This window comes from Ipomoea nil, unplaced genomic scaffold, assembly GCF_001879475.1.
Source record: "Ipomoea nil cultivar Tokyo-kokei standard unplaced genomic scaffold, Asagao_1.1 scaffold1932, whole genome shotgun sequence".
NCBI lineage: Eukaryota > Viridiplantae > Streptophyta > Magnoliopsida > Solanales > Convolvulaceae > Ipomoea > Ipomoea nil.
This window is the reverse complement of record NW_017618360.1, coordinates 1108742-1161354: the sequence shown is the minus strand read 5'-3', so window position 1 is coordinate 1161354 and position 52613 is coordinate 1108742. Positions and strand designations below refer to the sequence as shown.

Here is a 52613-nt window from a genome sequence, read left to right as displayed (position 1 = left end):
TAAGCTATCAGTCATATGCCAAACACCACAAAACCAGTTCTAATGATAATTTTTATTTATAAAATTAGAACACAAAAGATGAGGAGTGCTCATCACTGTTGGAAATTTATATAGTAATGGAGATTAATGTTTCAAGATGAACTACCATGAAAGCTTAAATAATATTTGGAATTGTGGAGTTGTAAATATTATTTTAGTTTGGTAGAAAGTTAATTAAAATACTGGGAGAAATTTATATAGCTATATGCTTGTGATATATAGCTATATGCTTGTGATATATAGCTATATGCTTGAGATATATAGCTAATATGCTTGAGAGTATATAACTAATATGCTTGAGAGTATATAGCTATATGCTTGTGATATATAGCTAATATGCTTGAGAGTGTATAGCTATATGCTTGTGATATATAGCTAATATGCTTGAGAGTTATAGCTAATATGCTTGAGAGTTATAGCTAATATGCTTGAGAGTATTAATGCATGTTTGGATATTTTCATGCGTAAGGTTTTGGGGCATTTTGAAGCTATATGCTTCAAAACTACCCTTAACATGCTTGAAATATGCTCTTCTACATTTTGAAGCTATATGCTTCAAAGTTACACTTAACATGCTTGGTATATGTAGCTGTATGCTTGAGATTATTGAACTACATATATGTATATTATTTATATTTATTATTTGTAAGTTTTCATGCGCAAGGAATATATAAATAAATAAATAAATAAATAAATAAATAAATATATATATATATGTGTGTGTGTGTGTGTGTGTGTGTGTGTGTGTGTGTGTGTGTGTGTGTAATTTTGCATACTGTTACTGACTCAAAATAAATTTAATTATTTCTCCAGTGATGGATATATCATTCAGGATATATCTTATCTTATGGAAGTTGAGTTTTAAATCACAGCAACTTCCATGTAACTTCTCCAAACACATATGTTTTACATCTATAAATAGTTTGGAGAAGCATCTGAGAGGTGATGGATTTTTTACAAGCAATTATTTTGCAGGAAACCAAGATACTTCACAGGCTTACATCTCTACAGGGAATTCTCAAACAAAGCAACTTGAGAATTTCATTCATCTTCTTGTATCCCATAAGATTAAATCTTGAACCTTGTTTCTTTTATAGAGGAAGATTTAAAGCTTATAGGAAAGCGATTACATGCATGAAGATATCAAATGATCCAATTTTGTTCCCTGATGTAATGTATTTTTTTGTTGTATCTCAAATTTATTACAGATTACAAGCCCTTTCTCCAACAATCACCACACTTAATCCAACCAACTAATCACCAATAAATGAAATTAAGCACCAAGCGGCAAATTACTAAAAAAAAAAAATAAAAAAAATGCACCAAGCGACAACTATAGTTGAATTGGTCAGACAATTAATTTGATAACAAGGTTCTAAATTTGAGCTAGTTATCTATCTATAAATAACTTCATCTGATTTAATTTTTTTTTATAGCCTTTTGTCGATTAGAATTAAATCACAAATTTTATCTAAAGTACATTTTATTTAATTTTTTTATAGCCTTTTGTCGATTAGAATTAAATCACAAATTTTATATAAAGTACATTTTTAGGTAGTGATTGTAATTTTTTTTTTTTCGTGGAAAGGTGCATCAGAAGGACTTGTTAATCAATTTTCCTTTTAAGTGCAAACGTGAAGGGCTGTCATCTACCTAATTAAACTGTTTTTTTGTTTAAAAAAAAAAAATCAGTTGTTAATGCAAATTTCATTACTATTCTTTAAGAATAATCAAAATTTTGCCCAAAATCCAAAAATATTGCAGATACAATATAAAACCATCCTGTACCAGGTCCCATTGAATTTATCACAAGAGACTGAAGACAGACAACGTTGACATCACTGATGACCGTACAGACTTTATTTTTATTTTTATTTTTATTTTTTTGGCCAATATAATTATATATATGGAACTGAAATTTTATCCATTTATTCTAGAAATAAATCCTGGGTCCACAAATTTACTCCAGTTGCACACTACTTCGTACTATTTTATACATTTCTATAACGCACGTCAATAATACTATACGTTGTAATACAATAAATAAATACATAATATTATATATACTAGTCTTGTCTATGCGCGATGCGCAAAAATATATGTCCAATATTTATATTTTAAAAAATAACTAATAAATTTTTATATTACCAATTAAAATCTAAATGAAATAAAATTTATTTGTTATATTAATCCAATATATAATGTCTACAATTATTATTATCTTTAAAGAATATAAGAAAATATATGGTGGATGCATGTGCATGGTAAAAGTAATGAAAAAGATAACGGAAATTATAACGATAAGGGTATTTTTGTCAAAAAAATTGTATAGTACAACTCTAAAAGCACAATGTACAAAATGATTGGCACTAAAAATATGGACATAAATTAGGGATATAACTTTATTTGAGACTTATTATGTTCTTAGATATATATATATATATATATATATATATATATATATATAGAGAGAGAGAGAGAGAGAGAGAATATGGCTCATATGCGGTAAGTCTCTTAGGTGCGGTGGTGCGGCTTTATTAATACCGCTTCCATGAGAATTAATAGTCTTGTGAAAATGCATGTATGGACTAATTTCATTTATTAATTTAGAATTTAGAATGATTAATAGCTAGAATCAAGAAAAAATAAGGACAAAAAAATGATGACATTTTTATAATTACGATGGTGCATTTAAAATATTTAATAATGCATCTAAAGATAATTAATAATACACGATCAATTATCCATAATTGTATTATCACGTGTTTTCAATTGTACCGCCGTAATTACACAAATATCATACAAATTTTTTTCTTAATTTTTCAGTATGATCATCTTATATTGATAGATAAGACTATCAAACGTCTCAAATTGTTGAGTTAATTATTACTTTTTTTGTACCATATTATAACAAAATTTGTGTATATGTATTATATAATAAAATTTACTGTAATATTTGTTAATGCCTAATCCAGCTAAATTTCATCTGACCTTATTTGGAATATCTAACATGTATTTTATTTTTTAAAACGTATAAAATCATTATCTTTTCCTACAAAGCATAAAATAAACCTCCAAAAATAGAAAATTTTAAATTATGGTGTCTCCAAATAATTAAATTAGTGGACCCCCTATTTCGTATTTCTGAAAAAAGGTAGAAAATATAATTATAACTCAATGTAATAATTATTTTTCCTTTTTTAAAAAATCATATATTCTATACTATATTATAAAACTTCTACAATATTTTATTAAATTCGTATGCAAAATACATTAATACGTATCAAGACATGTAAGTTTGAGAGTTAATTCCATTTTTTGTCCTAAATTTATAGGTGAGAGTTGTTAGGATCGAAACTGGTTCACAACACCAAATTTACAATAGCAACTTGAACTGGAAAATATTGAGAATAAATTCTAGTGTAAGATTTAAAACAAATCATACACAGAACAAAGAAAATTGAAGAAGAATTTTTTCTGTATTAGCAAAAGGATAAAACAATAGGAATTACAAATATAACTCTCTATTTTTCTCTACAGAATTTTGCTATACTCTCTGTATATTTCGTATGAGATGAGAAAGAATGGGATGGGATAATCTGATGAAGGATGCTGCCTATTTATAACACCAGGAAGGTCTAGAGAATTCTTAAGCATTTAATATAATATTAAATGCCTAGAACTTGCCATGCAAGAAAAAACTTCTCCTGCAAATTTCTCCAAAGCAAATCTAGCCCCTTAGGAAACCTCCTCCCAAGTCCCTTAGGCAAATCTCCACCCAAGTCCCTTAGGCAAACCTCCACCCAAGTCCCTTAGGCAAACCTCCACCCAATTCCTTTGGGAAATCTCCTCCCAAAATTATCCCAGGCAAACTTCTGCCCATTCCACATTATGAATTTAATATTTACAAATCTCCCACTTAAATTCATAATGTGGGTCTTCATCCTTTTTGCCAATCCCCTGCTGCTTGCATTCCTGTTAGGCCAATTGAGGATCTACACCATACGAATTTATCGTTGGTAACAGGCTTTGTTAATATATCTGCTAGGTTATCTTTAGTATGGATTTTCTGTATATCCACACTTCCCTCTTCCACCTTCTCACGAACAAAGTGATACTGAACTCGTATGTGTTTCATCTTGGAATGAAATGCTGGATTCTTTGTCAGGTACAAAGCGCTCTGACTGTCACAAAATAGAGTCATTTTCTCTAATTTGTGCCCGACCTCCTCCAATAACATTTGCAACCATATTGCCTCTTTACTAGCTTGAGTAGCCGCAATATATTCTGCTTCCGTCGTTGAAGTTGCCACAACCGACTGCAACTTCGAGACCCAGCTTATTGCTCCGCCAGCAAGAGTAAACACATAACCCGTAGTGGATTTACTACAATCAAGATTACCTGCATAATCTGAATCAACATAGCCTTTAATGACAAAGTCTGATCCTCCATAACACAATGCAATATCCGAGGTACCCTTGATATATCTAAGGATCCTCTTCACAGAACTCCAATGCTCTCTACCAGGATTCGCCATGTATCGACTGACCGCTCCCACTGCCTGTGCAATGTCTGGTCTAGTGCAGATCATAGCAAACATCAAACTACCCACTACTGATGCATACGGTACTCGAGACATCTCCATCCTCTCTGCTTCGTTGCTAGGACTCATACTTGAGGATAACTTGAAATTAATAGAAAGAGGGGTAGAAATTGGCTTACAATCTTGCATGTTGAAGCGCCGCAAGATTTTCTTCAGATAATTCTTCTGAGAGAGCCAAATCTTCCTATTATTTCTGTCTCGGTGAATTTGCATCCCTAGAATCTTGTTTGCTGGTCCCAAGTCCTTCATTTCAAATTCCCTAGCCAGTTGAGCCTTCATCTCCGTGATACGATCATTGTTGGGGCCTACTACCAACATGTCGTCAACATACAACAGCAAGATGATAAATTGATTATCATCAAATCTCTTGCAATACGCGCAAGGATCGGAATTAAACCTGTTGTATCCAAGGCTCAAAATGAATGAATCAAATCTCTTATACCAACATCTCGGCGCCTGTTTGAGACCGTATAGAGATTTGGTCAACCTGCAAACCAAGTTCCCTTTTCTTTCTTCAAAACCTCCCGGTTGGAGCATACAAATTTCTTCTTCAAGTTCTCCATGTAGTGATGCAGTTTTCACATCCAACTGCTCAAGATACAGGTCATACACAGCACACTCAGGGGAAACTGGAATTTCTTCTTCCTTCCTTCCCTCAACTTGTACTGTTGTTGTCACTGGTTTCTCCTTCCCAGTGCTTTCATTTTCTTGTACCTTGTCTTCTACAAATAGAACATCCCTGCTGATGATAACCTTGTGGGCAGTGGGATCCCACAGGCGATACCCCTTCACTCTATCAGCATACCCCAAGAAAACACATCTTCTTGATTTTGGATCAAGTTTTGATGTTTCTTGGGCGTTGTATACCACATATGCCGGACTCCCAAATATATGTAAGTGAGAATAACTAGATGGCTTACCCGTCCACATCTCCATTGGCGTTTTCAGATCAATTGCGGTTGATGGTGACCGATTGATCACATAACAGGCGGTCTTGACTGCTTCAGCCCAAAATGAATTTGCCAAATTTGCAGTCCTCAACATTGCTCTTGTTCTTTCCAACAAGGTTCTGTTCATCCGCTCTGCCACTCCATTTTGTTGTGGAGTATACGCCACTGTGAACTGTCGTTTGATACCTTCTTGCAAACAGAATTTACCAAATTCATCACTAGTATATTCTCCTCCATTGTCCGACCTCAAACACTTGATCCGTTTCTCGGATTCAAGTTCCACACGCGCTTTGAAGAATTTGAAAACTTCAAATACATCCGCCTTCTGTTTGATTGGATACACCCAACATCTCCTCGAGTAGTCGTCGATGAAGGATACAAAATATTTTGCACCTCCCAGGGATATAACTGGTGCTTGCCAAACATCAGAGTGGATCAGCTCCAAGATAGCCTTGCTCCTTGCTTTAGAGCTCTCGAACTTCAATCTATGCTGCTTACTTGTAACACAATGCTCACAAAAGGGTAATGATACCTTTGTTAGCCCTGGAAGAAGATGTTGATTAGCAAGAATCTTTAGACCTCGTTCCGACATGTGGCCAAGTTTTTGATGCCACAACATCGTTGATTCCTCTATAAGATTGTCTGCTGCAACGGCTGCTTCTCCTTGTAGTTGTGTTTCTCCTTTAAGCATGTATAGATTGGCTGCTATCTTCTCAGCTTTCATCACAACAAGCGCGCCCTTGATTACTTTGATGATCCCATCTTGAATGTGAATTTTACATTCACGGCTATCTAATTGTCCTAGAGACAATAGATTTTTCTTCAGGCCCTTCACGTGTCGTACCTCTTGGATAGTGCGAACCGTACCATCAAACATTTTTAGTTTAATAGTACCTAAGCCAGCAATCTCTAAGGCATGGTCGTCTCCCATGAACACATATCCTCCAGAGACAGGTTTATATTCATGAAACCATTCTTTCCGTGAGGTCATATGCCATGTTGCTCCCGAGTCCATTAGCCAGACATCAGCTAGACTTTTCCTGCCTTCAACAATTGTTGCTGCTTCACCAAATAAAACTTCGCATTCATCCGATGTACTCACAACACATCCCTGAGCATTTGATGTCTCGGGATTTTTGCCGTTGGTGTCATCCTTCTTGAGTTGCCAACACTCATTCTTGTAGTGCCCCTTTTTGCCACAGTGAAAACACTTGACATTCTTCTTACCCCTTGACTTTGATCTACCTCGGTTGTGACTCCCACTAGAGCCAGGCACCGTTGATCTTCCTCTCGTCAATGTCAACGCCTGGAATTGTTGTGAAATTCCAACTTTGTCTTCTTTGTTTTTGCGCCGACTTTCCTCTTCAAGAACCGCAGCTGCAATATCATCGAAGACAAGTACCTCCTTGTTGTTGACCAAATTGATGATGAGTTGATCATATGAATCCGGTAGACTTTGGAGCAAGATTTCAGCACGTTCAGTCACTTCTATTTTATAACTCAAAGCCGAGAGTTGTGAAAATAGAGTGTTTAGAGTGTTGATGTGCTCAGTTACTGAGGATGTCTCCATCATCCGAAGAGTGTATAATTTTCTCTTCAAGAAGATCTTGTTGTGCAGTGATTTGACCTCATACAAATTTACGAGAGTATCCCATACCTCTTTTGCCGTACCTTTTTCCGCCACACTTGACAAAACTTCATCAGCAAGTGCTAAGTGCAGATTGGCAATAGCGTTGCTATCCATTTCTGTCCACTTCGCATCGTCAGTGAAATCGGCCGGTCTTTCTTCAATTGCTGCTACGCAGTTATCTTTTCTGAGAACTGCTTTCATTCTCATTTTCCACAAAGAGAAATTGTTCCCTTTGAACTTTTCAATCTCGTACTTGGCCGCCATTGTAAGTGGTGTTCTTGATTCAAATCCTTAACAATATATCTAAATAGTATTGTATAATAGAATAATACCGGCCGTGTGAATTTACCAGTATTTATTCTAACATAAACAATACAAAAAAGATATATCTATGAACCAACCTGAGGCTTTGATACCACTTGTTAGGATCGAAACTGGTTCACAACACCAAATTTACAATAGCAACTTGAACTGGAAAATATTGAGAATAAATTCTAGTGTAAGATTTAAAATAAATCATACACAGAGCAAAGAAAATTGAAGAAGAATTTTTTCTGTATTGGCAAAAGGATAAAACAATAGGAATTACAAATATAACTCTCTATTTTTCTCTACAGAATTTTGCTATACTCTCTGTATATTTCGTATGAGATGAGAAAGAATGGGATGGGATAATCTGATGAAGGATGCTGCCTATTTATAACACCAGGAAGGTCTAGAGAATTTTTAAGCATTTAATATAATATTAAATGCCTAGAACTTGCCATGCAAGAAAAAACTTCTGCAAATTTCCCCAAAGCAAATCTAGCCCCTTAGGCAAATCTCCACCCAAGTCCCTTAGGCAAATCTCCACCCAAGTCCCTTAGGCAAACCTCCACCCAATTCCTTTGGGAAATCTCCTCCCAAAATTATCCCAGGCAAACTTCTGCCCATTCCACATTATGAATTTAATATTTACAAGAGTTCACTTTTAGTCTTTTTTATTGGAACATCCTCATTTAGTCATAGTGTTATTGTGATATGACCATTTTTAATCATCTTTCAACAAAATCGTTGAAATATTGTTAAATACAAAGACATTATAATCTTTTTTTATACAAAGTAGGTTGAACCACTATATTTTTTATTTTTTATTTTTTTTAACTGTTTTGTTGATAAAGGACAAAAAATGGTGATACCACAATAATACTAGGATCAAAATTCAAAAGTGGATGTTCTAATAAAAATTGATTAAAAGTGAATTACCACCTATAAATCTATAACCAAAAATGGAATTAATTCAAAATGAAATGTATATGCAACTGAAAATTATTCAGATTATTAAATTATTTAAAAAAAAAAAATTGTTGCCGTCCATTATTAACATCAATACATATGTGTTAACTTTTTGTTATGAGGTATCTCTACACATAGTTCAACTAGCTCAAAACAAATAAATAAATTCATAAATTTTATTTGACTAGTAGCACATAATTTATATTTTATAGACTAATTAAAACACATATCACAATTTATATTTTCTATCATTTAATTTTCATGACATGAGTAATGATATAGTTAGCTTATCAATAAATGTTGGCTTATTTAATCACTATTAGCTGTTTGACTTTGTTAAACAATCAATATGAATGTTTGATTTATTAACTTTTTGAAATAACTTATTGCTTCAAAATGTTGAAATAGCTTATTGCTTTAAAATGTTGAAATTTAAAAAGCTTATCAAAGCAGTTTTTTTCGATCAATTTTTTGAAAAAATACTTTTACATGTAATCAGTTATTAACTAACAGCTAATTTATCAAATAATTTTTTTACAATTAATTAATACTATCACATATTCAAACTCACTAATCTAATCAATTTACAGCTATCAGCTAATATCTATTTACCAACCAGTGGATTATGTTTTGTGGTAAATATTATACTTTTGTTATGTGATTCACTTGTATTCATTGAATGCATATGCCATGTTGCACCTGACAATCATTAAGAGGCTGTCACAAAAATCCATAAAGAATCATTATTGCAAAAGTTAATCACATTATCATGCAATTGCAAATCTGAAAAATCCAATACATATTACTCCGTATCATATTTTGTTTGTCGGGGTTGTATGTATGTATATATATATATATATATATATATATATATATATAGAAGAGCGCTCATATGCGGCGGGGTCTTACGGTGCGGTGGTGCGGTCAAATTTCAGAATACACCAACAGTGTAATAAAAACACACTCCAATGAAATGTAATAAAACATCATAAAATACACCACAGACTCAAAAAAACACACCATATAACTCACCACCCCCAATGGTGTATTTCTGAACAGTGTATGGTGTTTTTACTCACACCTAATGGTGTGTATTTGGTGATGCAGGGCTCTGTTTACTCTGTTTTGTGTGGTGTATTTCCTAACGTTGATGGTGCATATTTGGTGAACTATTGGTGTTGCTGCACTGTAAGAAATAACCGCACCGTAAGACACTGCCGCACCTGAACCCGCCTCTATATATATATATATATATATATATATATATATATATATATATATATATATATATATATATATATTGAGAGAGTTATTTTCACATACTGAAATCACTTTATATTAAAAAAAGATATATGTATTTTAATCTTCATTGACTATTTATAAATTAATCAATTTATCATAAATTAATAAAAAATTCGTTTAATTTCAGAATGAGTGATTGAATGCGTGTTGTAATTTTCTTGATCAAACTTGGTATGATTTCCCATTATACTTTTGATAAAAATTTATTTATTAATCAAATATGAACCAATTCCAAATCGGAAAGATTTCTAAACAAATATATAAAAAGGTAACAACATAACAATATAAAATAGCAAATAGTAACTTTATGAACAACAATTTAAATTTATAGCTTAGTTGACACATATATTTCAGTACAATGCGACCTATAAAGAATCCTTTAACTTATTGAAACAAAATACATATTTCAATATATTATGCCAGCTGACAAAGAGTTCATAAGATGTTTTTTATTAATCCAATTATATGGTTTTCTAACTTTTCTTTCATTGTTTTATGTTCTGTCCTCTATTTTGAGTGGTCCGTATTGCATGGCATCAGTTTTTTTCCCATTTATAAAAATTTATTTTGGCATAATATCAAGTTCAACTACTATGAGAGTTGTCTACGAGTTTTATTGATTCGGATTGATCAATTATATGATACTTAATGAGGGTGTTTGATAGGATGAAATTGTAATTTCATTTCTATCAAACTCCATAGAATTATAATTCCATAATTTGGTGTGAGAAAATAGTAATTTTGTGAAATTACTATTCTCTCCAACAACCATAAGGTCTCCCCAGGAATAACAATTCAACACTTTGTGGAATTGTTTAAGCCCATCACATCATCTATGGACAACTAAATTGTATTGGTTTGCATTTGTTTGAACCAATCAACTATAGATAACTTAAACTTGTGACAAAAAGTGGAATCGCTCACCTTAGGCACCCCCACACCCGGAGCGACAATTTGTGGATGGTAGATCATGATGATTAAACTGATCAGGCTAAACTTTTTCTCACTGCGTACAATGAGCCCCTCATTTTGAGAGATTGTTTCCACACTGCCGCGGATGAAACCTTATTGTGGTCTTCTACCATCTAGAGTCAAACGGCCAATGGGCTATATTCAATACGCACACACATTTGAATAGTGATTGCACGTTTTCTCATCATTTTAAAAATTAGCTCACAATTAAGCCCAAATAGCAATAAATTAAGTCTGACTTTTATAGTGGTAGAGATATATTATTATTATTATTATTATTATTATTATTATTATTAAGAAGCAAATAGAACTATAGAAGGTAACTTGAGAATGATAAATACAGCGGCGAGTACCAGCTCTGCACTTTATTACAGGTATTAATTTCGTCACTCTTTTCCTCTATCAAACAACCAAAGCTAATAACCATCTTTTTCCCACACTTTTCCCCTCTTTCACCGCCATCTCCGACCCACAACATTCTGCCGGCTACCTGCAATTCCCAGAAACATGGCTGCCATGAAGATGATGCCCACTATACACTGAATTCTTTCATTCTTCTACTAGATAGCTACCAGGTTTCAACAACATTATTTCTGTCTATGTTTTCTTGTCTTAGGATGAAGATAGATATATATATATATATATATATCCTGTTTCATAATTCCTGGAGATTCTGATAATGATCATTATTGATTCTTAGTGGTGTTTCCTTTTCATGTTTTCCGGTGATGTTTCGGCTGGCAAGCTAGCTAGGCTACTGCTTCTTTAATTTGCCTGAAAAAAAAATGGGGAAGAGAGGAAGTGGTTGGTTTTCATCCGTCAAGAAAGTCTTCAACAAACACTCTTCTAAAGATTCTCCGGACAAGGTCAGTAGTACTGAACTTTTAATTAAGACAGAAAGCATATAGTAATGATAATATCACAATAATTTTAACTAAAATAATTGAATAAGTACTTTAGATTGATACGAATTTATTGAGTGATTAGTTTCGGGCTATCCCAAAAATCAAAGATCATGTGTGAGCATTGTTTAAGGATCAAGGGTGTTAGGGATGCTGAAGAAATTTGCCATTGATAGACTTTCTGTGAGGTTTCACCTAACTGTATTAACTCAGTTTCTGGGCAACATAAAAATGGTCCCCCTGGGGGTGTCCCTATGCACAGCAAATTGATCATGAAATATTGCTATCACTCCACCGCATATTACACGTTCTTTGGGTCATTAGGATACTGGTAGACACTATATAAAGATGTGTACGGTTAAATATGACTTGTAATCTTATCCAATAAAAGATTACAAAAAATTAAATCCACTTATCATAAGTGAATTCAGTCAAACCAAAAAGGTCAATAAGTTATTGGAGTTAAACTTAAAACTTCTTATTCTATTATCACGTTAACATACTAACTTGGTAGAATTGTTCGCAAATTATGATCCTATTTGATAACATAGTTAGTTTATCAGTCAATTTGATCACTACTAACTGTTTAACTTAGTTAAACAATGCTAAAATTCAAAATCATAAGCTAATTTCGAAGCTATCCACTAACAACTAATTTACCAAAATACTTTTTTTTTTACAATCGGCTAATGCTATCAACTAATCAAACCACTTAGTGGGCGTTTGGTTCAGGTTATATAATATAACCAAGGGAATGTGACATTTCAAAGCTCACATTCCTATGTTTGGTTTACATTATCTCAGGGAATCTAACATTCCCCAGGAATGTCACATTCCCTCCACATAGGATTTTGAAGAGAATGTGATTCCCTTCAATTTCTAAGGTTATGTAAGATAACCTTGGTTAAGTTAGTTTATTACACACACACACACACACACACACACACACACACATATATATATATATATATATATATATATATATATATATATATAATTATTTTTGTAATTATATATTTTTTATTTTTATTATGTTAGGTTAGCATATAAAATAATTTTGTTTCTCAAATTTAATATTTTAGTTAATATTTTAAAATCATGTAATTATATATGATACCGTTATCTTATTTATTTATTTTAATTTTTAAATTTATTAAAATATATAAAAATATGTTAAGGATATTATAGTGTCTGAATAAAAGATAACCCTAAACCAAACATGATTATATTACATATCCTAATTTTAACCAAACACAGGAATCTAACATTCCCAGCAATCTAACATCCCCTAAGGTAATCTGACATTTCGTGAACCAAACGACACCTTAGGTTTAATGTAATGATATGTTAATGATGGAAGATTAACGAAACATCTTTTTGCAGAAGGAAAACAATGTTGCAGACGATGAGCACAACAAATGGACTCAAGAAGCCCCAGAAGTGGTGTCGCTTGAACATTTCCCGGCAGGAAGCTCCAACGGCGGGGATTCATCGCCCCCTGCAGCTGAAGATCCCGACCACGGCTTCTCCGTCGCGCTTGCGACGGCGGCAGCGGCCGAGGCTGCCGCGGCCGCCGCCCAGGCTGCCGCAAAGGTTGTCAGATTGGCCGGACGCGGGCGCCAGCAGTCGAAGGAGGAAAGAGCCGCCACCCTCATTCAAACATATTACAGAGGATATCTTGTACCAAATCTCCATTAAAACACTCGAATCAGGTTATGATTTAATTTAATTTACTGCTAACTGATCGCAGTTGAATTAATGTCTGTCAGGCGAGACGGGCGCTGCGGGCATTGAAGGCGCTGGTGAGGCTGCAGGCTCTGGTGAGGGGAAACAATGTGCGGAAACAAGCGTTGATGACGATGCGGTGCATGCAATCTTTAGTGCGTGTGCAGGCAAGAGTGAGAGCTCGAAGGCTGCAGTTAGTGAAGCAGAAGGTGCAGATCAAGCAAGATGCAGGAGAAAATGAAAGATCACTGCAGCCTGGTGGAAGCCCAGAAAAGAAGATGGAGACAGATGATGATGATGATGGTTGGGGCAATGGAAACCTGCAAAACACTGAAAAGATGGTGAAAAGAGAGAGGGCCCTTGCATATGCCTATGCATATCAGGTTAGCTTTAATTTATTTTTAGTCGATACAGAACATTTTGATCGGTTCTTGTTGCTTCTAGTTGAGGCAAAACATATTGATTATTTGGTCTTGTTATGTTTAGTCGGGATAAAGCATATTATTTTGTATGTTCTTGTACTTCTAGTCTAGGCAGAGCATATGGATTTGTTCTTGTTACTTTTAGTCAAGGTAAAACATGTCGATCTGATCTTGTTAGTTTTAGTCAAGACATGATAAGTTGACGATATGGATCAATTATTGTATCAGGATAAACAACAGAAGTTCTTGGATTTTGATGCAAATGGATACCATGCTGAGCTGTTTCCCAACGAGGATCCACGCTGGCGGTGGAGTTGGTTGGAGGGTTGGATGGCATCGCAAGCAAAGGAGTATTCACGGCCAAGTCAGCAACACGACGGCTCACGTGTAACCATTTCCACGATGGATGACATATCATCAGAAAAGACTGTGGAAATAGATTTTCACTCACCGATGCGATCAGAGCTCGTTAAATCGACCAGGTACAGTATTACCACGGGTGAAACAAGCCCATACACAGCCCGTGGGCACCGCCAAATGCTGTCGGGTTGTGATGGGGTCCCGAGTTTCATGGCCCCTACTCAATCTGCAAAAGCGAAAGTGCGAACCCAAGGCTCGAACAAGACCCAAAGCCCGCCATCAGCCCAATGGAACTCATCAACAAAAAGGGGGTTGACAACTCTTCAAGGCTCGAGAAGCCCAAACCCGAAAAGTTGTGCTAGACAAGTCAAGTGGATGCCCAGTTACAGTCCGGAATCCAGCGGAGATGATAGGGTGTCACCATTGAGAAACTTTGGATGGAGACATAATTTTGGTTGATTATTAGTGTTAAATGCTAATTAATGTGTGGTTAGTGTGTGTATTTATGGCTATCAATTTGTCATGTGACAATAATGTTTGTATATCAATGTTGCTTCTTTGTTTGGATAATACAACTTGGTGTACTGAATTGGTCTCCTAAGAAGCTATGAGATATTAACAGCTTATGAATTATAAGCAGGATTTGGTGATATAACACCGTCAATGGTGACAGTAGCTGCTGGGAAAATATGAGTGTCATCAAGGTAGTGATGAAGATCATATATATCCTTCAAGAAGGGATGTGATTTGAAGATTTCAAGTGAGGTAATTTGTGGTCTCTGTAGTTGGAGGGGAATGAGTGTTTTTGCCAAAAGCCATGAAAAAGATGAAAAAAAAAAACACCTAATAGGATCAAACTCTTGATACCATATTAAGAAGCTATGAGATATAAACAACTTATGAATTTTATTAATAGGAAACATGTATATATACACAATTATATCACACAAGTAGTAAAAAGTTAGGCATAGAGTAATTATAGAAACCACTAAACAAAGCTATGAAACAATACTATACTATGTTCAAGACTTGAAATATTATATTATTCTCTAATTCTCTAATATGGTTAACCGGGACATCGGTGAAATTGAAGTTTTGATTATTGCTAGTAACATAGTTTAGTTTCATTCAAGATTGATACATATAACAATCTATCACATTTACAAGTTTCAAGGGCTAATCAACAAGGAGCTCTTAAAGTTAAGGTTTATTATTATTATTATTATTATAAATTAAACAAGGAATCAACTACCCATTATATTTTATAACTTTCACAAGTGTCCATAACTTTACTATAAGCAATTTCCTATGAAAAAATGACAACTTAAGGGAGGTGCTCTATTGATCAACTAGTCAACTCCACAATTAACTCTTAAAACATTCACTCTCCTCATGCATAAATTTGGAACAAAAACTTTACAAATCTCTATATCTACATGAGGTATAGAAAATATTACAGTGTAAAGGGGAATAACGCATATGTGCTTAGAAAAATTTGGAATCCGTTTTACATTTTGAAAGAGATTATTAATACAAGAGTACTAGGTGTTTGAGAGTGAAATTAAACTAATTCATAAAGTTTCTTGTCATGAGGAATTATTTTTACACTGTTAATAGATAAATAGAATCACATTAGATAACAAATTCCTATTAAAAATGAATTCTCGCGCGCGTTGAGTCGGTTGGTTGCGAGTTCCGCCTTATTTATATTGTTTGTTGGGCTTCCGAAGGAGTCATCCACATTACATCATAACTGAGGGCCAACGATCTAACCAATTCTTTAGAACGAGGACCAACCAACTAGGCCTACTATCCCACCCATTAATTTTCATAAATTTGATTTTTACATAAAAATTGTTTGACTTATCCATTATATTCATACATTTACTTTCATTCTATACAATTTGCATTGAGTCAAGACGATTAAAAATCAATACTGCTTAGTTGGGATAATATCTCAAATTTGAGGACTAAATTAATCACTTTTATATAGCCAAAGGTACTAATATGAAATATTTTAAACTTGGATGGGTTTTGAAAGCAATAAATTAAACTACCTTAGAGAAGAGAGTTTCAACTTTCAAGGCGTTTCTCTCTTTTTTTTTTTTTTTTTCTTTTTTTTCTTTTCTGAATTTTCCCTTTTTCATTTCTTGAGTAAGACTCAAAGGGGCTGTGCTGCGTCCAAAAAGCAAAGATTAATGCAGGGATTTTATTTTTTTCTTTATCCGAATAAATAAATAAATATGAACATGATTCAGATTAAATTTATAGCGATGATAATACTGAATGAGTGAATGTTGTATGCAAAGAAAATGATATTTATTGTACAATATTTAACTGATCAATTATTTTAATTATAAGTCTAGAATTAATAAAGTAGTTGATTATCGGAATTAAATTTTGAATATGTCAATTAATCCAACTAGAATAAAAAAATAACACATATAAATAGTATATTTTGACATATTTTCATTTACTTTTTCATATATGATATTTTTATTTGAAATTAATTAAGTTCGATACGTGTTGCGTCCTCGTCAAATTCAGCACAAGTCACATTTAAAATTCTTTAATATGATAAATCTTTACCAAAGCAGACTTATTAGCTACCTCAAATTATTAAGTTATTTTCGTTCAATTTGTACGGACTTAACTCACTAATGGCCTGTTTGGTTGGGCGTAATTTGGCTGTAGTTGAATTGCAATTCAGTGGAAGCCACAATTACGCCGTTTGGTTGGAGGGAATTGCAATTCCACAGAATTACAATTCCCTCCTTTTGCTGAATTGCAATTCATGGGCACCCCCCTATGAATTGCAATTCGGTAGTTGTGGGAAAAGAAAAAGGGATGAAATGACAAAAGTACCCTTAATTATTACTATTATTATTATTACACAAGGACATTTTAGTCTTTATATCACTTCTTTCATTCCCTACCCAATAATTCTATTCATCCCTACCAAACAATGTAATTTGAATTCCTACTTTATTCCCACTTTATTTTTTTCCCACCGAATTACAATTTCTTTCCACCCTAATTCCTTACTCCCAACCAAACGCCCTGTAATTCAGTAAGAGGGGAGAAAATAAAGAAATGTTACTTTCGTTCAATTTTATTAAATGGTTGCAATTGTTGCACAAATTTGGACGGACTGGATTTACCGACATAAGGAGCATATCTTTTTCATCGTATTCGCAGAAATAGGGGAACCTCAGCCGTCCGTTCTAGCAACAGAAACAGAACTCCATCGCGAGTGGGCCATGGCTCTGCAGATACATGCTCACGTGTCTTCAGGAGACAATTTCGCGCCAAGTGTCACCGAGAAATATCATTTTTTTTCTGACTCTGTAATACGACGCCGGTTTTGTAGCCTCTCGGAATGGGTGAATTGGCTTGAGATCCTAGGAGGAGTGGCACCACCACAACTGTGCATTTGTATTCTCCCATGTCTCTCGCTCTCTCTTTTCCTTTTTGTCTCGCGATCCTTTACGTCTAACCGTTTATCTATCTCTCTCTCTCTCTCTCGCTCGCTTTCTCTCTCTAAAACTCTCCCATGGAGGCTCTGTGGGCCTCGAGAATGCTTTGCTGCAGGCCGCCGTCGTCGTCGGCGTCGGCGTCTTTGTGCTTTCGTCGGAAATGTAGTGTGTTTGGGCAAGTGAGTCTTTCTTGTTTGTGGGCGAGGCAAGGAAGCATAAAAATCCGATCTTTGAAGGTTGGGAGGCTGTATAGTACTGCAAGAAATGGTTCTCAAGAAGATGGGTCCTCTGTAGCTGAAGATGACAGAAAAGAACAGGAGAAGGGTCTTTTGTTGGGAGCACAGAGGGATGGCTCCGGCTCTGTTGTTGGGTTTCACTTGATTCCTCAATCTGGTATGTAAATGTGTTCCAATTCCCAATTCATCATTCCCAGTTTACTGCTCAGTAATTGCATGATTAATTGGTAGAAATAAAGGTTTAATCTTTTGCTGTTAATATGGTTTGAATGCTAGTTAAGGTATATCTATTGGGCACCCTTGATTTGTAATTTTAAATCTAAACGAATTGGAGTGACTGAAATATGATTCAATGTTCAGTAACAGGTGATGAAACAGTTTCAGAATCTCATGATGATGCAGATAGTGATAGTGAGGTGACTGAGGAACTGGAAAGTGAGGTGGAAACCTTGGAAAGAACAGTGTTCAATGTTGTTTTTGTTACTTCTGAGGCTGCCCCATATTCTAAAACAGGGGGGTTGGGAGATGTTTGTGGCTCTTTGCCTATAGCACTAGCTAAGCGTGGACATCGCGTCATGGTTGTTTCCCCTAGATATTTGAATGGATCCCTTTCAGATGAAAAGTTTAAGAATGCGGTTGATCTTGATGTGAAAATCAAGATCTATTGTGCTGGTGGCGAGCAGGAAGTAGCATTCTTCCATGAGTACAGGGCTGGAGTTGACTGGGTAAGAATACAGATTTTTCGAGGGAGGTTCAATTACTCATCACTTTCCATTGATGAATCATATACTTCCTGTTAGACATTATAAATGATAGGAATATATTTAGCATGATATTAGGGATTAATGTGTATATTCTTAGGGATTAGGAAAAATATGGAGTTCTCCATTCAACACTTCCATTTGATAAAGCATTGTCTAGAATCGAGGATATAAGGATCAAGTTCATGCCTAATGAACTTCCCATGAATGTTTATTCGGCTGTTCCAAAGAGCTATTTCTGTTTCTTTGCTGTCAGGTTTTTTTGGACCATCCTTCATTCCATCGACCTGGAACACCTTATGGTGACATTTATGGTGCTTTTGGTGATAATCAGGTGATGTTTCATTTTGCTTTGTCTCCTTGATTTCAACATGACAAGCAGTTGGCTATGTAATTTGTCATAACGAGGTGAAGTTTCATTGTATTGATTTCTTGTTGCCTTTTTGTGTTTAAACAGTTTCGGTTCACTTTGCTTTGTCAAGCAGCCTGTGAAGCTCCGTTAGTTCTTCCCTTGGGAGGGTTCACGTACGGGGAGAAATGCATGTTCATTGCTAATGATTGGCATGCGGCTCTGGTTCCTCTGTACGTGTTTGCTTCTCATTTTTTTCTGTTGATGGTTAGACCCCACTCGGTTCAATCCTTGCATTATTTTCCACTGGTCGAGTCTTTATATATATACGTGTTCTATGGTTCAGACTTTTGGCAGCCAAGTATCGCCCACACGATGTTTATAAGGATGCTCGAAGCGTTATTCTGATACATAACCTTGCACATCAGGTGTCTTTTATACTTTTTCCTTTTTTCTCATTTTATTTTAATGCAGAAATGAAGACATTGATAAAATAAGAGAGAACATATGAGTTCATAAGGCCATGGATTAGACTAGCTAATTGGTTGGATTCTGCATCTTCTTGTTCTTGCTCTATGGAAACATTCTAAAAATGGTTTCTTTATTTTGCTTTTGCATAGGGAGTGGAGCCTGCAGGGACGTTCAAGAACTTGGGATTGCCTCTCGAATGGTATCCGGCAGTGGAATATGTATTTCCCACGTGGGCGAGGACCCACGCACTCGACACTGGTGAAACCGTGAATGTTTTGAAAGGTGCAATCATCACTGCAGATCGCATAGTGACAGTTAGTCAGGTGAATCGTTTATAGTACACAGTCTTTCTGTTTTTGAGATGCATTATTCTGTTCTTAACCCGTAAATTTATTTTTTTCGTGAATAATGAATTGGTCGTGTAAATTCTGTATTTTGCTTTCTGGTGCAGGGTTACTCTTGGGAAATAACAACTCCCGAAGGTGGATATGGACTACAGGGACTATTGGGTAGTAGAAAGCCCGTTCTTAATGGTTGGTCTGTTATTTTGACTTTTTAGGGAATTCCGTTATTGGTTATCATGCATTCTGGTCACAAATGAATATGTGAAATATATGTGGCAATACCTGATGTTACAGCAACGGGTCTGAACCGTCTTCCACTTCTAAGTGCATAACCGCTATTTATTTCCATGCCAACGCAGGAATAACAAATGGAATCGACGTCAATGAATGGGACCCATCAACCGATGAGCATATTGCTTCACCTTACTCCATTAATGATCTTTCTGGGAAGGTAGTAAAGCTTGTTATAAATTAGTGCAAATACACTCGGTTTCTTGTGTGCTTCTTCTCTTCATCTTATTCGAGTTGCAAACACATTGCAGATTGACTGTAAAATTGCTTTGCAAAAGGAATTAGGCCTTCCAATTCGACCGGATTGCCCATTGGTGAGAGGTTTACTATAATTTTCTTTCTAATAAATCGATGGACCTTGCTCCACGTTGATTTAACTCTAAATTCGATTATTTAGATTGGATTCATTGGGAGATTGGACTTCCAGAAAGGCGTTGACCTAATCCTCTCGGCAATTCCTGAACTAATGAATGATGATGTCCAATTTGTAGGTTTCTTCCGTTTCTTTTCCAGACTTGGCAGTCGGCATGTGTTTCGATTTATATCTATTTATTCATTTTTATGCTGTATGTTTGTTCCTTTTCGTGTTCATTTCTCAAATAATATTTGGCTGATTCCATGTATTTCAGGTAATGCTTGGGTCCGGTGAGAAACAGTACGAGGACTGGATGAGATATATGGAGTCACAATATCAAGATAAGTTCCGAGGATGGGTTGGATTCAACGTGCCTATTTCGCATAGGATAACAGCGGGGTAATTTCGATGTCTCGACACTGAAGCAAATGTCTCGTTAGGTACCTTTGTTGACTTACGGATGCTGTCCTATATGCAGCTGTGACATCCTATTAATGCCTTCGAGATTTGAACCGTGTGGCTTAAACCAGTTGTACGCGATGAGATATGGCACCGTGCCCGTTGTTCATAATACCGGGGGCCTACGGGTAAGTGAAGGTCAAACATCGTAACGCACTTTCAACTAGGTTCACTTGCTTAGCGTGCCCTCCGTTTGTGTTTCAGGATACGGTGGAATCTTTTGACCCGTATGCTGAGGATGGCAGCGGTGCAGGCACCGGGTATGTATCCGAAACCTTGGACACGACAATTCTATCAGACGATTGATTCTGTTTTATTCAGTGTTGCAAAAATCGCGCCTAGGCGCTAGGCGGCGCCCGGTCGCGTCGAGGAATGCCGAAATCGGCCTCCTCCGTGGCCGGGCGCCTAGGCAGCCGAACCCCGGTTTTTTTTTTTGGGCGAATAACCCCTAAAAAAAAAAAAAAAAAAAATGGGCGCCCAACATCTTTTTCAACACTGATTTTATTAGGAACAAACCAATACTATATTCTTTTGTATACTCTTTCTACCCACTTTGATTTACTTTAGTGTATTCATGATGCTTTTGTTATACCGTTAAACAGGTGGGCATTTTCTCCTCTATCAAGAGAAAATCTGTTGGCTGTAAGTTCCCCGCTCGAAAATTTGTCTCAACTGAACATATAGCATTGCACTATTTGTTCTAACATTGTTTATTAGAACTTAACTTTGGTTATTAGAATTTCCTTGAGAATTGTTGTTTTTCCCGGTTTTGCAGACACTTAGAATAGCTACCGGGACTTATACCGAACACAAACAATCGTGGAAGGGATTGATGCAGAGGGGAATGGCGAGGGATTATTCGTGGGAAAACGCAGCGGTTCAATATGAACAAATCTTTGGATGGGCCTTCATGGACCCCCCATATGTTAGATGGCCGAACTAGAAAGAACTGGTGCTACCAAACGAGCAAAGCATGATTTCTTGATTTTCCATCGGGACTAAATCCCCGTGATAGATTCATAGCTCGTGGTGCGATAGCAGTGAGTTATGCTGCGCCATTCTTTTTTGTCGAACCGGCTTCTTTCTGATGTCTCTATAGCGCACTAGCATAGTTGGAGAAAGGGTTTTTTGTGTGTAGAACATAGAGCCCTCCCATGTGACAACAAATTGTAAAAACATCATTATATATATTTTTTAAGGAAATTTGTTTTGGTCCGAGTTTTGTCGGTTTGTTAAAAAGAAAGGTGATATCCATGATGCAACATGTGCTTTACAGGGAGCCAGGCAACATTGTCTTTTTGAAAGTGAGCATTGTCATGGAGGTATGGAATCTTTGTCCATTTGAATTTGAATATGATCTCTTGAAGATTCTAATTTCTTTTATGTTATGGGTTACCATATATGAAACTATTGCATGGTATTATGGTTCTGGTCTTTTTACCATTTACCAGATAGTAAAACTGACATTCTTGGAACTTTTTCTGATATGTATTTTTGCCTAATCATAATGCTTTTTGTCTGTCTATTTGCACCCTTCTTCCCTACCTGTCAAGCCTCAAAAATGGAAAGGAAATTGTACTCTCTTTAAAGTGCTGCATGCCACACTATGCACTATATATGAATCTAATTAATCTGGTTTTGCCCCGAGTTGTGTTCACAGAATTTGACTCTTACTTGGAGAATAGACTGACTTGATCGAAGCTCTCTTTAACATAATGCACTTTACAAGAGTCGATTGTCCAACCTTAAAGCTTTTGAATTCTTTCGATACTCCTTCCCCGTTGTTTTCTGAATTTGATTTGTTAGGATCAAGCACTTATCATTTACACTAAAAATTATATAACGTTGTTCGAGATAGGCGGGGTGCTAGATTTGGTCCTTAAGGACTTTACCGATCTCCGTTCAACAATCTCTGGTCCTGCCCAACAATCCCCCCTCCTCCCAAGCATTAACCAATATTAATTGTTATTGCTGAAAATCAAACGTTTATCACTTACACAAAAAATTATAACTTTCACGAAGGTAAAAGTTGTCGATTTCCTTTCCCATTATCAAGTATGTCTCCCGACCACCAACCTATTAATGTGCTATGTGCCTATAGCCCATAGGCATATCCTCTGCACTTGGCCATATAGTTGGGCACATGATTCTTTCCATTTATGTTTTGCTTGTATGTGCATTGGATTTGGACCAAAACATGCCTAACCACAACATTAGTTTAGCTATAGACATCTTTTCAATATAATATTTTACTCCATAAATTTCAACGAATAATGTGATGTTGTACAATAAAACTTGTACAACAGTAAAAGTTTAAAAAAAATGATATGTTTTATCTTATTTAATATGCTTGGGATTTATGAGTGATCGAGAACCCCCTTCCCTCTTTGTAAGATTTCATGTGAAGACAAGATGATTATTTCTTGGCGATATTATGTTCTAACTATCTAGTTAATTTCTTGCATGGTTGTTTCCCTTGTTTAGATCCAACAACAAAAGAGAGAGAGAGAGAGAGAGAGAGAGAGATTGAGATTCAATTTGGATAGAAGTTTTCCTAATAAACGATATGTAAATTTTATAATAACCTTTATTTAAAGTCGATAGTGCATTTTAATCTTGAGATGTTATAATGCTTTAACTTAAATTAATATGTTGAATCTAAAAAAAAAAAAAAAAAGGTTACTATGTAAATTTCATAATAACTTTCCTTTTAAGTCGATGTATATTCTAATTTTATATTAGTAAAATTTTGATTCGACCTATACTTTAAATATACTCTAGAAAAATAATGGTCATGTTTGGTAAAATAGTTAACATATTAGTTAATTTTAATTTATTCGACCAGTTGTTTGACTTAAGTTAAACAATCAATATGCGTGTTTGATTTATTAACTTTTTGTAATGATTTATTGCTCCAAAATGCTAAAATTCAAAAAGTTACTCAAAGTAATTTTTTCGTCAGCTTTTTGAGAAGTCATTTTGTATGTAATCAGTTATCAACTAATAGCTAATTTATCAAACACTTTTTTTTTGCAATTTGTTAATTCTATCAACAGTCAAACCCACTAACCAAATCAGCTAACGGCTATTTACCACACTACACAAAATAATAATACATAGAAATATATTGTTGTTGAGACAAAGCTTCATTTAATAATAGGCAATCAGATCACATTGTGTCTCAGAAGTATCTCAAGTATTTATTAAAAATAAGATATTATTATCATACATCTGAAGTAAATAAATAACGATTTATGACAGCACTATTTGAGGGTTTTTAGTATTTAAATATGGGATTATAATTAATTTATTCCTTGGTACCAAGTATTGCGGAATTATTGTTATTAAATAATGAAAAAAAACAATTATTAATTTTTTTTTTTAAAGAAAGAGGTAATTGAGATTGTTCTCTCTCTCTCTCCTTTCTCCGACAATGGCCTATCACAGCTCATCTTCATGCTCGGAGGGAACAATCCATTTCTCTCTCTCTCCTCCCCCTAACCCTAACTGTTTCTCTCTCTAGAATTATATGCATCAATCTCCAAGCATTTTTGTTGTTCTTCTTTCAGATTTCGCATTTCCCCTATAGGTTTGTCTCCTCGATTTACACGTTTATATATATAGAAGAAGTGTAGCTTGGATCTCCAGGTAGGGATATCGTAGGCGGAGAGAATATATCTGCGAAGGTTTTCGCAGGCGTTTTTTGATCGGCATTCGAAATTGGAGGATTTGAGAGTCGGATCGGGTTGGTGAATTTGGGAAGTTAGAATCCAATCCAATTCGAATGATGATTTCGGATCCGAGTTTGGTCCGCTACGCCTGCGTTGCCAAGGACAATATCGTGGTCGCGGAGTTCAATTCCGAGGATGCCGATCTCGGAGCTCTGGCGATGAGGTGCCTGGAGAAGACGCCGGAGTTCCATTCCATGTTCACGCACACCGTCCGGCAGCGGACCTACACGTTCCTGATCGAGAGTCCGTTTGTGTACTTGGCGATCTTCGACGAGAGGCTGGAGAAATCGGAGGGTTTGGCGTTCCTCAGGGGGGTGAAGGAGGGGTTCGACTGCTTCGTGGAGGGGAGTTCGACGAAGAAACGGTTGGAACACGTGGCGTCGCATTGTTTTCAAGGGGAATTCAATCCGATTTTCCACCAGTTGCTGGATTCGATGTCGGATACGGAGGAGGCTCCCCATTCGCCGAGGAAGCAAAGGCACCACGAGAGGAGAGGGAGCGGCAGCGGGAGCGGAAGCGGCAGCACGGATTCTCTGTGCGGGAGAAAAATGAGGTCAGCGACGCTGTTCGGCGAGGCGAATAACTTGAAGAAGAAAAAGAAGCGGCTGTTGGGGGAGTCCAGGAAGAGCGGAATGGATTTGGGGAATGAGAGGAAGCTGAATATGGGCGACGACGGGGCGGAATTGAGCAGGGAATTCTCAGTGTCAATGCACAAAAACGCTGCATTTTCCGGCGAATTGGGACACCAGAGAGCGAAGAAAGTGTGGAAGAAACAGGTGTGGGTGGTCCTCTCCCTCGACCTCATCGTCTGCACCATTCTATTCGTAATCTGGCTCTGGGTTTGCAGGGGCTTCAAATGCATCGATGGATGATGATCATCATCATGAACAATAACCAACCAAGATTAGAATAACCCTTTTTTCATCTGTGCGTTGGTTGAACATCTTTTTTCAATGCAAAGTTGTGCTGCTGTTCTTGGCGGGATTCATGGTAATTATGGGTTCACCTTCAATTCCCCCGGGTAATCTTTACTTGAGCCAATTTTATGTGTTCCTCGTACAACCTTTTTCTTATATTGTGCTATAAGTTGTATGCACATATAAATGAATTTACATACACACACATATATATACCACTTTTCAAGGATTGTTCCCTTTCTTTCAGCATTCATTCAATTGCACTTACATGTACTGAAACAGATCTCTCCTGTTCTGTGTTTTTATTCATGCCCCGCAATGCTATGCTTCATCTGAAGACTGAAATTGAAGAATATATATATGTTCTGTTCTATAAACTGTACAACTGTATATACTTTTGTGCCATTTCTTACTCAAGAAAATATGTAAACTGCCTACATTGTTCAACTCTTACTCGACAAGATACGTAAAGTGTATACTCAAATTCTTTTATTCGAGAACACTCATAAATTCTTTTATTCGAGAATACTCGAGAAGACACGTAAATTCAGTTTTGATTGGTCGTGCCTATTCGAGAAGACAGAAGACATGTAAACTGCATACAGCAGAATTTAACTCTTACTCGAGAATACTCAAGAAGATACATAAATTCACCCCAACCCATAGTTGTAAACCCTTGAAAGCTGTCAACTTTCTCAAGTATCTCTCCATTACTTTAGCATCGTTTATTATCAAGGTAACAAGTAAACAAAAAAGAGAATAATTCAATTTTACATGATGCAACTGAGTACAGAGAGGAGAGAATCTCAGATGCATTCTTGGATAGGGCTGCATACTGTAGAGACCGACCCTGAACTGTCAAATTGTGATCCTGTCCCCTAAAAGCTATGCAAATATAGAATTATAAATATAACTTCTATACAAGACTAGCTCCTAACCCACTCGAAAAGTAAAATACATGTGAAGTGAAGTGAAGTGAAAGAAATGAGTTTCCAAATTCAGTGACAAAATTGACGCGACACTTAAACGGTGCATGGAAGGCTTGGGGTGGAATCTGTAGACTTATTGAATTCCAGGACATCTTGGAAGATTGCAACTACCACTGCTTGGGTGTTTAGCCACAGGGTGTGAGTTTTTTGTTACCGGCACCACGAGGGTTGTCATCTTTCCAATCATCCCACGCCCTTGCTCTCTCTTCAGCAGCATCTTCATCTTCTTCATCATCTTCACCTGGCCTAGGCATGCGGTTTTCCTTGTGCCACGATGAATTTGCTTCTTCCATCAGCTTTACATTCCTTTCTTGCCATTTGTTCATTATCTCCATCTCTTTTAACCCAGCTTCCTCTATGCTCATGGTTGGCATTCTAAAAATTGAGAGTCAAAGTTTTAGTTAGCATTACACGGTTTGTTGAACATCCCCATCTGGTAGTAGATTCCAGGTTTCTTTTTCTTTTTACATCTCATTTTTCCAACTCCCAATCACGAAAATCTACTTTATCATTCAAATCTAAATTTAATGCATATTACGCACCTATAGTGTGGCTGGAAAACTTGTGCAGCCATTCTTTCCCGTTCAGTAGTAGGGTTCCTGCCAACAAGACTAGCTGGTCCAAATATTAAGGGCTGGTGTTTATGCTCATGCACCTGTGACACATTTGCTCTCCCCTCTATAACATCTTGTGCAAAAGTAGCACATGTGATAGGCGTTGCTGCATTAATGTATTGTGATCGCGCAGCAGCATCCCGATGCCAAGCCTCTGCCTTCTTTGTGCGTTCATCAAGAATTGCCTGGGAAATCAGTGTCTCTCCTTCCTGCAGTAAAAGTGTTGCCACTGGGTGATTTTCATATCTATATACAAGGTAATAAGGGAACAAAGGATATACTATACACGTATGGTCAAATCCAACCAATGATAGAATAATACAGGATGTGAAACTATTGTCAGCCCTTCTTTAAGACAATAAACTTAAATGGATTTAATGGAAATCATTATTCACTATGACTTAAGGGTGTGATTGGTTCATGGGTGCAGAAACAAGGAATGGCAGCTAAAGTCATTCATACTGTTTGTTTAACTACTTATATCCATGGTTATTTTCACCAAAGCAGGCAAAGAAATGAGAATGTCTTGATCAAATTAGTACCTGTAGCTGCTTTTCCTTTATAGCAGAGAGCATTTCTTCTTCTTTTTTTAGCATTTCTAGTAGATCAATAGCCTGCAGCATCAATTACTTGAGGTGGTTAAATAAAGAATTAAAGATAATGAATTGACAATAGGGAAATTGGAATAACACCATAAGTATTGCAAATTTGAACCGACCTTACAAAGAGACAAAGAGATAGTTGTAAGCCAAACCTGGAGTAAGAAAGCATTTTCAGTAAAACACAAAGTACACCCAAAGAAAACAAACGAATTCTTGACACATAGTAATGGCTAATGAAGCAAATGAGTATAACACTAGATAATTGCAGCATGGGCAGAGGGGTAACCATGAACTTATAGGTACTGCTCATCGGCGCATGCCATAAGGTAAAAGCATAAGTGACTAACCTCTCTTTCTTCTTCTCCATCTTCGTCCAGTACATCTTCTTCACCCACCTCAACAGGAGTGGACAAAGCAGATGCTTTAGTTGATCGCCCACGGCGCTCCTTCCGCTCTTTCAGTTCAAGCAATTTTGACTCTGCTGCCTTTTGGCGCTTGAAACGTGCAATCTGAACCAGAATGAGGGGATTATGAGTATACAAATAAGTGAATAACCATCTAACCATATTGGCAAATATCATATCATGTAAAATGCTGCAATGTACAAATAAAAGCATACCTTCTTTGCTCTACGATCTGCAAAAGCATTGGGACCAGTTGGAATGGATGTCTCCAGTTCATCTTCAGGAACAAGCTCCATTGCCTCACAAAATGCAATAAACTCCTGGATGTGCAACCATATGGGGAGGAGTGATAGGAATATGTTAGTGTGATGCTTTCTTTGATAGGTGAAAACATGACTGGGCAAAAATGTTTATAATTCACCGAAAAAACATAGTTTTCACCTTTAACATAGCCTGTGAAGCTTTAAGAATTTGCAGTCTGTCCCCTCCTGAAATCTTTTCCATCAACTCACCAAGGTAATATGGCACCTGCAAAGAAGCAATTACAACTTTACAAGCATTCCCATCTACTCTAAATATTAACATATGCATTTTCATCAAAATTACTAATTTCAGGGCTATTCAGCTTTTTGCTGCCCACAAAACATATCAGGTGTCACTTCTCTAATAATTTAAAGCAATGAATCCCAAAAACAAAACTTTCGAATCCTAATTTTACAGCTTACCAGAAGAAATTTGAGATTCACAGTGCTAATCTCGTCCTTTGTCTCATTAGCAGAAAACAGCCCTAGTTTACTGATCATTTCCTCGCATTTCCTCAACAGTTCGCATCCTTTTTTAACCGTATCCTAACGATCAAACACCCAAGGAAGAAAACATACATACACCTAATCATGAGACAGAAACGGTAGATTTTAATTTTAAAAAGCACAAACGTAACCGAATATGAAATTACCTGATCAGCCGTGGATTCAGTGGCCATAGAATGAACTTTTCGAGCCTGTTCGAATAGAGCAGACAAAGACATCTCTTCCATCTTCAGCTCACCGATTCCCATTGGTGATGTTATTGGCCCTCTGAATTGCGAAACAAAACGCTAGAAAATGAGAAATCACGAAACGAAATATACAGATTTGGAGCTAGGGTTTCGGTTGTGTTGCAGACTTGCAGTGAGTGATTTTGAAGAACGGACGTCGTTCGATCTCACAGTGATTCCTACGCCTCGAGCGTACGTTAGCATCGATCCCCTTTGGGTTTTATAGTCGGTGCACGTTGGTCAAAGACTAGATAACAGACGCTTCTGGAGGTTGTTCAGGCATGGCCCGCTTCGAGCTCATAGTATTGGGCTAAGTTGGGCCCTAATACTAATTGGGTATTCTGAATTATGGGCCTCATTGGGCCCTGCTACTAATTGTATATTGGGCTAAGTTGGGCCCTAATACTAATTTAGATTATGTTCACTGAGTTTAACTATTACATAAAGAAAAACGGCAAATTATGCCCTGGACCCGTGTCCACAATTCATTGTGGACACGGGCCCAAAACGACGTCGTTTAAAAAAAAAAAAAAATGCGTCATTTAGTTAAAAAAAAAAAAAATCGCGCGTTTTGCCGTTAACGGCGTTATTATTATTTTTTTTTTATTATGAATGTACAGTTATGCCGTTATGAATGTACAATTATGCCGTTATGAATATACATTTATGCAATTATGAAATTATGAACACAGAGCTCTAACATTATGAACTTACAATTATGAACATATAGTGATAAAATTATGACCATGGAGCTTTAAAATTGTGAATATAGAGCTTCGAAGATTATGAATGTACAGTTATGGAGTTATGAATGTACAGTTATAGAGTTATGAATCTACAGTTATGGAGTTATGAATCTACAGTTATGAGATTATGAATCTACAGTTATGAAATTATGAATGTACAGTTATTGATCGAATTATGAACAAAGAGCTCTGACATTATGAACTTACAATTATGAACATATAGTGATAAAATTATGAACATAGAGCTCTAAAATTGTGAACATAGAACTTCGAAAATTATGAATGTACAATTATGGAGTTATGAATGTACAGTTATGGAGTTATGAATGTACAGTTATAGAGTTATGAACGTACAGTTATGGAGTTATGAATGTACAGTTATTAACATATAGTAATAAAATTATGAACATATACTCCTATAACGAAGCGGTCTGAAATTATAAAAAAAAAAGAAGGAGATAACAGTGCCTAACGACACTGTTATCCGTGTCCAGCATGCATGCTGGACACGGGTCCAACGCATAACGATTCAAGAAAAACTTGACTCGCAACTCTTTTAAGATAGCACATGACTGTATTTAATACTATTGATAATGTTGAAAAAATCGCTAAGCGTCTGGGGACCGCCTAGAGCGCCCGCCGATTAATTGGTGCCTAGGCGCGATTTTTAAAACAATGACTATTGATATTAATATTGTTCGATACCATCGGGACACATCTCAACTGATTAACCAACCAAGCTAGATTAATACGTTTTGGATTGCTAGTACATGTATACAAGCATATTGGAGCTTGTAAGTCAGTTGAGACACGTCTCGTGATTTACCTCATCCACAATTTTTTTTAGTTAAAAAACATTACACATTTCGAGATTTATCTTCTCCAACTCTCAAACAAAAACTAAGAGTGAAAAGTATAAATTAATAGCCTACAGACTCGTTATTGAGACACATATCACAATTTATATCTTCTACCACTATCCAAAAGTGGTGAGAGGCTAAACTTTTGCATATATAACAAATTGATCAATCCATTAACTATTATGAAACTATACTTGAAAAAGAAAAAGGAGAAGGTGGGAGATTTAAATTAAAAAAAAAAAAATGAAACAAGCTTTTGGGGGGACCCAAATGGCTGTTGCTTTTTACACAATCTAAAAACCATCCTTGTCATCCAGCCCTAACTCCAAGGGCAGATCACAGATGGAATAACTATACAAAAAGGGTAGGAATTTATTGGTCATCTTTCATCTAGCTCTTTTATTCCTATAATTAACTAAGGATTTGATTGTACTACTTTTCTTGAACAATCTCCCATCTTTACAGTTTTTCTCAAATGAAACTAGGTTTTTGTCTGCCTATCTGGTTTTGCCCATTGCCCAAACCCCTCCATGATGAATGAAAGCGAAGGTGGTCCTCTATAAGAAATTTTCTAATTTATACTAATTAACACCAATAACTCCGATCACATTTTCATTCAAGAAGATTAAATAAATATAGGTTGTGTTTGGAAATCTGAAAAATTATTTTTTGAATTTCTAGTGTTTGGCAAGGAGAAAAAATGATGGTCAGAAATTGATTTATGGTCAAAGGGAAAACAAGTTCATTTTTTCGGAAATTGACTTTCCCTTTTTTTTGGGGGAAGTCATTTTCTGAAAAACGCAAAACGACTTTTTCATATTCTCCATCTTCTTTGTTTGTTTCCGTCCGGAACCAGAAATATAAAATGTAACCAAACACTGAAAATGAAAATATTTTTTTGAAAAATGACTTATTTTTCAGAAAGCATTTTTCAAGTTTCCAAACACACCCTTAACTAGACCTTAATATTCACCTTAGGCTAGCAAAATAATAGCATTTATCAATTAAAAGATGGACCACATCATTACCTCTAGTAAATGAAGAGTTGAGAGTGAGTTGCAAACTGAGCAACTCTAGTCGAGTTAGTTGGACAATTAATTTAATCACAAAATTTTAAGTTTGACTCCTAACTTGCCTATTGACCTTCATTCTCAATTTGAACTCATCATTTTAATTCTTTGCCACTTAGAGTGTTTTTGGATGGTTTACCTCATTTTCTCGAATATAATAAAAAATACCGAGAACTTAATGTCATTTACCATCTTCTTTTCAAATCATTTCATACTTTTAAACTTCAAACAATAAATTTGACCAGCTAGCTACATTGAAAGTGGTCCTCAATCCCCCTATATTCCATTTCAAATCTCACCATCCCACTTTACAAGCTAGGAATTACACTGTCAAATCTCATAATGATAGGACTTGGGTTATTCCTCAGCTTCAGCTAACACCCACCTGGACCATTTCAAACACACAGGACACTCCAATTTCATCATCATTTCATGAACCTCATTCTGCATGTGACATCACTTTCATTCCTCTGAACAAAAGCTTAGGTGGCCATGGCTATTTTGAGCTATGGAAGTTAATGTTGACCCACTAGGTGGGCAGGCACTAGAGTGTGCAGCTGTTAGTAGGCCCACATTTTCAGTTTCGCCAGATTATATCACAAACCTCATGAATTTACCCATAGGTTCAGACTCACATTTTCAGTTTCGCCAGATTATATCACAAACTTCATGAATTTACCCATAGGTTCATAGAAAGATAATCAATCCATGTATGTTTAAGGTGTGGTTCAAATTCCCAACATGTTAATGCAAGAGAACAATCCATAAAACCGTCATAGGTCTATGAAGAGATAAATTGATACTACATCTCAAACTCCATGGGTCTACTCATAGGTCCATGAAGAGATAAATCGATCACCATATGTCTAAAGTGTGGTTCAAATTCCCACCATATTAATATAAGAGAGCAGTTCATGAACCCACCTCAGACCTATGAAAAGGTAAATCGATCTTCAGATTTCTAAGGTGAAGTTTAAACCCCACCCTACTAGTGAAAGAGAGTCAGACTGTGTATCTACTAGACCACAACGTTGGGGTAGTAGGTATATATTCCTTGGCCTCAATTATTGTTCCCAAAAGGTTAAATTCCAACCCCAAGGGCCCCCACGCCTCGATCTGACAGAGCATTAGGAAGATGTAAATCATGAACCCAGTTGAACACAGAGGCTAAACATTTGCTTACTAGGCACAAAGAGCCTCTCTCACTTTGAGATGTTGCTCCCACACTGCCACAGATGAGACTCAAATCCAAATCATTGTTCTCAAACTTCACCCCTATGATCAACTGAGCTCCTCATGCGGGCTCCTTGGCCTCAATTATGGGTGATGAAATTGTATGTAGTGGAATCAAATATACAGTGACAAGTTGATACTGCTGCTTGTTGGCCCTTGCTTGCTTATATAGTTGTAGTAAGCTTCATGTGGTGCATATTGGACGTACAAGGACAAAATTTTGTTAAATTATTTAGGGTGGGTGACACATTCAATCAAAATTGCCCACTTAAACTATTTTTGTGAAAGTTGTTTAGAATAGGTAGGACAAGATGTAATGATCAAATCATAGTGCTTGATATGTAGTTTGATTTTTCTTAAACGAGTTATTGAATATTTGAGATTAAAAAGTTTATCTTTGAAATAAGATCCGAAAACAACTTAATTATGAATTGGTAAGAGTGTGTCTATACTAAATACTAATTCATAAACAATGGAGCAACCTTAAATCTCCAGGTCAGTTGTCCCACGGACGTGTCTACAATTCAATTAGGGGATTAGTCACTAAATCGTCCCATCTAAAGACGTGCCTACAATTCAACCAGGAGATTAGTTACTGTGTACGACGGTGAAAATTATATATACACACACAAAAAAAATAGTATAGACACACTCTGTAAAATATTAGTATAGGTAACAAATTATGACATATTAATTTTTTTTTTTTTTGGTGTACTCATGGTTTTCACGGTCAGACACAATGACTAATCCACTCGATTGAGAATTGTAGGCACGTAGATTGAATTATTAACATTTGATTAAGGATGGATGAGTCTCTTCCAGTCAACCACACTCCCAAATTATAACAGATTGATTGCTTGGTAATATAATGAAGAGATGAAAAAAAGGGAAAAATGATTATAGTTTAAGGGAGCAGTGAAGGATTCTGGGCACCCACCAAATTACAGCAAGGCCACCCTGGCGACGATACAATATTTTGCGGTGGTCTCACTGCAAGATTGATAGAGATGTAAATATTTATAACTCCATTTTTAAAAAAAAATATTTTGAGCTGGGATTTTTCTGGGCAATAAATCAATAATAATGGTGAGAAGCCCACCACCAGGAATCTAGCACCAATGCTCCCTCACATTGAGAGCCATAACGGAAGAAGAAAATAAGGGGGAAGTGGGGGTGAGTTGAAGGACAAAAGGCCTGCAAGAGTGGGGTTTTATGGGTCATCAGCTTCTGAAAACCAGGGAACAATTAGCCTCACTTTTTTCTACTGCTTTTCCCATGGTACCATCTCTTCTTTAACTAATTTTGCAGTCTTTCTCTTGTAAAGTCATGCTTTTGGCGTTCTGGTCTGGTGGGTTATGTTTTGACAATAACTCATACAAAACAAGCTGGTCTGCCAGTTTTTCTGCAGATGGTTGCAGGCTCAGAAATCAGAATGTTCAAAGTTTTGGTCTTTTTTGCTCTTATAATTAGGTCCCAGTAGTTCTGCTCTCTGGGATTTTCTGCTCAAAGGGGCCTTTATTTAGGCTTTAACCATTCTGATCTTGTAAGTTATCTTTAATTTACACCCACCTTCTTCTTTCTGCTTAATTTCACATTTGTCTCAAGAACAGTAGTATTCCTTCATTGAGTCCATTTCTTGATTTGGGTCTTTCTATGGCATCTATATTTTTGATTGATTTTAGTTCTTGATTGTGCTTTCCATAGGATACAATGTTCTGATTTAGTTCTAATCTCTTGTTCCTGTTTTTTAGTTTGTTAGGAGAAATTGATGTTACAGTGTAATGGGTGACAAGGGGGATTCAGGTTCTTTAGAAGGGAAGGAAAATTTTGGGCCAATTTTCTTTGGGGTTTCCTGTGCATTCTTTGCACTGAGGGTTTTGCCAGATTCTGAATCATGTGATGAGAATTGGTCAGAGATCAGGAATAAAATGCTCCAAGGAAGTGCCCAGTTGTTAGGGTTGCTTGTTTGGAGGATTCAAAAGGAAGAGGCTAATAATACTAGGATGTCTGATCTAACGTTTGAGCTCGAGAATGCTCGGGGAGAGATTGAAGAGCTGAAGAAACAACGAAGCGAGGATGCAAAGGCGAATGCTAAGGTTGTTGGGATTTATGCAGCTCAGGAGCAGTGCTGGTTTAACGAGAGGAAGAAACTCAGGCAGCAAATTGGCGGCCTGATGCACGAGCTGAGAGTTGTCGGGATGAAGAAGGACAAAACGGTCTCCGAATTGAACGAAAAGTTGAGGGAAAACGAGGCTGCTTTGCAGTTGAAAGATAAGGCGATTGAGGAAGAGGGAGAGAAATGCAAGGAGCTCGAAGATGAATTGAGGAAGGCCGAAAACGTTGCAGAAGAGTTGAGAAATGCTGCAAAGGTTGAAGCTCAAAAGCATGGCACCGAGATCACGAAGCACAAGACCGCTTTCATCGAGCTCGTGTCGAGCCAGCGCCAGCTCGAAGCCGAGATGGGCCGTGCTGCTAGGCAATTCGAGGCTGCTAAGGAGGAGCTCGATTCGGTCTTGCAGCAAAAGGAGCAGTCGGTTTTGATGATGCAGAAGCTATCTATGGACCTCGTTAAGGTGCGAAAGGACTTGGAACAGAAAGATCAGATCTTATCCGCCATGCTTCGAAAGTCCAAATTGGACACCGCAGAGAAACAAATGCTTTTGCAGGAAGTGAAGCTATCTAAATCCAAGAGAAAACAGGCCGAGCTAGAAACCGAAAGATGGAAACACCTCTCTGAGTCCAGGCACGAAAGGCTCTCGTTAAGAAATCTCTTGTCTAAACATGGAAATTCTAAGTTAGATGGTAAAGGGCTGCACCCAAATGAGATTATGCCATCCAATTCTGGAAAGAACAGATTAAAGAAGATAGATTATCTTCTCGAGTACGAACAATCTGCCTGTAGGAAAGATCCCGAACTCATTTCTCCTCTAACTGACAACTATTTGACCAATGACAATGAAAGTAAGACTGCCACAATTTCTCATTCTAATTGTTAAAATTCATATAAATTCGTTTCCCTTGTATCTATTATGATCTGCTAAAAAAGTTGTGGATTCTATGATTTTTCCTTCTTCGTTATGGTTTAAGATATTGACCAGTTGCTCTCCCATATGGGAGGTTGTGGATTCGAGCCTCAGTGGAGGTGGTATTGACTCTTTGTGCTTCAGTAGGTTGAAAAAGTAGTTATGAACAGATACTGTATTGTAACAGAGTCAATAGTACTCAAGATATCGACAATGCCTTAAAATCTTTTTTTCTGCAGTATCTGTAGCTGATATTGAGCACTTGGAGAATTGGGTTCGATCCGAGGTTGAGAAATACAGGATTGCATTTGAGCAGAGGCATCACCTAGAAATCGAAGCTTTTGCAGAACAGTTGAGGCTCAAGGATGAGAAGTTAGAAGCTTTTCGTTGGCGCCTGCTTAGCATGGAAGTGGAGTCGAAGAGGCTTCGGTCCCATTTCGAAGCTATGGATCAAGACCTGTCGCAACTGAGACAAGAGAACATGAGGTTGGAAGCATTGGTCTCGAACCGGGAAGCAGAAATAAATTCCTTAAACGAGCGGCTGAGTGAGTCAAAGGATGTCCCAGATTGTCAGAAGCCGCAAGATCAAGATACAATTTGGTCCAAAGTTAAGATTATAAAGAGAAAACCGGGGGAGAAAGAGCAAGGAATCAAGAAGGGCACCGAGGAAATCTGTGAGGAGGCTGAAATTACAGCAGTAAATCCTCCCAAGGACATCATATTGACACTAAAATATCCTATAAAGGAGATTCAAGAAGAGGGCGCCTCGGTGGCCTTGCAGCCAAGTTCAACGGGAGACGAACATTTCAACACAGACAATTCTCGTGGTGCTGAAACATCAACTTCGGTAGACAATTCTGCACCTAAGATTAGCCCCGCGTGGAAGGTGAATCTTCAAGCTCTTGGAATCTCGTGCAAGATCAAGATGCTGAAACAGCAATTTCTCGTGCTCGAGCGCTTGACAGGAAAGCAAGAGCGATGTGAAAATAGCGAAAGCAATGGCAATGCACACTTCACTATGCAAGGATTCTATGCACTGATATCTGTACTAAATAAGCAGGTTGCTCGATACGAGTCTCTTCAGGGAAAGATCGATGATCTTTGCAAGAGAATGGTAAAAGCTCCAATTCCCAAAAAAAAAAAGTTTTTTTTCTTTTTCCTTCATCCATTTGTTCATGATTGTAATCCATTTCTTTGTTCTTGGTTCACAGCACGAAAACAATCTCGACAAAGCAAGAACAAAGGAGCAGATCAAGATGCTGGAACACTTTCTCGAGGAAACGTTTCAACTGCAGAGATACATAGTGGCAACCGGACAGAAGCTGATCGAAGTTCAGACAAAGGTTGGTTCGGGATTAGTTGGAGCATTACAAGAAGTTGACAGGCCCGACTGCTTCGACATGAAGAGGTTTGCAGATAACATCAAAACTCTCTTCAAAGAAGTTCAGAGAGGCCTTGAAGTTAGGATAGCACGAATCATCGGAGATCTTGAAGGCACACTGGCTTGTGATGGCATGACACGATAGAAAATCTCCCCAACGTAGTAAAGAAAACAAGTAAACAACCAACCTTTTTACCCCTTTCTTTCTGCAAGCTTTTGGTCCATCTTCTGCAGAGCTATCTAAGATATATATATCTGTAATTTTGTATAGTGATTTTACCACCTGCAATAGGAATCTCTTTTCACAGTGTTCATATGAAATTCTTGATTTGCACACCAAACCAGTACTCTTCTCACATTGAAAAATAAGTGAGAAACATATGGGTTTATAAGGTCATGGATTAGACTAGCTAACTGCTTGGATTCAGTTTTTAGTGTGGTTTCGCCCATGTGCATTATGGCCCAGTTGAGTGACCTTGACCCAATCTTAGATTATACTCCGTATTCCATAACATGATATCAGAACTTGTTCGGTCTACTTTGTGTTCACCTGGCTGTTGTTTACAGCCCAGTTGAGTGACACTGACCCAATCTTAGATTATAACACAGGCAAACCAGAAAACCAAGTCAATTATGATGTTATTTGCCTGACTTAAGTAGAATCTTCATTGTTATATTATTGGCTAATGACAAACATCCAAATGGGTTGATGCCTAAGGTAGTATTTGACAAGTGTGGGACTCTAAATGTAGGGTAGTAATGTAGCATCAGTTCTGTTGTTGACAACATAGTACAAGCTAAAGATCAGATGACTGAGTTTTAATATGGGATGTGATTGGTTTTGGTGTTAGACTTCTAGCATTTAGCCCCAGACAGGCATGTGTTGGTGATCTTTTAAGGATATGGATTATGCTCCAAACATATTTTATAGTCAACCAACACAGAGATGTCTGTGTTCTGTTTTATAATAATGTTAAACTGAAGAACTAATACAATTATAATGTTGAATATTCAACTCGTGTAGGGAGTTTGCGTTATGTTAAAGGGTTCTGAATCAAGTCTTCACCATATTAAGAGTTAAACTTTAGCGCCAAATTCAGAAGCCAAAACTTGAATTTTTTTCATTTTTTTTCGTGAACAGTAGAAGTTATTGTTCATTCGAAACTATTTTCTCAAATTACTTGCTATTGGTGAGTTCTTTTGTCAAATTAGTGCTACCAAATTACCAATACCTTTTCTAGTCTCCGACAACCCTGACCCATCCCTTCTCGTCGCCGGTTCAGCCTCCATGAACCACCACGTCGCTGATGCTCCGACGCCACGCGCCGGCGCATGAGGCCGTCTCCGACAGTCTTTTCTGGCAAAATTCTTCAATTCTGCTCATTGGTCCTCCGCGATTCTCTATTTAATCTTTTTTTTTTTTTTTTTTTTTGGGTGAAGTGATGGATTTGATTGTAAGATTTTTAACGAAACCCTAACATTAGAGGTCAAATCCAGCTATGATCTTTTCTAAACCTTAATTTGATTGTGTTTATTTCAATTTTCAATTTCCTGTTCTCCATTCTTTGTTTTCAAATTAGAAAAAATATACAAATAAAAACATTTTCTGCTTTTCATTTTTCCAAAAATAAGAATTTTTTCAGTTAATAAACACAAAATTGTCATTTCTCCTTTAATCGTTTTTTCCCCCTCTTTTGACTAATCAATAAAGTTACATAGTGAGAATACATTACCTTAGAAGTAGCAATAATATGTTTTCTTGTGAAGCATATTGAATTGGACATGGACCATACCAAGAAGAAAATGTGAAGTGCATTAAATGCATATATGACATTATGACCCATGGTGGAGGCTCCATAGATCAAATGGACAGTGCTCTTCACATGGTTTATTTGGACTTTTGATCATCTTTCTTCTTCAAGCTGCTCCTACACTACTAGTTCTGATCTTATCGACCTAATAACTTTGCACTCAAATTTAAGAGTCTCTAACTAACTGTTTTTGTCGAGAGATTAGTGAATGAGGTAAATTACGAAATGTGTTTCAACTAACATACAGACCCCTAATTCATGCCTCCCATTTTTGTCTTATAGGCCTCCAATCCATACTTCATCGGAACTATTGTAGATTAATTAACCAGTTGAGTTGTAGCCGACGAATTGTTATCCACATGATAATAATGCATTTATGTCTTTTTTTTTTTTTTTTTTTTTGTTCTCAAAAAAAAAAAAAAGACATAAATGCATTAGCTATTAAGGGAAAAGAAGAAAGATGTGACAAAACATCAACAATTTTAGTCGATTTAGGTATGAGAATAGATGGGAGGTGGGGCCAGTGTTAATATGCCTACCCTATCATTTAATTTATCTTCACAAATTTACCACTTATTCTTGACATTAATTGAGATAGAAGTTTATAACATTTTGCATTCATCCTACTAAGTGCATGTGCCCATCGTGCATCATTTTTTTAATCCGATAATGATAGCGTTATACGAAACAAGTAATCAAGATACTATATGTTACATTGTAGAATTTTAGTACAATAGTTTGTCTTTTATTATAAATGAACTCGGACTGTTCTCACTTAGTTGGTAATAATGTAGATGAAGTGAAATTAGAATCATGTAACATGCAAATGAAGTCCCTTATTTGTACTGACGAAGTAAAAAGTAGCACGCTAAAGATTTGTTGATGATGGAATCCATGTAACATTTTACCACTAAATGATAAAATGAATCGTGCCACGTGGTGGTTGTTAATGCAGTGATTGATTGAATGGTGGAAGATGTGACATTCTCTCCCAGTAATGCTTGACCTCAAAAGCAAAACTTAACCTCTAAGACTAGAAAATGCGCATAGGTCCATGCACCTTACAACTATTAACAAAATAAAATTTATGAACTTATTTTTTATTAGTTAATTAATTTAGACATTTAATTATACCTGGACACAATGTGTCATTTTTGTATCATTATTTTGCAGATAGAAATATTAAATGAGAAATAATGCTACATTATTAACAAATTTGCCGGCTCTCCATCAAATCTCAAATTTCATATAAATATTTTGAAATCCATTTACAAGTCCCTTTCAATATTTATTATCTAACAACAACAACACCATTGCACCACCACCCACCAAGGTGATTTCTTTTATGTTTGAATAGGATTCATCACTTTACTATGTTAAACTTTTAGTTATAATTTAAATATTGTTATGTAATCTTGATTTTTACGAGTCAACTAATACAAAAGAATTAATCAAATTAATTAAACAATAACAAAGGTTTAGCCTCTATTTACATCTTTCCCGATGCTTTGTTAGACCAGGACGTGGGACCCTTGAAGTGGGTCACACTGTTTGATTATTTTATTTCCGCGACATAATCGGATCATGAAATTTTGCTTCAAAAACGACACTTATTATTTTCCGTTGACTAATTCATGGTGTTGAAGTATGCCAGTATGGGACACAATATACCAGGAGGGCAGTTTTGTCACTTTATTGGCCCGTCAAAGGTATCCGTTAGGACCGTTACTTGGCTCGTGAATAAGAAGCGCCAGGAGCGTTTTGCACCTTCTCAGTCCCATGTCCATTTCGCTTCTCTGTTCCATTTTCACACTATCAATCAAACTCCATTTAAAGGCAGCGCAGCTGATCGGCAATGAGGGTAGGGTTCTGAGTTCTGGCGATTATCATGGCTTTTTCCGACGAGGATTACGAACCAAAAGCTACTCCCAAGCTCTCTCTGACCAAGTTCCCCATTAGCAAGCCTAGCAGAGTACCGTTAGCCGCACTCACGCCGCCGCTCCACGCGCCGGCATCTATACCGTTTCTATGGGAGGAAGCGCCGGGAAAGCCGAGAACCTCCGCCGTCGCCTGCGAAGCATCGCCGCCGCAGCCGCGGAACTCCAAGACGGTCTGCCGGAGCCTCGACTTGCCTCCTAGGTTGCTGATGAACAACGAATCGGCGGCTAAAATGACCACCACGCCCTCGCCTACCACCGTGCTGGACTGGCCGGACGTCAGCCTCTCGTCGTTCTCGTCGTTCCGAAGCGTCGAGGAAGGCCTCGTCAGGCTCCGAAAGGGAGAGAGCAAAGAGCGATCATCATCATCGCCTCCATCGTCATGGGAAAGCTCCAAGGAGAATGCAAGGGTTTGCAAGGGCAGCTTTGACTTTTCCTCCTCCGTAACCGACCCCAATTCTTACGGTAAGAGGGCGAAGAAGTTCGCAAGGGTTGGAAGAAGAAGCAGCTTCCTGAATTTCTCACGTAGCAGTTCCAGTCTTTTGGTAAGTCCAATATCGATTCCTATAGAATATATATCTTTTAGAATTGTGAGTTTTCTGGTAAATCAAAATTTTATTGATGTTTATGTTATTGATGATGAATTGCAGGCAAGCATTTATGAAAGTTTTAAGCAGGCGGTTCCGCGGAGGTGGAGACAAGAACAGATGAGACTATCCCCTGCCTTCTTGCACTTTTGCATGACAACCTCGTATACTATGTAGCCACGCATCTCTCCATCCACAATTCTACCTATCCTCCTCACCACCCACCCCTCCCCCTCTGTACCTATATATATCTATCGTCTGTACATTCATCTCCCCGCCCACAGTTCATGGCGTTCGAAGCTCACGAATATCCCAGGACACCGGGATTTTCGAAGGCAAGCCGAAGAGAAAGAAGAAGAAATGACTTGAAAATGACCAATTTGTCCTCATAATTAAATAATAAAAAATAATTTACATTTTTCCGGTGACTTTTGGCCTGTGATTTGGCCGGAAGGATCAAATCTGCTAAAAAAAAGCATACTAAAAGGACTAAATTTGTTAGTTTTAAAAGTCACGAACTGAAATTACCACCCCCCATATAGTCATAGGACCAAAAGTGTAATTTTCTCAAAATAAATATTATAGTGTTTTTTAATTTTTTTTAAATAAATCCGGTTAGAACCGACAGTTCCAACCGGAATCGTCGGTTCTGAACTGGAACCGTGGTATAAGGTTCCGGTTCCGATTTCGCCATCCACGGAATCGGAACCGGACCTGTGGTCACCCCTAGGTGTGAAGATGAGTCAACTTGCCCCATGGTGAACTAGTTTGAGAGTTGCTTGTTTGAAAACTCGTTAGGTTTCTCTAAACTTGACTCACATAACGGTACATGGGTGGGAGTAAATGAGTTGGCAAATTTCTATATACTGTAGATTCATAATATTTCTAATTAAAAAAAAATTATTTTTCACATATCGTTAACGACGTTTTTCCTTTCGCAATCGCATTGTTTCGTCTTTAGTATAAATCTACAGTGTAGAAATTATGAATCTATATTATATAAATTATGAATCTACAGTATATAAATTATGAATTTACAGCATTAGGTTTGTGAACATGTGATAGAGCTATATGGAGTTAATTCCAGTAATAGTCCTCCGACTATTGTGATTTTTCAAAATTAGTCATTGTCTTTTAATTTGGACAAAAAAGACACTTGACTTTCAGATTTGTTCCAGCATTGGTCTTTCGTTAACTTTCAGTTAGTTGGGGGTTAGTGTAGGGGCTAAAATGGTCATTTCATTAGCTTGACTCCTTCCTCATGTTCGTGAGTATACGAATGTATTAAAAATAGATGAGCAAAATGAAAAACTCCATTGTTTCTCATCTATTTGCCGGCGGCTGCTGCCAAAAGAGGCGGTAAAGCTGCTGTGGCCTCGTCCAAGGCCGTAGCGGCGGTGACTGCAGCGGAGAACGGCAGTGCGAGCGTCGACAATTTGGCCAACGGAGTTGGGGAGCTCCAGATATCCGATCGGACGTGTACGGCATTCCGTGTTCGCATCCTCGGTCTAGAGATATTCGGATGAGGTTTCTGATCTACTTTTCGGATCTCACGTTATCGAATTCTCTGTTGTCAGGAGCATTTGCCTTGATTTTGTTTCAGTTTTGCATGTCATTGATTGTACGTTACCAAATAGTGTGTATAATTCAAAAGGATTAGCTTATTACTGACGAGAACATTTGCTGGATAATATTGGTTTTACTTGCCGAAGCAATGGGGCTTACTAGTTTTGGTTTGAAAATGGTGTTAAAGAACAATGCTGTTGATTAATATGCACCATATTTTGAGTAACAATTAGCCAATTATGCACATAAGATGTAATAATGAATAAAATGTTGTTGATTTATAGTATTTTATATTTAAAACTAGAGAAGCTTGAACCAATGATACTCGTGTCCAACAGAACCCACTCTTCTTGCTGCCATGGTTTGCTTGGGCTGAATGGCTGTGATAAATCCACTCTTCTTGCTGCCATAGGATGTCGGAAACTTCACATACCAGAGCATATGTATATTTACTACCTCAGTCGTGAGATTGAAGCATCTGTCATGTCTTCACGGGAGGATGTCATCGATCTGCTGTGATGAAGAAAGGTTGAAATTAGAGAAAGAAGCTGAATCTGATGAAATGACCATTTTAACCCCTGCATTAACACCTAACAAAGTGAAAGTTAACGGAAGGACTAATGGTGGAACAAATTTGAAAGTCAAGTGTCTTTTTCGTCCAAATTAAAAGACGGGGACCAATTCTGGAAAATCACAATAGTTGGAGGACTATTGCTGGAATTAACTCAGCTATATGTTTATAATTTTATAAATTTTATAAATATATGTTCATAATTATAGAGCTATAATTTTCGATATTCCCAATTATTAAACTCTATATTCACAAATCACATAACTATATGTTCATAATTTGATAATTATACAGTTTATAAATTATGAATCTACAGTACAGATATTATAAATTTGCAATATAGAAATTATAAATTTACTGTATTTAAATTATGAATTTACGGTATAGAAATTATGAATCTACAATTTAAAAATTAAGAATCTGGAACGTTGCCCACCTTACAAGGTTGGCACGGTTGCACCAATCGTTATGCTGTGCATCCGTATGCACTATGCATGGTGCATACGGATGCCAAAACGACGTCGTTTTATTAAAAAACGCGCGTCTCCCCTTAAAAAAAATTCAGGTTCGATTCCCAGCACGGCCTGGAACAGGAACGGCGGCCAGTGGCTGTATTCTTTTTTTTTTTTTAATTTTATTTTATTTATTTATTTTAATAATTAAATAGGTAACATGTTATTAATCTGTAAAGAAAGTTAATTGAACAAATTTAACTCGTAGATTAATTTATTTGACACTTAATTTAGTTCATGATAAAAATTAAGCACTTCGCAGTTGTAAATGGACCTATTTGACACTTATGTCAAAAAAAAAAAAAAAAAAGTTTACTAGTTAATATTTGTGACATGAGAGAAGGACAGGAAATGATTCTCATGGGGTGGGGTTGACAGTCCGTCATTCACGGCGTAAAGTAAATTATTATAAGTATTGGAAAGAGACAAAGGGCAAAACGAAATGAAGAAAAAGCTTGATTGATGGAGGGTTAGTGGTGGCCCATTTTCATACTCTAATCACTATACTATGGAAATTAACTACAGTTTTGGTTTAGGATAATAATAATTAAAGCCATTGAGTCAGTCTATCCCTTAAATTATCAATTAGGTAGGAGTAAAAGTGAAGTGATAGCTTTTTCAACAATAATTAAAATGTACTCTATAATAAGTTTTGTTTAAGTTGAAATTAATAGTTGAACTTAATATTTATTATTTATATATTATATACTCAATAGAATTGTAATAGCCAAACATACACCTTGTGTTAAAATATCATCTCTGTGACTCTTTTTGCGGTGGTGAGATATTGGCTCTTTGAACTAATAGGGTCAATAGTACTAAAAAAAATAGAGTTCTAATAATTACAGACATAACTGTAACTATTCTTAAACTTTAAATTGATTTGTTGAAGTGATCATTTTTGGTAAGTAAAATCGAAGTTGTTGGACGAATATGAAAATCTTCTTCTTTTAATCTTGTTTAATGTCTTTTGTTAAACCCGAGAGAAATTCGAACTCAGCTAAAGCGATTACTCCGATTAGTGGACAAAATTATTCATCTGTTAGTCTATAATTCTATCTCTATGTCTGATTGGCATGGAGTGATTTTTTCACCCTCATTTATAATGATGTCATATCTAAATAATATAATTCTATATTTCTCAAAAAAAAAAAAAAAAGGGAAAACTGATTGACTATTGTGCACTAGCCTAAATCTTACAAAGTGTGTTAGTCGATTGATTAAGATGATAGGACATCATGAAAGTCAAAACTCGAGTCTTATTTGAAAGTAATTTTAATAACATTACAATATACATATAGATTTCAACCGTGAATATATACAGATTAACAAAAGGGAGATTGATGATGTTTGGTCAAACGTGGAAGTGTGATCGGCGAGCATTATATTACATGATTGGCGTGTGGGTCGGAGATAGGACTTAGGAGGGTTTTGAGGTGAAATGATGTCGACGCCTATCCTTTGCGACCCGGAACTGAAACCTATTCGATTGCGGCCTTGCGGTTGGTAAAGCAGGTGAGGAAAAAACATTTCTTTCATATTATTTTCAACATCTCAAATTGAATCCAATGTTCTATTAGATTGTTACTTGTGACATGACATTGTTGTTAGAAACTTAGAATGTAATCGCGCCTTGTTTGAATGATCTTTTTGTCTACCATTATTGCGAGTGCAAAAGGCTAGGTTTTGTTTAACAATCAGCAGTTAGTGGATAGGAAATTGTGTTAGCGGTTTAATCAGCGAATTGTATCAGTTAAATTAATTTTATTATTCTGCGATTCCGAAATATCAAATATGAATTGAAGAAATTTCTTCCATGCATTAAATCACTCATATAGGACAACTCCCATTAGCCCTCAATTGGTGTCTCTAGTTTCCAGTCTCTTCATTGTTCTGCCATCTTCACACTCAATATTAAAAGCTTTGTCCTTGACAAATTAAATAGAAAAAATAAAGAAAAAAACAGAGTTTCTCTCTACAAAATTAAATGTTGTTATTTAACCTCATCTGCGTGTGTAATAAAGAATTGGTAGCTGCCTAGACATTGGCAGAGGGGGTCATTGAATTCCAGTATTCCACAGTATTTAAATATTGTGAAATGAAGATGCAGGAAAATGGGGAGGGCCCCACAGAAACAGGCAATGATTAGAAACGGGAAAAGAGATTTTGGGTGGGTGATTGCAACCAAGGGAATGAGAATGAGACCACAGAGCTCCACTGGTAGTATGCTTTCTTTTCTCCCTTATTATCTCAAGGTGTACTAGATAAATATCGTTTTGTGATTTTAATTAGTAAACAAGTTTAGATGTGGATTATATAAATTTTGTTTTGTAATTTTAATCAATAAATAAGCTTAAATTACTTATAGCTAATTGGCTTAAACTAAAAAGGTTAATAAATCATTTCTATTAAGAGTCAAATTTTGTAATTTTATGATTATTAAGTTAATAATTTGACCAATTTAGTAAGAATTGCTCTCGATTTGTTTGCTTTTTTGAGCAGCAGACGTGCTAGCCTTGATGCACGGCTGTCCCCATTTTCTCCTTCTCTTTTGCCCCCTTTTGTTTTCAGACAACCTCTCTCCACTCATCTTTGTCTTTGCATTCCTATTTCCTAGTCCTCAAAAAATCAGAAAAGAAAAAAAAGCCCTTATGCTTGTCGTTTTCCTTTTGATTTAGTCAAAATTCTTGAAACCAAGCTGCTCATATTGTCATGTCTATTTGGTTTTCATTATCAATCCCCCCCATTTTTGGTCTCCACTTACTCATGCTTTTTGAATCCCACTGAAGTGGGTTCCTGTTTACTTGTTCTCTAGCCATTATAAAGAATTTCAAATTGGTTTCTTTTTATTTGTTCCACAGTGCTTCAAATCCCACTGTCTTGGCTGCTCAAGAAAGCCAAAGAAAATCTGAAATTTGCCACAGGTGAGCTCTTGTCTTCATCTATAACCTATATGGTTGCCAATTTTGCTTTAAAGTTCTCTCTTCTTTTTAAATGAAAGATTGCAGCTTTTTTATGGGTTTTGTGGAGGTATATACTGTAGTGATTTGTTTTCCTAGGAGAATGAGAACTTGTTGGTGAAGGTATTGGCATTTTCAAAAAATGACAGTTCTGAAGTTTAGTAATTTTTTTAATCTGGGAATATTCTCAGTGATAATGAAAAGACATTATCTTGATTCTTGACTTCATATTTTCTGAATTTCTTGTTGTCCCTGTCTGGTTTAAACTGTTTTTGTTGGCTTGTTCTTTATTACCTTAATTTTTTTTTAAGGTTTGAACTAGAATTATATTATAAGTTAATTATGTTGTTGGCAGAGAAAAAAACAAGGAATTATTATTGTTTGTAAATCAGATTAGTTACTAAGTGCTGGTTTTAGTTGAGAAGACCATTTCTTTCTCTTTTTTCTGGTTGGGTACATCAAAAGAATGCAGTTTTAAGAACTGGGATTGCCCTAAACTGTCATTTATTTATTACTTGAGTGTTAAATATTGGAGGGTAATTTGTGATGGTAGTTGCAGGATAAGGACATTGTACCAATTGCTACTAAATGGAGACCTTAACTACCACTGCAATGCCCTTCCCTCGAGAGCCAGCAAATTATGACGAGGTATCAATGCAGCAAAGCGTGCTGTTCTCCGACAGTCTTAAGGTACTTTTATACGCTGCTCGGTTTATGTTTCACTTTCTTGTGGTTCTCGCCTTCTCGGTGCTTGGTTTTCTTCTTTCGGTGAAGTTAGGAGGTACTAATTTGGGTCGTAAATGGTGAATAGATCATCGTTAATGTTGCATCATGACTCTTGCAAAAGAGTTTTTAGTGGCATGTTTTAATAGCATTCAATCTGTGTTGTTGATCATTTTCACTCTTAGTATGAATCTAGATATCAAAGAAATGATAAAAATGGAGGATGTTTACTTTCATATACTTTTCAAAAGTCGGACTTCCAAACTACAGGCTTACTTAGCAAAGGAATTATTCAAATCCTTTAGTATTATTGTAGCTAATATCGTTATTGTAAGAATTATTCATCCTTGCAATTTGTACTTTTCAGGACTTGAAGAATCTCAGGAAACAACTCTACTCTGCAGCTGAATATTTTGAGTTATCGTACTCCAACGATGACCAAAAACATGTGTGAGTCAACTGTTTAACTTTGCGGAAGGTCCCATTTTCCTCCTTCCTGCTTGACCTCTAGTACTTGTTTTGGTTCTGAAGTTTTCTTTACATACAGAGTGGTAAATACATTGAAAGATTATGCCATTAAAGCTCTTGTGAACACCGTTGATCATTTGGGCTCCGTGACTTATAAGGTCAATGATCTATTAGACGAAAAAGTAGATGAAGTTTCTGGAACTGAACTTCGGGTATCTTCCATTGAGCAGGTGATAGCGATTTCTTTGTTCGTTCTTTTTGCTTTCTGAGAACCACATGTATATGTTCTGTGGAAGTAGTAACTGTCTTGCTAGTGCCTTTTTAGTGTCAATATGTGCTTAAAATGCTGAGATTTTTAATTTCTTTAACATGGTTTCTTTCATCGTTGTTTAGAGACTAAGGTCATGCCAGGGATATATTGATCGCGAGGGTCTTTCACAGCAATCGTTAGTTATAAATACTCCTAAGTACCATAAACGATACATCTTGCCAGGTATTTGTTATTTTACTCTCTTACATTTATTTGAGAAGAGAAAACAAAAAAACAGAGAACAGTTTCTGTTAGTAAACGGGCCCTAATGATCTCGATTTCCTTTCTTAGTTGGTGAAGCGTTGCGTGGTCTTGATGCAGAAGATGACTGGAATCAGTTTCGAAATGGTAGAATGCTGGATGCTTTAGTTTCTTCTTCTGTTTTTTCTCCCGTCTAGCTGATAACATCAATGTGATTATGATTTGATATTTCCTTGCAGCTGTTCGTGCAACGATTACAGAAGCTCCATCATCTGCAGTTGTGTAAGTAGTGAGAGAGTATGTGTAGTTTATAAAACTGGTAACTCGAGTCATCAATAACTAACGTGTTGAAAGGTGCAGAAAAGGGCGCTCTCCATCACCTTCTCCACGACTTTCTCACCAACAACCTCGTGATTTCTCGTTCTCGAAGACCATGCCAAGAAGAGAACTAGGTTTGTTCCCCGCTTCTTCTTGCATTGTCATTCTCCTTTAGACCAAATGGTGTTGGTTATATATTTGTTGTTCTTTGTTGTGTTCTCTTTTGATGGAACAGAGAAGCGGACAGTGTCACCACACCGTTTTCCTCTTCTACGAACAGCATCTTTCGCCAGCAGGTCCACTACGCCTAAAACATCTCGCCCAACCACCCCAAAAGGCTCCCGGTCAACCACCCCAAATTCAAGTCGACCAACCACTCCAAACCCCAGACGCCTGGTAAAATTCTTCGGACCTTTTCTTCATTCCTACATTAAATCTACCAATACCTGTTTACTTGGAGCTCAATATTTGGAATTTACGATTCTTGGATACTTTTTGGTGGTGGACCAGTATCCTGCAGAACCTCGCAAATCAGCCTCAATGCGGCTCCATGCTGAAAAAGATATACCAAGAGATTCCGATGAGTACCCCAGCAAAAGTAAACGCCTTCTTAAATCTTTGCTTAGCCGACGCAAATCAAAGAAAGATGAAGTGCTATATACATACCTCGATGAATACTGACGATACACGATCAATCAATACAATCCCTTTAAGCAAAGAAGAAACTCGGGCATGCTCCCTTCACTCAAATTTATCATGATTTTGCAGTGTTACAGAGTATATTACATTTCAAAGTCCATTACAATGTATCCTTGAAAATCTGTTTACTAGTAGAGTTATAAGGTGTAATCTTGATTGTGAAGAAGATATGTATAAACAGTTTCCTCAAACAATTGCAGAACTTTTCATTGTTGTCAAAGCAAATGTTCAACACAGTTGTAAATAATACTCATTTATTTTTTGGCTGACGAGAGAAATCCACAACCACTACTCGACAGGGGTAAACTCCCCCCTTGAAATTGCTAGACATGTAAATAATACTCCTTTTATATTCAGTAATCGCTAGACATGTAGAATAACAGTTCAATATCTGCTTTAAAGATTTCAGTTCTCTCCATCTACAAGAAAACTAAATCAAACCTTTCATACAAGAAAAACCCCACAAGAATGCGAGATTTCCTTGGAGCCATGTAAATCCACCAAACACTAAACTACGGGGTTTCATTAAACAATAGTACAATACAAGAAGCCATCGACAATAAAAAACCATAAAGTAGCCAACTCGTGTCCAACAATGTCGAGTGTATCTATCATACTTCTATAACTGGACCAAATTCTTCAATGGTTTTAGTGGCAAGTGTAAGAACATCTACAAAAGCACTAAATGATGCACGAAGAAACCTAGCTTCCGTGGCCTCAAAATGCCTGCCAACAGAACGGGGAAGAGTTGGAATACGAAAATTTACACACTAATGGCATAGAATATTCACAAGCATAAACCAAACCAAATTATGGTCATACTTTCAGTAAACATAAGATGCGGTCTCATAGCTTAACATTTATGTCCCAATCACTTTCTGGAGTTTAGAATGTGTAAGTAGATATGCTGGTATGATAATATAACAGATTAACAAGTTACATGTTCGATATGTAGAGATTCAATGCAGAGGAGTAAGAGCGAGTACTCACACTAAAAGCTTCCCATCTGAAGCCGACATTACCCTTTTCACCTTATCAGGCTGCAACTGCAATTGAAATAAAAATCGCAACGAAAATCAAGTTTTCAGTCATAATACAAGCAAAGCTTTATATTATGAAGCAAAATAGAGTTATGATGATAGTGAAATCCTACCTCCTTATCAACAGACAAAGCTGTATAGATAATTTGAGCATGTTCTTGAGATCCAAGATTTACTTCCAACTCACTGCACACCACACAGCAACTCATAAACTCATAGTGTTAACAGATAAGAATATCACTATTGCAATAGTAAGTTACAGCCAATCCTTAAAACAACATTTTGGGACAATCATGAAAATCTCAAAAAAGACGAAAGACATGAACTTTTATATTCCATTTGAGCTCTGGGAAAGGCAAGAATATCGCAAAACTGCAAACAAAAAACAAAAAGATAGGAACTTTTCCATACATTCAAACAAAGAACACAGAAAAATCAGATTTTTGCAACACATTCTTGATTACGCTAGCATATATAAATAGCACAAAGTGAGTGTGAGAGAGAGAGAGAGAGAGAGTTTACCAGCTGAATTCCCATTTCGACTGGGCATCTGTTGTCGCTGCCATATCTGAACTCTGAAACAAGCAACAACGACTTTGGGAGAGGCAAGAATAGGGTTTTTGCCTTTTTGGCTTTAAAAAAACCCTACTGCGCATTAAACCGGGTCCACTGTTTTTTTACTGGTTCTGATTTTTTTTTTAATACTACTGACTCTGTTACAATGTAGTATATGTTCATAACTACCTTCCCAACCTACCAGTTCTGTTTTTTATTTTTATATTTTAAAAAAAATTCTGAAACATGTAAATTAAGAAATAACTGTTCTTCAATCTTCACAATCAGTTTTGGCTGTTTTTTTTAAAAAGAAAAATTTAAGAAGAGTTTTATTGTATTTAATTCATATTTTAACCATGAAAGTAATATTTTTTTGTGTGACGAGAGAAACCTGTAATCACTACTTAACCTCACTTTGTAACTCTAACCGATAAAAAACTACAAAGAGGTAAACCAACCTAGGTTACCATGACCGGCTTAGTAATCGAACATGTAATTTTGTGGTTACTAGGTTAACCAACTTGGCTGAGTTGCTCAATATTTGTTTACTAATAAGAGTGCAACAATTGGTTTTTCTTATTTTAGGGGATGATCATCCCTTGACTCTTTTATGTTGTCGTGTTTGCTTCAATTTCTGTGCGAAGAGTTTAAGCCAATCAGAATATTCCTGTGGCATATTAGTATATTACCCATCTTGGCCCAGCAGCATTGCTATATTATTGATTGCTTGCCAGGAAACAATGGCCATAATTCTCTACCTTTGCTCAGTGTTCACCCAACAATCTTTCCTTCCCTTTCTTTAAAACTTGAAAGCTTTCCTATCTGTC

The 52613-nt window shown here is 36.5% G+C and overlaps 8 protein-coding genes across 14 annotated transcripts; 6 read left to right on the top strand and 2 right to left on the bottom strand.

Annotated features, from left to right (window-relative positions):
- Positions 1 to 11111: 11111 nt before the first annotated feature.
- Positions 11112 to 14813, top strand: LOC109194090 (protein IQ-DOMAIN 14-like). Of its 3 annotated transcripts, none has more exons than XM_019344967.1 (5): positions 11112 to 11346; positions 11521 to 11637; positions 13057 to 13353; positions 13443 to 13781; positions 14046 to 14813. In XM_019344967.1, exons 2-5 carry the CDS (start codon positions 11557 to 11559, stop codon positions 14637 to 14639), a joined length of 1311 nt encoding a protein of 436 aa, XP_019200512.1. In that variant the 5' UTR covers positions 11112 to 11346; positions 11521 to 11556; the 3' UTR covers positions 14640 to 14813. The 3 variants fall into 3 exon arrangements, with proteins under 3 accessions (XP_019200512.1, XP_019200513.1, XP_019200514.1); XM_019344968.1 differs by having other exon boundaries at positions 11517 to 11637; XM_019344969.1 differs by having other exon boundaries at positions 11113 to 11346; positions 14049 to 14801.
- A 2755-nt stretch (positions 14814 to 17568) lies between these two features.
- On the top strand, positions 17569 to 22144 carry LOC109193925 (soluble starch synthase 1, chloroplastic/amyloplastic). 2 transcript variants are annotated; one of them, XM_019344752.1, is made up of 15 exons: positions 17572 to 18049; positions 18253 to 18617; positions 18910 to 18987; positions 19111 to 19235; positions 19349 to 19430; positions 19623 to 19796; positions 19925 to 20006; positions 20177 to 20268; positions 20360 to 20422; positions 20506 to 20595; positions 20738 to 20862; positions 20942 to 21050; positions 21127 to 21182; positions 21525 to 21564; positions 21698 to 22144. In XM_019344752.1, the coding sequence occupies exons 1-15, from the start codon at positions 17734 to 17736 to the stop codon at positions 21863 to 21865; spliced, it is 1965 nt and encodes a 654-aa protein (XP_019200297.1). In that variant the 5' UTR covers positions 17572 to 17733; the 3' UTR covers positions 21866 to 22144. The 2 variants fall into 2 exon arrangements, with proteins under 2 accessions (XP_019200298.1, XP_019200297.1); XM_019344753.1 differs by lacking the exons at positions 21525 to 21564; positions 21698 to 22144 and adding an exon at positions 21421 to 21487 and having other exon boundaries at positions 17569 to 18049; positions 21127 to 21232.
- Positions 22145 to 24310: 2166 nt separating this feature from the next.
- On the top strand, positions 24311 to 25925 carry LOC109193932 (phytolongin Phyl2.1). Its single transcript, XM_019344760.1, has 2 exons — positions 24311 to 24511; positions 24571 to 25925. Exon 2 carries the CDS (start codon positions 24707 to 24709, stop codon positions 25523 to 25525), a length of 819 nt encoding a protein of 272 aa, XP_019200305.1. The 5' UTR covers positions 24311 to 24511; positions 24571 to 24706; the 3' UTR covers positions 25526 to 25925.
- Positions 25926 to 26314: 389 nt separating this feature from the next.
- LOC109193929 (PP2A regulatory subunit TAP46) lies at positions 26315 to 29422 on the bottom strand. The gene is made up of 9 exons (XM_019344756.1): positions 29135 to 29422; positions 28905 to 29027; positions 28621 to 28707; positions 28395 to 28499; positions 28123 to 28284; positions 27892 to 27927; positions 27716 to 27787; positions 27102 to 27382; positions 26315 to 26934 (listed from the first exon to the last, which is right to left on the bottom strand). The coding sequence occupies exons 1-9, from the start codon at positions 29234 to 29236 to the stop codon at positions 26685 to 26687; spliced, it is 1218 nt and encodes a 405-aa protein (XP_019200301.1). The 5' UTR covers positions 29237 to 29422; the 3' UTR covers positions 26315 to 26684.
- A 4663-nt stretch (positions 29423 to 34085) lies between these two features.
- Positions 34086 to 37869, top strand: LOC109193923 (centromere-associated protein E). Of its 3 annotated transcripts, none has more exons than XM_019344748.1 (5): positions 34086 to 34133; positions 34230 to 34667; positions 34876 to 36085; positions 36387 to 37261; positions 37359 to 37869. In XM_019344748.1, the coding sequence occupies exons 3-5, from the start codon at positions 34906 to 34908 to the stop codon at positions 37671 to 37673; spliced, it is 2370 nt and encodes a 789-aa protein (XP_019200293.1). In that variant the 5' UTR covers positions 34086 to 34133; positions 34230 to 34667; positions 34876 to 34905; the 3' UTR covers positions 37674 to 37869. The 3 variants fall into 3 exon arrangements, with proteins under 3 accessions (XP_019200293.1, XP_019200294.1, XP_019200295.1); XM_019344749.1 differs by lacking the exon at positions 34086 to 34133 and having other exon boundaries at positions 34163 to 34402; positions 34522 to 34667; XM_019344750.1 differs by lacking the exon at positions 34086 to 34133 and adding an exon at positions 34829 to 34848 and having other exon boundaries at positions 34163 to 34667; positions 34884 to 36085.
- Positions 37870 to 41123: 3254 nt separating this feature from the next.
- LOC109193933 (uncharacterized protein At4g00950) lies at positions 41124 to 42213 on the top strand. The gene is made up of 2 exons (XM_019344761.1): positions 41124 to 41821; positions 41927 to 42213. The coding sequence occupies exons 1-2, from the start codon at positions 41228 to 41230 to the stop codon at positions 42038 to 42040; spliced, it is 708 nt and encodes a 235-aa protein (XP_019200306.1). The 5' UTR covers positions 41124 to 41227; the 3' UTR covers positions 42041 to 42213.
- Positions 42214 to 47081: 4868 nt separating this feature from the next.
- On the top strand, positions 47082 to 50456 carry LOC109193931 (protein ABIL2). 2 transcript variants are annotated; one of them, XM_019344758.1, is made up of 10 exons: positions 47082 to 47436; positions 48032 to 48162; positions 48563 to 48645; positions 48743 to 48893; positions 49057 to 49156; positions 49265 to 49321; positions 49414 to 49456; positions 49535 to 49626; positions 49728 to 49888; positions 50003 to 50456. In XM_019344758.1, the coding sequence occupies exons 2-10, from the start codon at positions 48061 to 48063 to the stop codon at positions 50171 to 50173; spliced, it is 960 nt and encodes a 319-aa protein (XP_019200303.1). In that variant the 5' UTR covers positions 47082 to 47436; positions 48032 to 48060; the 3' UTR covers positions 50174 to 50456. The 2 variants fall into 2 exon arrangements, with proteins under 2 accessions (XP_019200303.1, XP_019200304.1); XM_019344759.1 differs by having other exon boundaries at positions 48026 to 48162.
- Positions 50457 to 50561: 105 nt separating this feature from the next.
- On the bottom strand, positions 50562 to 51865 carry LOC109193936. The gene is made up of 4 exons (XM_019344763.1): positions 51754 to 51865; positions 51345 to 51417; positions 51182 to 51237; positions 50562 to 50917 (listed from the first exon to the last, which is right to left on the bottom strand). The coding sequence occupies exons 1-4, from the start codon at positions 51795 to 51797 to the stop codon at positions 50803 to 50805; spliced, it is 288 nt and encodes a 95-aa protein (XP_019200308.1). The 5' UTR covers positions 51798 to 51865; the 3' UTR covers positions 50562 to 50802.
- Positions 51866 to 52613: the final 748 nt, after the last annotated feature.

Bases quoted from the DNA above. Each gene is read 5' to 3' on its own strand.
- LOC109193933 (XM_019344761.1), top strand. From the start codon at position 41,228: ATGGCTTTTTCCGACGAGGATTACGAACCAAAAGCTACTCCCAAGCTC. The intron at 41,822-41,926 runs GTAAGTCCAATA...GATGAATTGCAG, and splicing joins GTAGCAGTTCCAGTCTTTTG to GCAAGCATTTATGAAAGTTT.
- LOC109193932 (XM_019344760.1), top strand. From the start codon at position 24,707: ATGATGATTTCGGATCCGAGTTTGGTCCGCTACGCCTGCGTTGCCAAG.
- LOC109194090 (XM_019344967.1), top strand. From the start codon at position 11,557: ATGGGGAAGAGAGGAAGTGGTTGGTTTTCATCCGTCAAGAAAGTCTTC. The intron at 13,354-13,442 runs GTACCAAATCTC...AATGTCTGTCAG, and splicing joins CATATTACAGAGGATATCTT to GCGAGACGGGCGCTGCGGGC. The intron at 13,782-14,045 runs GTTAGCTTTAAT...CAATTATTGTAT, and splicing joins CATATGCCTATGCATATCAG to CAGGATAAACAACAGAAGTT.
- LOC109193925 (XM_019344752.1), top strand. From the start codon at position 17,734: ATGGAGGCTCTGTGGGCCTCGAGAATGCTTTGCTGCAGGCCGCCGTCG. The intron at 18,988-19,110 runs GTGATGTTTCAT...GTGTTTAAACAG, and splicing joins GTGCTTTTGGTGATAATCAG to TTTCGGTTCACTTTGCTTTG. The intron at 19,431-19,622 runs GTGTCTTTTATA...GCTTTTGCATAG, and splicing joins TACATAACCTTGCACATCAG to GGAGTGGAGCCTGCAGGGAC.
- LOC109193929 (XM_019344756.1), bottom strand. From the start codon at position 29,236: ATGGGAATCGGTGAGCTGAAGATGGAAGAGATGTCTTTGTCTGCTCTA. The intron at 28,708-28,904 runs GTAAGCTGTAAA...GCTTCTTTGCAG, and splicing joins TGAATCTCAAATTTCTTCTG to GTGCCATATTACCTTGGTGA. The intron at 27,928-28,122 runs GTTAGTCACTTA...TTCTTACTCCAG, and splicing joins ATGGAGAAGAAGAAAGAGAG to GTTTGGCTTACAACTATCTC.
- LOC109193923 (XM_019344748.1), top strand. From the start codon at position 34,906: ATGGGTGACAAGGGGGATTCAGGTTCTTTAGAAGGGAAGGAAAATTTT. The intron at 36,086-36,386 runs GTAAGACTGCCA...TTTTTTCTGCAG, and splicing joins TTTGACCAATGACAATGAAA to TATCTGTAGCTGATATTGAG. The intron at 37,262-37,358 runs GTAAAAGCTCCA...CTTGGTTCACAG, and splicing joins ATGATCTTTGCAAGAGAATG to CACGAAAACAATCTCGACAA.
- LOC109193936 (XM_019344763.1), bottom strand. From the start codon at position 51,797: ATGGCAGCGACAACAGATGCCCAGTCGAAATGGGAATTCAGCTG. The intron at 51,418-51,753 runs GTAAACTCTCTC...TGTGGTGTGCAG, and splicing joins TCGAAATGGGAATTCAGCTG to TGAGTTGGAAGTAAATCTTG. The intron at 51,238-51,344 runs GTAGGATTTCAC...TTTCAATTGCAG, and splicing joins CTTTGTCTGTTGATAAGGAG to TTGCAGCCTGATAAGGTGAA.
- LOC109193931 (XM_019344758.1), top strand. From the start codon at position 48,061: ATGGAGACCTTAACTACCACTGCAATGCCCTTCCCTCGAGAGCCAGCA. The intron at 49,157-49,264 runs GTATTTGTTATT...TTCCTTTCTTAG, and splicing joins TAAACGATACATCTTGCCAG to TTGGTGAAGCGTTGCGTGGT. The intron at 49,627-49,727 runs GTTTGTTCCCCG...TTGATGGAACAG, and splicing joins CATGCCAAGAAGAGAACTAG to AGAAGCGGACAGTGTCACCA.